This window comes from Amblyraja radiata, chromosome 8 (assembly GCF_010909765.2).
Source record: "Amblyraja radiata isolate CabotCenter1 chromosome 8, sAmbRad1.1.pri, whole genome shotgun sequence".
In the NCBI taxonomy this organism is placed as follows: domain Eukaryota; kingdom Metazoa; phylum Chordata; class Chondrichthyes; order Rajiformes; family Rajidae; genus Amblyraja; species Amblyraja radiata.
In genome coordinates, this window is record NC_045963.1 from 1486441 (window position 1) to 1552976 (window position 66536).

At 44.0% G+C, this 66536-nt stretch overlaps 2 protein-coding genes across 2 annotated transcripts; both read left to right on the plus strand.

Annotated features, from left to right (window-relative positions):
- Window positions 1–8237: 8237 nt before the first annotated feature.
- On the plus strand, window positions 8238–27232 carry LOC116976462 (chitin synthase-like; the record flags this gene model as incomplete). Its single annotated transcript, XM_033026355.1, has 4 exons — window positions 8238–8369; window positions 24045–24180; window positions 25440–25622; window positions 26246–27232. Coding segments are annotated over exons 1-4 (1341 nt in total), but the record flags the coding sequence as incomplete, so codon positions are not given.
- Window positions 27233–29749: 2517 nt separating this feature from the next.
- Window positions 29750–57486, plus strand: LOC116975809 (chitin synthase chs-1-like). The gene is given in 12 exon segments (XM_033025031.1): window positions 29750–29906; window positions 29909–29956; window positions 32177–32377; window positions 33968–34252; window positions 34370–34549; window positions 36295–36640; window positions 40033–40085; window positions 43949–44004; window positions 46725–46835; window positions 54622–54833; window positions 56014–56107; window positions 56438–57486. Coding segments are annotated over 12 exon segments (1782 nt in total). The 5' UTR covers window positions 29750–29764; the 3' UTR covers window positions 56492–57486.
- Window positions 57487–66536: the final 9050 nt, after the last annotated feature.

Here is a 66536-nt window from a genome sequence, read left to right on the forward strand (position 1 = left end):
AACCTACGCTGCACTCCCTCAATAGCAAGAATGTCCTTCCTCAAACTAGGAGACCAAAACTAGTTTGAGTTGTGAATTTTACCCCTCCACCTGGACAAAACAACATATTATGCGGAGAGTGAATTATAGCTGTAACATATCTGCAGAGATGCTCCTGGAATCATTTACGATGCATTTCGATGGAGACCTAAATAGCAAGGCATAGAAGGAGACTTACGGTCCTGATGAAAGCAAATGAGATTAGCGTTGATTGACAAATGGGTGATCTTGAAGCTGTTGGGTAAGTAAATTATTCCCATCTAGCTCAAGTCTGCACTGTGTGAAATACTGGATGCTGTACTGGTGGGCAATGGTCTACACTGTGTAACACTGAGGTACAGTACTGGTTGACCACGTCACATTCCATCTGACCCTATTTAATCTTCATCCACTGCTGTTTGTTCTGTGTTTGCTCATTACTGAAGATGTGATCTTCCTCTAGCTGCCCCCACCACTCATCTGTTGCTTGCTCTCTCGTGGCTATCAGGCTCCAGCTCCCTACACCCCCAGCAGTCACCATGTCTGTCTGTCTGAATATCTTCTGCCCAGCAACAAGGAATAGAATCAGAGAAGGTTGCTGCCATTACATTCGAGAGGTCGTAGCAAAGCAGCTCAAAGAAATGTGTCTTTGCTGAGGTAAATTGCTGAGATTTAATAGCATAATTTATTAATAATTAATACATTAATTTATGAATCTGGCTGGATTCCTGAGCCTCAAGTGTTGATGACAAGTTCATGTTTTCCTCCTTTTTGATATAAATGATTATGTCGCCTGTGCTAATTACCTATATATCTAATTGTGTCATATTCAAAAACTGGGTTGCCTTCTTGTTTTCATGTGTGTCACTGCATGGAGACCCGACCTTTTACCTGTCGGGTCTCCGTTGCCGTTGGGGCCTAGCGCTGTGGAGCGGCCTCCAACCGGAACGACCTGGGGGCTCAAGTCACGGAGCCTGCGGAGCTGTGGACCTACCATCGTGGAGCTGGCCAGCTTAGGAGCGTGGAGAGCTGCGGCGGCGCGCTGCTGTGACCCGACTCCGGTGGATGGTGACACCGGGAGCCCGCGGGTCCCTGCTGGGAGACCGCTTTGCGGGGCACCGGCAACGGTGACTTCTCCCGCTCAAATTGCGGGGTTCAGAGTGACCTGGAGCGGGGCCTTACAACGCCCGGCGCGGCTTTAAATTGCCGCGGACTTGCTAGCGCCCGCCGGGGCTCCAACACCAAGACCAGGGGCAGGGCCCTACATCGCCCGGCGTGGCTTTGAGTGGCCGCGGACTTGCTAGCGCCCGCCGGGGCCTTTGACCTCGACTTCGGGAGAGGAATGGAGAGCAGGGGAGAGATAAGACTTTGCCTTCCATCACAGTGAGGAGGAGACTCACTGTGATGGATGTTTGTGTAAATTGTGTTGGTGTGTGTCTTGGTTCTTTTCTTGTATGGCTGCAGAAACTAAATTTCGTTTGAACCTCATGTGAGGTTCAAATGACAAATAAAAGGTATTGTAGGTATTGTATTGTATTGTATTGACTCAGATGAACCTGGGTGTGAGCTGGCTGGAGGTGGACTGGACGTAGTCATGTTTCAATGACAATGGTCTACACTGTGTAACACTAGGTACAGAGCTGGTGGGCAATGGTCTGTCACTGGTGGCATTGGGGTACAGTACTGGTTGACCCACGTCACATTCTTCAACTTTCTGTCTGCCCAGAACCCCATTTAATGTTAATCCACTGCAGTTTGTTCTGTGTTTGCTCACTGCTGACGATGTGATCTTCCTCTAACTGTTGTCACCACCTTCCATCTGTTTCTTGCCCTCTCGTGGCTATCAGGCTCCAGCTCCCTACAACCCCAGCAGTTGCCATGGCTGTCCGTTTGAATTCATAGCCATTACATTTGACAGGACATCTGACCTCTGCCTGCCATGTATTCTCTGTGACATTCTCTGTGCCATTCTGCCTCCCTGCAAGAACTGCAGTAAAGGCATCGCTAACATCATGAAAGTTCACCCGGGGAAAAGGCCTGCTTGCAAGAATTGATCTGTTTTACTCCAGTACAATAGTTGTGACCAGTTTAATTGAAGGGTCCTGATCCCAAATGTTACCCATCCATGTTCTCCAGAGATGCTGCCTCGACCGTTGAGCTATTTCACCACTTTTTATCTTTTGTGTGGTCAACCAGCATCTGCAGTTCTTTGTTTCTTCACATAATACACTGGCTGAACAGAGTTAAGGGCCTGTCCCACTTGGGCGTCATATGCGCGTCATGCAGTTAGCACGCGAAGATTTTGTGAATCCCAAAATCCTGGGGCGCCGCGCGCAAGCGCGCGTCACTGCCTACGCCACTAAGTCTCACCGTGACACGTGAATGATGTCTTGTCGTGCGTCTGGACGCGTAAATGTCGTCACGTAAATGACGCGCAAATAACACCCAAGTGGGACAAGCCCTTTAGCCTGAACTTTAAACCATCGTACCTGATGGGTATTTTCATTCATTGATCATTTCTGCAGAGCTGAGATGACGCTCTCCCGGTTTCCTGGTCTCTCGGGTCCATCAGAGAATTGCTCAGCCTTTGTCTTTCACGATCACCCACCTGAATGGGTAATTATCTATGGGTTCTATGATTCAGCACGCTTCCTTGGGTGTGAAGTGCGTAAAATAATCCTATCACTTCTACCTCACAAGGCGTATAAACAAAAGCCCTCAGGCGACACACTGTGTATACGATGGGGCAAAGGTCATAAGTGATAGGAGCAGAATTAGGTCATTCGGTCAATCAAGTCTACTCCGCCATTTAATCATGGCTGATCTATCTCTCCCTCCTAACCCCATTCTCCTGCCTTCTCCCCATAACCATTGACACCCGTACTAATCAAGAATCTATCTATCTCTGACTTAAAAAAATATCATTTCTTGTCCTTCTCAGCGTCCAATGGGACAGAATTCCACAGATTCACCACCCTCAGTTGAAAGAAAATCCTCCTCATCTCTTTCTTAAAAGAATGTCCTTTAATTCTAAGGTTATGACTCTAGTCTTAGACTCTCTCACCAGTGGCAGCATCCTCTCTATCCAAGCCTTTCACTATTCTGTAAGTTTCAATGAGGTCCCCCCTCATTCTTCTAAACTCCAGCGAGTACAGGCCCAGTGCCGTCAAATGCTCATCATAGGTTAACCTACTCATTCCTGGGATAATTCTTGTAAACCTCCTCTGGACCCTCTCCAGAGCCAGCACATCCTTCGGCAAATATGGTGCCCAAAATTGCTCACAATATTCCAAATGTGGCCTGACCAGCGCCTCATTGAGCCTCAGCATTGTATCTCTGTTTTGGTATTCTAGCCCTCTTGAAATAAATGCTAGCATTGCGTTTACCTTCCTTACTACCGATTCGACTTGCATTTATGTTGCAACTTTCACAGTCATAGGAGACCCCGAAGCACCTACCGCCAAAGTGTTCAAAAGGGAACTGCAGATGCTGGAATATCGAAGGTACACAAAATTGCTGGAGGAACTCAGCGGGTGCAGCAGCATCTATGGAGCGAAGGAAATAGGCGACGTTTCGGGCCGAAACCCTTCTTCAGTCTGAAGAAGGGTTTCGGCCCGAAACGTCGCCTATTTCCTTCGCTCCATAGATGCTGCTGCACCCGCTGAGTTCCTCCAGCAATTTTGTGTACCGCCAAAGTGTGGTCCCTGTAGTAATACAGGTAACAAATATGCCATTTTCACTCTTTAAAGTTCTTTATTGAAATACATGGCAATATCATCTTCTTTTACACACTCTTTGAGGGGTGATTATCATTACAGCTCAGAAAGCACATCATTGTCTGTAGACAGACACAAAAAGTTGCAGTAACTCAGCTGGTCGGACAGCATCTCTGGAGAAAAGGAATAGGTGACGTTTCAGGGCGAGAACCTTCTTCAGACAAGGCTTCAGACAAGACACTTCGATCTGAAACATCACCTTTTCCTTCTCTCCAGAGATGCTGTCTGACCAGTTGAGTTACTCCAGCTTTTTGTGTCTATCTTCAGTTTAAATCAGCATCGGCTGTTCCTTCCTACACACATCATTGTCTACAGTGTTTTCCTGTAAACTACAATATGCCAGTACGCTTATCATTCCTTCAGTGGCAAATGATGTTTGTAATTTATTTTAATGGAGAATTTTAAGGAGTGCAAATGGTTGGTGTTTATGGTAGATTGCCACCCAATATATGGGAAGAAACACAAGTGCTGGAGTTAGTCGGTGGCTGTGGAGAACATGGATAGGCAATGTTTCGGGTCAAGTCAAGTTTATTCATCACATACACATACGAGATGTGCAGTGAAATGAAAAGTGGCAATGCTCGCGGACTTTGTGCAAAAAGACAAACAAACAAACAACCAAACAAACTACAAACAGAATGGAACAGAATCACATATTCTTTTACATATTAAATATTGTTGGTGGAAGGAAAAAGGAAAAAAAACAGCAATTTGAGAAAAAACAGTAGAGTGGGCCCGATAGGTGTGACGAAAGGTGGCGATAGTTGGCGAGTGATAGGTGGATACAGGTGAGAGGAGATAGAGATGAAGACAAAGGATAGAGATGAAAGTGGAGACAAAAGAGTGCAAGATAAGGAGAGAAGAAAAGTGAAACGTGAAGCTGGAGGGAGGCACGTAAATGGAAGGGGTCAGGGAGAAAGGGAAAGCGGAACTGAGAAATGGGTGAGCACCAAGATGGGGATCAGGAACGAGGGGTTGGGGGGGGGGAGGTAAAAAAGGAAGGGCGTTAGCTAAAATATCCATGTCCTTCAGAGATCTTACCTGAGTTACTCCAGCACTTTGTGTTTTTGTAACCAGCATCTACAGTTCCTTGTGTCTCATCGTTCTGTAAGCTATTTAAGGGCCAAACACCTAATTTGTTAATTATTACTTTATTAACTTTAGTAACCTCTTTGCAAAGTAACTGATCAATTTTGTCCAACCTTGAGGAGATTTCGCAGTGGAGTAGACAAAATGTTTAAGAAGGGACTGCAGATGCTGGAAAATCGAAGGTAGACAAAAATGCTGGAGAAACTCAGCGGGTGAGGCAGCATCTATGGAGCGAAGGAAATAGGGAACGTTTCGGGCCGAAACCCTTCTTCATCTGTTTCTCCAGCATTTTTGTCTACCTACCATTTATGTCCAAATCTAGTTTTTACCACTTTTAAGGTGCCAATGCGGTAAGTGTGTCACCACAAAAAACCCCACTGATTGTAACATTTGTCCTCACACCCACTCCTTCTCTCCAGAGATGCTGCCTGTCCTGCTGAGTTACTCCAGCATTTTGTGTCTATCCTCTCTCTCAGGGCACCTTCTCCAATCACCCTCGGTTCAGAGCTAGGAGTTAGCAAGGGTTGGGGGTGGGAGTGAGGGACATGTTTAAAGTGAAGATAGACACAAAATGCTGGAGTAACTCAGCATCCCTGAAGAGAAGGAATAATTGACGTTTTGGGTTGAGACCCTTCATCGGGCAGTCTGACGAAGGGTCTCGATCCGAAACGTCACTCATTCCTTCTCGCCAGAGATGCTGCCAGTCCCGCTGAGTTACTCCAGCATTTTGTGTCTATCTTCGGTATAAACCAGCATCTGCAGTTCCTTCCCAGACAAGTTTAAAGTGGCTGGTAAACAGCACCAACGATGTGGTTCACTGTCAGTATTGCACCATGTAGTTATGTTTCGCTTAGTGCTTAAGCCCGCAGTTCTCTGATTCAGAGGCAAGAAAGACCGCTGAGATCAGACTGGCGATTGTTTGAAAATTAGTTAATTTTTGTCCTAATTAGATCCTGTCCCTTTGCAAGTTTGATCAGTAGTACAGTCAGGTTGCACGCATGTTGTCCTAAAATATTCTCAGAACCCACCTTTCAATAATTATCTGAGCATTCATACTGGGGTGTGATGAATAATACTATACAAGGGAAGTAACTGTAGCTTCTGCCTTTCTCTTTCCTGAAGGTTGAAATTGAAAATGTTATATGGATCTTCATGATTAAATTGTGATCAATTTGTGTTTCAAATTTGCATGAAGCAGATATTTTATATCAATCTATAACTTCCCAATGTTTGCTGAATATACAGAAGTGTATCTGTAAAGTCACTAAGCACAACATTTATGAAAATGGAAAGCATTTTTAATCCACACATTCAATTCAATTTTTTTTTTAATGCTTTGTCCTTTGTTTGTCCTAATGCTTTGTCCTTTCCTAACGCAATTAAACTTAGTTGCAATGAAGAGTGGGTATTCTGTCTCATAGAGAATTCCAGAGATTCACCACTCTCTGTGTGAAAAATGTTTTTCTCATCTCAGTCCTAAAAGATTTCCCCCTTATCCTTAAACTGTGACCCCTTGTTCTGGACTTCCCCAACATCAGGAACAATCTTCCTGCATCTAGCCTGTCTAACCCCTTAAGAATTTTGTACGTTTCTATAAGATCCCCCCTCAATCTTCTAAATTCTAGCGAATACAAGCCAAGTCTATCCAGTCTTTCTTCATATGAAAGTCCTGACATCCCAGGAATCAGTCTGGTGAACCTTCTCTGTACTTCCCCTATGGCAAGAATGTCTTTCCTCAGATTAGGAGACCAAAACTGTACGCAATACTCCAGGTGTGGTCTCACCAAGACCCTGTACAACTGCAGTAGAACCTCCCTGCACCTATACTCAGCTATGAATGCTAACATACCATTCGCTTTCTTCACTGCCTGCTGCACCTGCATTCCTACTTTCAATGACTGGTGTACCATGGCACCCAGGTCTCGTTGCATCTCCCCTTTTCCTAATCGGCCACCATTTAGATAATAGGCTACTTTCCTGTTTTTGCCACCAAAGTGGATAACCTCACATGTATCCACATTTATCCACATTATACTGCATTTTCCCTTTTATTCAATGCTTTATTAAAATTGTTCTTATTTGTGTTGAAATATATATAGCATAACATTATGGTGAAATGCTTTCACTTGCAAGTTAACTTGCAAAAGGACTAATATCCTACTGGACAACTTTCATCCCTTTAAAACTTGCTGAATGAACATAGATTTAAAAATAAAACACAGCACAAATTTAGTTAAGTTTAGATTAGTTTGGAGATACAGCATGAAAACAGGCCCTTCGGTCCCCCGAGTCCGCTCCAACCAGTGATCCCCACACACCAACACTGCCCCACACACATGAGGGACAATGTTTACATTTATACAAAGCCAATTAACCTACAAACGTGTATGTCTTTGGAATGTTTTTTCTTGCCAAAAAAGGGTAATCAGGTCAACGTTTTTGGTGAACACGCCATGATATTTTACATACATAGATACATAGAAAATAGGTGCAGGAGTAGGCCATTCGGCCCTTCGAGCCTGCACCGCCATTCAATATGATCATGGCTGATCATCCAACTCAGTATCCCGTACCTGCCTTCTCTCCATACCCCCTGATCCCTTTAGCCACAAGGGCCACATCTAACTCCCTCTTAAATATAGCCAATGAACTGGCCTCAACTACCCTCTGTGGCAGAGAGTTCCAGAGATTCACCACTCTCTGTGTGAAAAAGTTTCTTCTCATCTCGGTCCTAAAGGATTTCACCCTTATCCTTAAGCTGTGACCCCTTGTCCTGGACTTCCCCAACATCGGGAACAATCTTCCTGCATCTAGCCTTTCCAACCCCATAAGAATTTTGTACGTTTCTATAAGATCCCCTCTCAATCTCCTAAATTCTAGCGAGTATAAGCCAAGTCTATCCAGTCTTTCTTCACATGAAAGTCCTGACATCCCAGGAATCAGTCTGGTGAACCTTCTCTGCACTCCCTCTATGGCTATAATGTCCTTCCTCAGATTTGGAGACCAAAACTGTACGCAATACTCCAGGTGTGGTCTCACCAAGACCCTGTACAACTGCAGTAGAACCTCCCTGCTCCTATACTCAAACCCTTTTGCTATGAAAGCTAACATACCATTCGCTTTCTTCACTGCCTGCTGCACTTGCATGCCTACTTTCAATGACTGGTGTACCATGACACCCAGGTCTCGCTGCATCTCCCCTTTTCCTAATCGGCCACCAATTTTATTTGGAAATGTTGCAAAGAAAGTCAGACTGCTCTAATTGGACAGAAAACAGTTTACCTGGAGCTCACAACCTGTTAAAAAGGTGACACTGGGTGTGGCCTATGCATATAATCTGGAGTACACCAGGAAGTCAATCAATTCCACGATGTTTACATCCTGAAGAAATGCTTCTCCTCACTTACATCTGATGGGAAATCGATTGAAGTTTGAATGATCGGCTGAGAACATGGACAATTCCACTGGATGCAAAGAAAAACTTAAGTAAGTCTTAATTCTTTGTCTAGGTAAAAAAAAAAGAAGGATTTTATTGCATTTATTGTGATTTTCTCATCTTAATTGAGTTGTTATTCAGTTACTGAGTCCTATAGCATTATTTGTAACTTTATTTTCCTGGGGTAACTCCACTAAAAGTAACCAAGTTTGAAAATGTTATAATGTTTGTTAATGATTGGTACATATCTGTAAATAAAAGAAGGCTAGAATTCAATGCTAAATATATTATTATACTAATGCTTAGTGTAGCAATGTTACAAAATTTTGAGATTTAAAAAATCAAGTCTGTAATTTATCCCATCAGATAAAGCATAAAAATAAGTTTAATTTGACACCTAATTCACTTTCATATCTCAAGTATTTAAAAAGTTATGGCCATTTTCATACTGGGAAATGAGCATCTTGTTCCCTATTGATTTTCTATGGACATAACAAAAAAGCTGTGATCCTGAACAGTCAAAAGCCCATAACTTTCTTAAAAATTAAGAGAACTGAATGACATTTTCAGTTATCATAGATTGAAGCATTCTGAAACAAATATAAAATAATCTTACTAGGATGACCTGAAATTAAAGCATATAATTAGTTAGTTACCTAATTGTAGCTAATTTCAGACTTCAATTACTAGATCTAAACATCTATCCATTTCTTAATAAATGATTAACATTTTAAAATAGCCTAAATGTCCAAATAATATTCACAAATAATTCACAATAAAACATGATTTTTAAATCTCATTTACATTAATCTATAGGCCAAATGGAAGGAATTTAGTGTTTAATTGCTGTAAATAAATGTCCATTTAAATCAGCTTTCCAGTGGGTCCCTGTGGAACGCGCTGGTTTAGAACGTTCACATTGCGGTAGATTTGTGCCCCCAAATGCCGAGAAAAATACTGCGGGATATAATGGGCCCAAAATGAGCTACTCGCAATATTAAACTTTGTATAAAGGGATCTTTAGAAGCCCTTTTTAATGTAAAAATATACAGCCAACCTTCTGTGGTTTGCTTTATGAGACCCTGCGGTTGCTGGCGGTCGCGGGTTTAGAGATTGATTTTTAAACTACTATAACTATTATTCAAGGCCTTTAAACCTAATAATAGCTTTTGCGACGGGGTCTTTCAGCGATTTTCCGTTAATAATTAACTAGGCTGAACATTTTCGATTGGAACAGCTTAGAGAAAATCGCGTTTTAAACCCGCCCCCTCTAAACGGCGCCAAAATCGCGCACACCCGCAGCGACAGATTTTCAACAACACTTCAGGTAGGCTTTGCAACATACCTACTTAGTGCACATATTTAAGTAGATTAATATAGTGTTATAGTCATAGAACTGTACAACAAAGAACTAGGCCCTTTGGACCCATTAGTAGGTTGAAATGAAAGATTAGATTTTACAGAAAGGAAATGTCTCTTTGAATGTGTTTTATTTTCTATTGATTTATTACTGGGGTATGTGTGCTAATGGTATGGCTAGTATTTATTCCATTATTAATTGTTTTCAAGTGATGTTGGTAAGCTGCCTTCTTGGGTTTCTTCTTCTTGTCGAGTCCACATCAAGATTAGAAGTTGTTCAGCCAGAGCTGACACACACTTCTCGGCATCTGAATACAATGGTGTCGGTCTTGTGCTTCTTGTGCGTGGTGGTGGAGAGATTGGTGGAAAGGTGACCGCTCTTTCCTTGACCCCCTTCTTGGGCTGCTGCAGTACCTGTGATGAAATTATGGCCATAAAGCTGATGGCTAAATAAGTCTAGTCTAGTGTGGTTGAAACGATGATGGGTTTTGCCAAAGTCAGGGTAAAGTGAAGTTAAAATGCTGACTGAACTAGAAAATTAGCTGCCAGGCTGAAGCAGAGTGTGGAGGTAATCAAGAGATTCCCAAACTGGCCGGATGCTCCTGGTGGAGACGGCAAGGATCTGAGATGGAACTACAACCATTCCTAGTTTTATGAATGACCATATAATATAACCATATAACAATTACAGCACGGAAACAGGCCATCTCGACCCCTCTAGTCCGTGCCGAACACATAATCTCCCCTAGTCCCATATACCTGCGCTCAGACCATAACCCTCCATTCCTTTCCCATCCATATAACTATCCAATTTATTTTTAAATGATAAAAACGAACCTGCCTCCACCACCTTCACTGGAAGCTCATTCCACACAGCTACCACTCTCTGAGTAAAGAAGTTCCCCCTCATGTTACCCCTAAACTTCAGTCCCTTAATTCTCAAGTCATGTCCCCTTGTTTGAATCTTCCCTACTCTCAGTGGGAAAAGCTTTTCCACGTCAACTCTGTCTATCCCTCTCATCATTTAAAAAACCTCTATCAAGTCCCCCCTTAACCTTCTGCGCTCCAAAGAATAAAGCCCTAACTTGTTCAACCTAATGACTTGGACGATGGGATGAATGACACGTATCCACGCCTTCCAATAACACAAAGTCGTGATATTGTGATCAATGTAGATCAAAACATCAAATTACAAATGCTAACATCATAGTTCAGTTTATTGTCACGTGTACCGAGGTACAGTGAAAAGCTTTTCTTGCGCCCTATTCAGTCAGCGGAAAGACAATACATGATTACAATCGAGCCACTTACAGTGTATAAATACATGATAAGGGAATAATGTTTAGTGCAAGGTAAATGCAGCAAAGTCCAACCAAGGATAGTCTGAGGATGACCAAGGAGGTAGATACTAGTTCAGCACTGCTCTCTGGTTGTGGTTGGATGATTCAGTTGCCTCATAACAGGCAAACAAATATATTTCAGTTAAGAGAAATAAGGGTATCCATTTTATACCAAAAAATTCTGACACAGAGTGATCAGTAAATGGTGAAAAAAGTAGAAACTATGGAAGACTATAGACGTACATGCACTTAGGTCATCGAAACATTATGGATTTACGGAGAATAACCAAAACAGCTAACAAAATGCCAGTGGAAGACTGAATTAAAAGCTGTCACAGGTTTCAGTAGACAAAGGCCAGGCTAGACAATATCCCATGTACTGAGAGCATAAGGGCAGCATAATGATAGAAGCCTAATTAGGCCATTTGACCCACCAAGTCTACTCCTGCATTCAATCATGGCTGATCTATCTCTCCCTCCTAACCCCGTTCTCCTAAAAAATATCAACTGACGGCCTCCCAGGCCTTCTGTGGCAATGAATTCCACAGATTCGTCACTCTCTGACTAAATAAATTCCTCCTCATCTCCTTCCTAAAGGAACGTCCTTTAATTCTGCGACTATGACCTCTGGTCCTAGACTCTCCCATGAGTGGAAACATCCTCTCCACATCCACTCTATCCAAGCCTTTGCACATTGATGATGAATCAGCCACTTTTGTCACTTTCTGACTTCCACTGAAGCTAAAACACTCCTGGAACATGCAGGAGCAGAGCTTTGGCAGCTTCACTTGCAGAAGATTTATTTTATCTTGGGCACCTTTGATCCAAATCAAGTTTCTTCAAGTGATAACCTGCTTGGAGAAAGTTATTAAGCCAGACACAGCACAGCATGTCAGATCTATTCCTCAGCCATGATAGGGCGCACTTCATTAAGAGGATTTTCCTCTCTTAAGCGCTACTTTATCTACTGTTCTGGTTGTGATAATGATATATTAACAGCGTCAATAGCACAGAGTTGGTCACTGGACCCATTTAGTCTCATGTACAATGATCTGCATTATCTTCCCCCATCTTTCATCATTTGACCTCTCCAGCCTGTCCCTTGTTCCCCTCATGTGCTTCTCTAGTGACCCTTTAACTTCATCTTCATCACGTGGTGGTGAGTTCCATGTTATAACCTCTGGACACTGCAGTTTAGTCTCTAGTCTCCCCCAGATTAATTAGTGACTTTCTTGTATCCAGGTCTCCCAACACTGTTGGAAAGATCTTTTATTTATCCATTAATTTGTCAAAAAATAAAGAACTCTACAGGATATTCAATCACTCTTCTATTTGTTTTAGGAGGAAAGACAGCTCTAACTTTCTTGATGGATGTAAAGTTTCAGTTTTGGCATCATTTCACTCAATCATTCTACAATGTTTAAACTGACTTTAAATCTTATTTAATTTGGTTTAGTTTCTTATTGTCATGTGTGTCGAGGTACAGTGAAAAGCTTTTGTTGTGTGTTATCCAGTCAGTGGAAAGTCAATACATGATTACAATCGAGCTATTTACAGTGTACAGATAGATAGGATGTAACGTCTGGTGCAAAGTTAAAGGCAGCAAAGTCCGATCAAGGATAGTCTGAGAGTCACCAAAGAGTTGGACACTAGTGCAGTACTGCTCTCTGGTTGTGGTAGGATGATTCAGTTACCTGATAACAGCTGGGATGAAACTGTCCCTGAATCTGGACGTGTGCGGTTTCACACTTCTATACCTTTCGCAATCTAGTATTAAGTGGTCTCCCTAAGTTCCTACAGCCTCCCAGATACAAAGTCTTTGTGCAGTGTACCAACTCATTGGTGGTCATGGTCCAAGTGCTGCAAATCCTGTTAGAGATTGGTTCAGGACACGAATATCATTGCACTGTTCCCTATGCTTGTTGCCGTGGCTGTTGGAGGAGAGGGGAGGGGGTGGAGTTGCTGACTCAGGATTCAGGGTCTATTCAGCAATGAGGGGGAAGATTAGTGGTGGCTGTCTGGAGATGAGTGTCGTGGGGTGAAAGGGTGAGGGGCAAGAGGGAATAGGGCACTTGATTCAGGAGATAAGTGATTCAGGATCAGTGAGGTACAATTGGATGGAGTTTCGGGAGAGTAGTGCTGAACTACTATCTACCTCATTGGTGACCCTTGATGGTACTCTGCTGGCTTTACCTTGAATTAAACGTTATTCCTTTACCATATATCTATACACTGTGAATGGCCTGATTGCAATCATGTATTGTCTTTCCACTGACTGGATCGCACACAACATAAGCTGTTTAAGAAGGACCTGCAGATGCTGGAAAATCGACGGTAGACAAAAGTGCTGGAGAAACTCAGCGGGTGCAGCAGCATCTATGGAGCGAAGGAAATAGACAACGTTTCGGGCCGTAACCCTTCTTCAGCCCGAAACATTACCTATTTCCTTCGCTCCATAGATGCTGCTGCACCCGCTGAGTTTCTCCAGCACTTTTGTCTACAGACAACATAAGCTTTTCACTGTAACTCGGTACACATGACAGTAAACTGAATTAAAGGGAGGGACTTAAAGAGATAAGTGACCCCAGATTGCCAGCATGAATTTATTTCCTTGTCAAGGATGAACGGCAGCCTTTACATGACGACTTCAACTGATGCACATCCAGTGTAGAAAATGTGTTTGATCCACACAATTCCGACACTTTCTCCTATAATAATCTAGCTTTCCATAACCCTCGAGGGCAGAGTATCATTGATTCAACACTCTGTGAGAATAAAATTCCCCATTTTAAATGATGGTATTGTTCTCGTTTTCCTCACTTCTCACTTGCACGATACAGTTTATACAACGGGGCATTGAGTAAACCTTTTTACCAGAACGTTTTAAAACATAATTCACATGAAATAATTTGAAAATCCCACCCCTGTATGTCATGAATTTCATCAGGCCACAACCTTCAAGAGCGTGCAAGCCTTCTTTTCTGGGAATTATATGAGCAGTGACAAAGAATGATGGAACGGTGAATTTCATCAGGCATCACTTACCTGTGGTAGAGCATCGCCACAAACTGAATGAAGATTAAAACTGCAAAGGTGGCTAGAAAGGCAAATGACACCGGTTGTATCTTGAGAAACTCATCCTCCACAACTGTCCCATTGCTTATGATTTTGGGGCTTACGATTCCATCAGTAATTAATTGTAGGAGAAATGTTCCTCCCAGCCAGAGCACATTAATCATCAAATACAAGAAGATAGCCTGGTGGAATTGGAATAGAGAAATAAATCGTTAATAAATAGAATGTATTAGAAATTAATTGAAATTCATTAAAATGAATTCATAGAGAAACAGATTAATTCAAAGCACCAAAGGGAAAACCAGTTCCTATCAGGCAATTTGGGTGCATTAATTGATTTCTTGTTGTCCAATTTGTTCTTCAATTTCTAATAATGGATACACCTTTGAAAAAGCATAGAGTTTAATCATGATCTTTGTGAAATGCTTAAGGCTCTGCTCCTTCACAGACAGTGAGATGTTTTTCTTAGAACTTGTTCTCCTGCACCGCAAACATTAAAATATTTGGATACTTTACAATAAAGGAAATCATTATTAATTTCAGTGTGCACGAAGATTAAACAGCATGCAAAGATGTTAGCAATATTTAAAAAAACAAAAAGAGAAAAACCATGTTATTCCCTTATCATGTATCTATACACGGTGAATAGCCCGTTCCGCAAGAAATGCAACACCTGTCCCTTCACCTCCCCCCTCGACTCCATTCAAGGTCCCAAGCAGTCGTTCCAGGTGCGACAAAGGTTCACCTGTATCTCCTCCAACCTCATCTACTGCATCCGCTGCTCTAGATGTCAGCTGATTTACATCGGTGAGACCAAGCGTAGGTTGGGCGATCGTTTCGCCGAACACCTCCGCTCAGTCCGCAATAACCTACCTGACCTCCCGGTGGCTCAGCACTTCAACTCCCCCTCCCATTCCCAATCCGACCTCTCTGTCCTGGGTCTCCTCCATTGCCAGAGTGAGCAACAGCGGAAATTGGAGGAACAGCACTTCATATTCCGTCTGGGGACCTTGCGTCCTTATGGCATTAACATTGAATTCTCCCAATTTGGCTAGCCCTTGCTGTCTCCTCCCCTTCCTTAACCCTCTAGCTGTCTCCTCCCACCCTCCCATCCGCCCGCCCTCGGGCTCCTCCTCCTCCTCCCCTTTTTCTTCTTTTTCCCCCCCCCCCCACCCCCCATCAGTCTGAAGAAGGGTTTCGGCCCGAAACGTCGCCTATTTCCTTCGCTCCATAGATGCTGCTGCACCCGCTGAGTTTCCCCAGCAATTTTGTGTAGCCCGATTGTAATCATGTATTGTCTTTCTGCTGACTGGTTAGCACGGAACAAAAGCTTTTCACTGTACCTCTGTACACGAGACAATAAACTAAGCTGGACACATTTTTAAATGTAAAATGCCAAATTTCCTCAGTGCAAACTCTTGCATGTTTCAAAGCCTATTAAAAATGTGAGGGAAACACATCTTCCACATAAATTTACACCTCTATGTTCAACTTATTCAGATATTGAAGGAGTGGGTTGTGTTCAGTCCATGAATGTGAGCCTCGTGTTCCAGGTAACTGCTACTTTCATTCCACCTTTCCACTCTCACTCTGACGTGAGTGTCCATAGCCTCCTTGCATTGTTACAATGAAGCCCTCTCCAAACTTCAGTGGTGGCACGATGGCGCAGCAGTACCGGAGACCCGGGTTCGATCCCGACTACGGGTGCTGTCTGTACAGAGTTTGTGCGTTCTCCCCGTGTACTGAGTAAGATTTCTCCGAGATTTTCAGTTTTCTCCCGCACTCCAAAGACGTACAGGTATGTAGGTAAATTGGCTTGGTATAAATGTAAATTGTCCCTGGTGTGTGTAGGATAGAGTTAATGTGTGGGGATAGCTGGTCGGTGTGGACTTGGTGGGCCAAAGGGCCTGTTTCTGCGCAGTATCTCCTAAAAAAACTTGAAGGCAGCAGCTCATCTTGCTTCTGGGCATGTTGCTGTCTTCCAAACTCAATATGAAGTTCTCCAACTTCTGGGTGGAAAGAAAGCTGGAAGAGAGGAGGGGCAGGATAAAACCTGGAAGGTTATGTGTTGAATCATGTGGGGAGGGCATTTTAATAGGCAGGTAGTTGAACAAAGGTCAGAGCTGAAACGACAGAGGATGTGAGACAAAGGAATTGAAGAGCTGCGTATTTAGTAGTATTATTAGGCCTTGCAAAAATAATAAATGTCACTGCTGTTCAAAACAACCACCATCCAAGATGCTATCTGTTGCAACAATTATGTTGAGGGCAACATGCCAGAAAATCAGGCCCATTTATGATTGGAAATCTGATTAGATGAGTAAATGGCTGTGTGATCAGAATAACTTTTTAAAAATAATTTCAAAATAGACTTTATTCAGGTAATAAATATATACAATACATGAACCGTGCAAAAAATTCGTCCAACATTTTCGGAGGCTATACAAATTATTCAATTCAGTCTACATACATTGCTCAAATTTCACAAATGTATCCCCCACCCTTGCCACTCATGTGGCCCACTGGCATGGGATCTCTTCCCTTATTTTGGGGGGCGTCTCCACCACACCCTGCCCCCCCATGTCCAGCAGTGGAAGGAACCTAGACTGTGATCTTCCCCCACCGAGCCTTGGCGTTGGCTGCACCGAGCTTCAGTGCGTCCCTCAGCAGGTTCTCCTGCAGTCTGCAGCGGGCCAGTTGGTAACATTCCCCGACGGACATCTCGCTCTGCTGGGTGGTGAACAGCGTTCCGGGCAGGCCAAAGAGCATCTTTCACCGAGATGATGACCTTCCAGCAATAACAGCTGATGTACTGAAACTGAAAGTAATGAAAATCAGATGGAATTAACTGTACTCTGCCTCGACCAACTCTGAGGGGACCCGGCTCTAGGAGAGGCTGAGCTGAGCCGAGCGGCCAATCTGCAGAGTGTTGCAGGCAGCTTGGAAATAACTTAAGGAGACCACGCAGAAAAAACAATCCTGGGATATCACAGAACTACAATGCCCACAAAATGCACGTGACTTTAGAATACATCTCAAACATGGTTCTGTTGATAATAAGGGCTTTGAGTGACACCAGATATACAGGCACATGAATATGAAGGGAATGGAGGGCTATGGATCACATGCATGGTTTAACTTGGCATCATAGAAACATTGAAAATGGGTGCAGGAGTAGGCCATTTGGCCCTTCGAGCCAGCACTGCCATTCAATATGATCATGGCTGATCATCCAAAATCAGTACCCTGTTCCTGCTTTCCCCTCATATCCCTCGATTCTGTTAGCCCTAAGAGCTATATCTAACTCTCTGTATTTAACTATCATGTTCGGCACAGACATTGTGGTCCAAAGGGCCTGTGCCTGTACTGTATTGTTCTACGTTCTATGTTTAGATGCAAAGAAAGGAATTATTCTTTCTATAATATGAAATATATACACAATGATTCATTGTATTAATGAAGACTTCATCTCTGTAAATCCATTAGGAACTCTGAAAGCAAATGAAGAGTTTCCAAAACACAAACCCATACACTGATCTTGGAATGCAACTAAGTTCCATTCGATTTGCAATATTCTAAGACTTGACCTAAAGGACATTCCTTTAGAAAGGAGATGAGGAAGAATTTCTTCAGTCAAAGGGTAGTGAATCTGTGGAATTCTTTGCCACAGAAGGCTGTGGAGGCAGTCAATGGATATTTTAAAGACATAGATAGATAGATTCTTGATTAGTACGGGTGTCAGGGGTTACGGGAAGAAGGCAGGAGAATGGGGTTAGGAGGGAGGGAGAGATCAGTCATGATTGAATGGTGGAGCAGACTTGATGGGCCAAATTGCCTAATTCTGCTCCTATCACTTATGACCTTATAACACCACAGAATAGATGGACATGTGGTGCTTCCTCCATCATCCACTGAGCCCGGTCACCAACCAGAACGACCAGATTAGACTTTGTACTTCACGCCCCAACCTCAACACCCATGTCCTTCTGACTCTTGTATCCCCCGCCCACACAATAATCTGAGTCCTCAGTAGCTACTTGTATTAGATGTACTGAAATTGAAAGACCACCAGGGGTGCCGTGGAGATGGCAGCCTGCTGGCAGTCTGTTTGTCTTTTCACTCTTTTTGCTATTTTTTAGTTTGTTAAAAGTTTTTGTTTTAATGTTCTTCGGTTTGTTTTATGTGGGGGGAAGGGGGGGGGGAGGGGATCGGGGAAACTTTTTGTCAAGTTCCTACCTTCCCGGAGATGTGATCAATTTTCGGATCACATTCTCCGGGCTCTGGGGCCTACCATCGATGGAGCTGGAGGCCTCCTTGGAATGTCGTGAGCCCCACCGCGGGGCGCAGACTTAACATCGGAGCTGATCCCTTGCCCGGGATCGCTCCCACCGCGATCACCGCGGACTTTAACATTAGTCTCGGGAGAGGCCGAGTTCGAAGTTTCGACCAGCCCCGACGCGAGGTTCGATTGCCCGGCACGGGGGAGCTGACACCCCCCCGATGCAGGAGCAGATCACATCGACGCGGAGGGCTGGAATGCCGCCGGCTATGGGAGTCAAGATCATCCCGTCAATGGGGGCTCGAGGACAATAGGAAGAACTAAGGGAAGGACTTGAACTTTATTTCGCCTTCCATCACAGTGAGGAATGTGTTGGAGTCACTGTGGTGGATGTTCTTGTTAAAGGGTTCTGGTGAGACCACATCTAGAGTATTGTGTACAGTTTTGGTCTCCTAATTTGAGGAAGGACATCCTTGTGATTGAGGCAGTGCAGCGTAGGTTCACGAGATTGATCCCTGGGATGGTGGGACTGTCATATGAGGAAAGGTTGAAAAGACTAGGCTTGTATTTACTGGAGTTTAGAAGGCTGAGGGGGGATCTTATAGAGACATATAAAATAGTAAGATTAAACGAGAACTTACCAGTTTGAAGTTTGATCTGTATTTTATGAGGAGTTACGATGAGGGATTACGTGAAGAACCCGCTCAGTGCGCAGGCGCGGCATACTTCCAAGCAGCGGTGTGGAATCACAGATAGACACAGTTATTTTGAAGTAAACATAGTAAAGATAAGGAGACATCAATTTATTAGTTTTATCCATATAATGAGGGTGGGAGCGGAGGGCACGTAATCCCTCATCGTAACTCCTCATAAAATACAGATCAAACTTCAAACTGGTAAGTTCTCGTTTAATCTTACTATTTTACTTCGGAGTCACGTGAGTGACTACGTGAAGATTTCGAAGCTCTGTGATTTCAAACCGTGTAACAGTTTCATTTCACTCACTGCCGAAGTTCTTGAGGGAGGAAGTGTTATCGTAATCAACCAATGAGTCTATTTGTAGAAAAACACAATGGTATTTTTTAAACAATAACAACAAAGAATTAAGTTGCTCCCCTGGGCTTAAATTAAATATTTGCAGTTCGTAAATCTTTACTGCAAATAAACCAGGTTTTGCCAACGGCTTATTATAAAATTTCTGAACGGTCTTTCCCCCCCCTCCCCCACCATCCTGCTGTAGCCAGGATGTGGTCTATAGGCATGTCCATTCTTTAGCCGTCGACATGGATGCTGCCCTGGTGGAATAACATTTGTACATGTTAGTGTTTATCCCAGCAGTTTCTAGCACCTGCTTGAGCCATCTCGCAATGGTTTGGCTCATCACCCGACCATAAGGTTTTTGTGACTGACCCACAAGGCTTTTCATCTCCCTCGAATATTTTGGTTGTGTCTATGTAGGATAGTAGGTGGGTCATGGCACATAACCGTGGTTCTGGTGGGTAAGCCACGACTGGATTAGGTGTTCCTGGTCTGCTCTGTTTGATCAGTCGCTGGATAACGACAGATCTGGTCTGGAGCTGTGATCATGTTGTCCAATCGCAATAGGTGTAGTGACTGGACCCTCTGAGCGGATACAAGTGCCATCAACATGAGCGTCTTTAGTGTAGCTTGCTCGAGGCCGGGGGATCTGGCTGGTGGCCATTCCCTGAGATATGTCAGGACCACACTGATATCCCAAATATGGGTATACCTGGGCTTAGGGCTTGATATTGTAAATGCCCTTCATCAGTTTTACCACCAGTGGATGGGATCCCATTGCCTGTTGTCCTGGCGCTGGTTTGAGATAAGCAGAAAAAGCACTCTGCGTTGATGGCACTGTAGCTGATCCCTACATCGTGGTGTAGATAGGCCAGGAACTCCAGTATGTTGGTGGCTGTAGCTGTTGCGTATGTTGTCCCTGTTTCCTGGCAGTACTTCTCCCTTTTTTGATGCTGGTTAAGTACTGCCTCTTGGTGGATGTTCGAAGGGATGCCGACATGGTGGTGATGGTTTGTTTGGACAATCCCAGTTCCAGGTAAGGTCTGTTCAAACTTGCAACCCAGGCGTTTAATTTTCTCATGGCATGGGTGTTTAGCTTACCTGGTAGGTAAGTAGCTGATAGCCAAATATGTCTTTCGACACACCATTGCCAAATCATGTTGACCAATTTGTCGCATGATAATGATTTTATGCCACCCATATGGTTAATATAAGCCATCACCGTAGTATTTATCAATTTGTAACCGAACATGCAAGTGCTGCATATTAGATACATATGCTTTTAAACCATAAAAGGCGACCAACATCTCTAGATAGTTAATGCCTAGTGTAAGTAGTAATGATGACTCTAGGTTAGTCCATCTACCACCTGTGCTGGATATGGAGTTAGTCGCTCCCCAGCCTTGAGCACTGGCATCTGTTTGAGTAACTAAAGTAGGGTTAGTGATAAAGATAGGGCTGGAACTATGCCAAACGTTTTCTGCCCACCACTGTAGCTCTGATATTGCTTCAGTGGGTAAGTTCATGACACGATCATAGTGACCTGTATGTCGTTTTATTGCCTGTACCTTTGCTCTCTGTAAAAAATTCTGACTGTAAAAAACAGACTGTAAAAAACAGTCATATGGACTGAGTTAATTGTGAAGCCCAGGTAGTCCATGATAGTGGATGGCTTCAACTTAGATTTATCTGGATGTAGGACAAACCCCAGAGTTTCGAGGAGCTGTTTTGTAGCTGATACTGCTGCCACAGCCAATTCCATCGTTTTCTCTACTATCAGAATATCATCCAGATATGCCATGACAATATGGTTTTATTTTCTTAGTATTGCCATGGCTGGGTTCAATATTTTGGTGAATAATCTTGGGGCTGAAGTTAGCCCATAGGGCAATGCTTTGTACCATCCAGATACATTTTAGGTATCTGCGATGATCCTGGTATATGGGTACTAGATAGTAAGCATCTTTAAGATAAATGCTTGCCATGAAGTGTCCTTTGGAATTCAGTTGTTTGGCAGTAACAAATGTCTCCATTTTGAAATGTATATACTTAACAAATTTGTTTAGTGATGTTAAGTCAATGATGATGCAACAGCCACCATCTTTTTTGATTTTAGTGAATATATTCGATACAAATTCCAAAGGTTCATGTTTGGTCTTTTCGATGACCCCCTTTGTGATAAGTCTCACCAGTTCAGCTTGTCCCTCACGTTTCTCTTTGACAGAGGGAGAAATACCCTTTGGGGCCAATGTTGAACTGGCGCCGTTTTTTCTGACATGAATTGTATTTTATATCCACTAATGCTGTTGAGTATATACTTGTCACTCGTGACCATACCCCATGCTTCTTTAAACAAGTGTAATCTCCCCCCTGTTAATAAAGCACCCTTATTCTCTCTATGCTGGTAGGGACCAGACCCACCTACCTCCATGGTTATTGGCGATTCTGTTTCTTCATTTTCCTGAAGATTTTGTTCTGACGTGCTGGCGTTGTTGGGGGGAGGCGCATTTTCCAGAGGGTCCGCTGCGGGCCCTGATCTAAAAAGATCTTTGGGGATAATGTGCGGACCCCAAGCGTTCACCAGTCCCATATTGCGGACGTCGACTGGTGGATGCCGTGGGGTGCTGCCGCTTGGGTATCGGAGGTCTTGGTTTGCTCGTCCCAGGGCCTGCCCTCATTAGGCCGAAGGTTTTTGATGCTTCCTCCATCTCCTTCAGTTTTTTATTGAGATCTTTCCCAAATAGCAGCGCGTCCATCTCCGCAGCTGGGGCTTTACACAAGCCAGCAAATTTGGGATTGAGGGCAGGTCTTATGTTTCCCTCCGGAGATTGTTGATCTCAAATTGTGTGGTACACATTAATGCCAGCACATCCTGCTGGCAGGTATCCATCTCCGTGGTCTCCACGGAACGAGCAAAGGCTGTAATGGCCAACGTCAGGAGCCTTAGGATCCGCTGTAGCTTGAGTTCTTGGGTCCGGATGTGTGACCTCACATGCCCCCAGATTTGGCTGTTGACACTTTTTACTTTGAGGGCCTCACAGTTTTCTGGTGCAGCGAACACTTTTTCCAGTAATGGTTTATTGGATAGATGGTTGATGCTGGCCGCCATTCTTGGTTCCAGCAGTGCTCCAGCCCGTGGGGTTGCTACAAAGCGGTCCATCACACCCAACAGCTCTTCCTGTTCCTGCACCCCTGGCATACTCCCGAATTTGTCCGCCTGCCCCTGTTCCAGACCAGCCCAGCCCTGGTCACCAATGCTAGCCTCCAGTAATGAGGGAGCAGAGGGCAGTGCATGAAACACTGTGGAGGGGGTGCCTGACCTCCCTCCGCAAGAGCGCTCTTTCTGCGCATCTCGCTGGAGCTGCTCCAATAGCTGTTGGATGCAGCTCAGGCGGCTGTCTCTCCTCCATTTAGGTGGAGACATGTCCCCGTCCGACGAATCGGACGCCACCGGCCGGATGCCTGTTCGGATGGCTAGACATCCAGCCCGTAGTTCAGGCACTAGCGGGACTGGGCTCGGCGCGGTGATGGGGATAGCGGTGCGCCCGGTAATTGTTCCTACCGCCTTCTTCTGGAGCTTTTGTGCCTTGTAGATGTGAGAGCGCCCCTCAAGCAGCGCGTCTCGCAGGCACCTGCTCCGAGAGCCGCTCCAGCAGCTCAGACGGCTCTCTCTCCCCCCGTGCGGGTGGAGAGACGTCCCGTCCAAAATCGGGAACACCTGCGGATGCCTCTTCGAGTGGCTATGCATCCAGCCCGCTGCTCAGGTACTAGCGGGCTGGGCTCGGCACGTTGTCGGGGAATAGAGGAACACCGGGTAACGCTCCTCCGCCTGTTGCTGCCCCCCTCCCCGACGGGAAAACGTTCCTCCTTGAACGGTGGACAGTTTTGTTCCAGAGCCTTTTTCTCTGCCTGTAAAAAACACAAGCAGAAAAAGGCTCACCTGTAAAAGAAACCCGACCTCAGGGTACTCACCTGACGTTCCGGTTCATTCTGTAGCGGGAGAGCCTAATTCCCGTTGCAGCCACTGTTGCACTGCTGGCGTAATGCCGCGCCTGCGCACTGAGCGGGTTCTTCACGTAGTCACTCACGTGACTCCGAAGTAAAATTATAAAAGGACTGGACAAGCTAGATGCAGGAAAAATGTTCCCAATGTTGGGCGAGTCCAAAACCAGGGGCCACAGTCTTAGAATAAAGGGGAGGTCATGTAAGACTGAGGTGAGAAAAACTTTTCACCCAGAGAGTTGTGAATTTATGGAATTCCCTGCCACAGATGGCAGTGGAGGCCAAATCACTGGATGGATTTAAGAGAGAGTTAGATAGAGCTTTAGGGGCTAGTGGAGTCAAGGGATATGGGGAGAAGGCAGGCACGGGTTATTGATACGGGACGATCAGCCATGATCACAATGAATGGTGGTGCTGGCTCGAAGGGCCGAATGGCCTCCTCCTGCACCTATTTTCTATGTTTCTATGTTTCTATAAAATGTGTTTTTGAGTGTTCTGTTACTTTTAATTGTATGACTGACCTGACCAATGAAATTCCTCGTATGTTGCAAAACATATTGGGCGAATAAAGTGTGATCCTGATTCTGATTCTGAAATACAACCGTTAAAAGAAGATATTTGTTTTTAAACAGTTCTACTTGGGATTCATTTAAGCTCCATAAAGTCCGGGATGAAGAGGAAAGTCAAACGACGTTGATGGGAGTAGTGAAGTTCCTTTGCTGGTTGATTATTGGACTCCTCGTTCTGGGTCTTGCCTTCCTCAGCAGGGTAAGTTGGCTGCTCTTTGAAGTATTGCTCTTGTGCTATTTTTTAAATAGAGCCTACTATCTACGAAGAAAAGTTAAGTTTAGTTTAGAGGATCAGCGTGGAAATAGGCCCTTCGGCCCACGGAGTGCGCACCGACCAGCAATCCCCGCACATTAACACTATCCTGCACATACTAAGGACAATGTTTTCTATTCATACCAAGCTAATGGATTTGGTGTAGAATGAGTGTGAATGTGCATTTGATGGTTGGCATGGACTTGTGGGCTGAAGGACATGTTTCTGTGCTGAATCACTGAAATGGACCAGATCACAAACGATGACAAGATGCAGTACAGGAGGAGATAGGGACTCAATAGCACAAGGTCAAGACAACAAACGTCCCCTCAATGTGAGGAAACCAAAAAAGCCCAGGTCTGTATCCATGATGTTGAAGTGGAGATGGTCGATAACGTTGAGTTCCTACATGTAACTCAATGGTCCAACCACATTGATGCCTCTACTCTCTCAAAAGGCTAAGGAAATTTGGCATGTACTACCAATTTCTTACATGTCTTACCAATTTCAACAGATGCACAGAGAAAAGCATTATATTTGGATGCATCGCTGCACTGTATGGCAACTACTCTGCCCAAGATTGCAAGAAATTACAGAGAACACAAACCAGTCCATCACACAAATGAACCATTGACTCAATCTATATTTCACGTTGCCTCATGAAACCAGCCAACATAATTAAGAACGACTCACACTCCAATCATTCCCTCTTTTCTACCCTCTCCTGTCGGGTTGAAACAACAAAAGTTTGAAACCAGGTAATACCTACTTCTTCCCTGCTGTTATCACAGTAATGAACAGACCCCTAACAAACTAAGGATGAATTACTGATCTTCCAATCTATCTCATTGCACTTTTCTTTACATGCGCTTTTTCTGGAGCTCTTTTTTCCACCACCTGTTATACTCGAGTATGGTACGATTTGCCTGGATAGCTCGCAAACCATCGTTTTCAACCACATCTTGATGCATATGGCAAAAATGAACCAATACCAATATTCAATATACATCCAATATGCCAACACTAATTCCAATATTCAATGGCTTTTTGTGATGAAGGTGAAGAAGATAGGGCCCCGACAGCACCCATGGATTTCCTACAGTGATGAGTTTATTTATATTCTTAGTGATAAGGGGTTTGATTAATATTGTTATGTTGCATTTAATGCAGGTCTACTAACAAATGCACTGTTGTGTTATCTCCAGGCTTCTCTTTTGCTGCTAATTTCGGCCACAGGCGATGGTTCTGTCCAGTTTGTCAACAAGCCCTTCAGTCACCTAATCCTTGGCTGCGTTTTGATCATTCCCAGCATCTTGACCGCCGCAAAATGCCTGTGGAAACACTCACTCCGCCCCGAGCCAATGCTCGCCGCAAGCAGCCTGATAACGGTAAGCAAACGCAGGGATTCTGGATGTATTGGGCAACCTGTGGCAAGTTTCCGAAAAGAGGGGAAGGTGAGAGGAGCTGGTGAAGGCATGGCAAAGCACGAGACTGGAAGGAGATATTGGGACCAGGGGGAAATGAAGGGGATGAAGAGGGTGGAGGGGCTATTGAGGTCCAGGGGTTGTTGAATATTGCAAGCCACAACACTTTAAGGACAGAGAAGAAGTTGTTATTCTCTAAAGTGAAATATAAGTACACACTTCTGTAGAGATATTTGTGTTGTGGGAAGTTTGGGTAAAATTAGTCAGCTCAAAACATCAGGGAGGATTTCACTGACCTTTGTTTAATAGTTGAGAGGACCTAGTTGAATGTTTCAACACAACCCTGAAGTATTGGGCAGAATCACCCACACAGATCTCTGGAGAGGGTCTTGACATGAAGATCTTCGGATTGAGTGCACAAGCTCCCCCCCCCCCCCCCCCCCCCCCACACACACCAAGACAAACCAAGCCAAGGACATGAACAGGCTACAAGCACATGTGTTTATCTGGGTAGTCCAAGTGAGCTACTGATCATTATGATTCACTTCATCGGACGTCTAACTTTTATTTTCTTGCTTTTCTTTCAGGTGTGCCTGCTGGAAGCAGTTGCATCCTTTGGTACGGCATCGCTGGTTGTCATCTGCCTTCCCCAATATGACATCCTGACAATGGTGTTCATTTCCAACAGTATTTGTCTCATCCCATCCATACTACAAGTGATCTCTCTGAACATCAGCCATGGCTTCAAAGTTGCAGCACCTCTGGCCGGGCTTCTCCTTCTCTTGGGCGGCTATAGTCTCTTTCTCTTTGTCCAGATGTTTTACCTGAGGAGACACGATGGGATGTCCTTGGGTCTTGTCATTTTATTCTCAGTTTTAACTTCCCTAACCTGGTGGGAGAACTTCATCTCCAACTGGAAGCATCCAGTATTTAGACGTCTGAGATCTGACGTGGATAAATGCAGGAACGTGATGAGCCTGTGCATAAGTGTAGTGAGAACTCTTGTTACTGCCTGTGTTGTGGGAGCTTTGATTCCTCTTCGGGGGCTGGAGTGGGCAACTATCACTGACGTTGCATCCCATGAACTCAGAATAATCCTGGGCCTTCTGGGGGTGCAGGCGGGGGCATCGGTCTTGTGTTCCTGGTTTGGGGGCGTTGCATGTAAGATCCACGCTGTGAAGCGAAGCTTTGGTCTCCCTTTGATCCTCATTACTCCCGTGGTGCTGGCTGCTTTCCTGTTAGTGTTTAGTGTTCATTACAATGAGTTTCTGCAGACAAACAACGGTTTGAATCTCTCAGATTTCTGTGCCAGTTCCATTGGTGTTGATAATAATACACCTCGTGTGGAGGTCCTGTATTCAGAAATCATTCGCAGCATCTGCAACCTGGGAGATATAGTCAATGTGCTCAGTGTGAGTTTAGTGGGAGCTGCTGGGGTGTGCTGGTGGGTTGGACTCATCCTCACAACAATCTACGTGTGGACCCAGAACGTCAACAGAATACAGCGGACGTCAGAGACCTTTGTTCGGAGAATGTACGAAGCTGCCTTCTTGGAACAATCCATGCTGCTGAATACATCATTCCACAGCGCACAGAGGAGAGCGATCCAAGGTACTGATACCGTGGTCTACTTCAAGAATGCTGTGGATCCTAAATTGCCATATTTTTTGTTCTTTTTATTCAAATGTTTAACCAAAACATACTTGAGATAAATTGAACAATACTGGTCTGTGAATTTGGTGACCCACCTGTATGATGGGTAAAAGTAAAAATCCCTTGTGTCTGTTTCATTGCGAGATTATTTTATTTTGCAGGAAAAGTAGAAGAGAAAATCTGTCGATTTACGTGTGTGCTACCTTGTGGCATGAAACAGAGGAAGAAATGCTACGTTTAATAACTTCAGTGTTCAGGTACGTGTTGAGGTATCTGTTTTATCTAACGTGTTTATGAATGAATGCTTTATTGTCACATGACATTTTTTGTTGCATACCCAAGATATGCAAATAGTCACCACGTAAAGGGGGCAGACAAAGTTACAAAGTTTCCGTGCCAGGTGCTGCTTTGTTCTCCCCCTCCCTCAGGCCGGGTCAACCTTTGTTCGTTCCTTATATTTTGTACAGTACATAAATGGGAATTAAATGATCAGGATGTTGTTGAATTCAATTGCTGCATTTAAACGCTGCAGACTTAGTTCACACAGTCAGGCTTAGGACAGCTACTCTGTTCCCATTTCACATTATCAATGAATATGTTGAGTCGCTTATCAGTGCCATCGATGAAACGTACAGGTATGGAAACAATGCTTCTCTTCTGCTTCTGATAACCAAGAGCTTGCAGAAATCTTACACTTTAAAAACAGAATCCAATGAGTTGCAAATGAATGCAATGTAATGGTGTCAGGGGTTATGGGAAGAAGGCAGGAGAATGGGGTTAGGAAGGCGAGATAGATCAGCCATGGCAGAGTAGACATGATGGGCCAAATGGGAGCGGGAGATATACCATTTACCCTTGTGATTAACAACATCTCTATGTTTTAGAATATTTCAGACATATACTTCCAGCGACTCCTTGTGTGAAGATGAAAGTTGTGCTTCAGAAAAGAAAGTGATTTCCACTCCCTATGGAGGACGACTTTGCTACACCTTCCCTTGTGGAAATAATCTACACATCTACCTGAAAGACACACAGTTTGTCCAAAACCGGAAAAGATGGTCACAGGTTAATGCAAAACTTTGCTTTGCTGTCATGAAACAATCAGACATTTATCTCGAAGATAGACATAAAATGCTGGAGTAACTTAGTGGGACAGGCAGCATCTCTGGAGAGAAGGAATGGGTGACGTTTCAGGTCGAGACCCTTCTTCAGACCCGAAACGCCACCTATTCCTTGTCTCCAGAGACGCTGCCTGCCCCACTGAGTTATGGGCCTGTCCCATTTAGGCGATTTTTTTAGGCAACTACAGGTGACTAGTTTGTCGCCACTTGTTCGCCAGTGGTCGCCGGGAGTAGTCTCCTCAGTCACGCAAAAAGCCGTAGCGTCTTTCTGGTCACCGCTAACTTATCAGCAAGTTGAAAAATTTTCGGCGACAATGGGTTTGACGCCAATGAGCGTAGCCTGAGTACTCCTGACGTGGGTGCTGTCATAGGTTGTCGCCAGGATGACGTAGGTTGTAGCCAGTTTTTCGGAGACCTGCTACGACTATGACAGTCGCCGGCAGTTGCCTAAAATATCGGCATGTGGGACAGTCCCATTACTCCAGCATTTTGTGTCTATCTTCGGTGTAAACCAGCATCTACAATTCCGTCGTGCACGCTCCTTGACAGTTATCTCTGTGTCCTGGGATCTGAGCACTTACTTTGATAACATCTGGATAGTGTCCTCAAAGGGAAACTCGGGAATATTTTTGAAAAGTGCTTGCATCCCTTTTAAGGAACAGACCTCAAACCCAGTCGGAGGATTAGGTCGGCCCTACAACTACCAATGAATTAGCCAACATGTCAACTCCAAACTCCACCTAGGGCCACGATTGTGGGATTTAAACAGTAGAGAGTTTCTATCTGGCAGCAAAAACTCTCCAGATTTGAGACTGCCAGAGTCTGTGTCATCAGCAATAAATTGAGGTGTTTAATTCTGGACAGCCTAGTCACTCATTTGAGAGTGCCCCTATGAAATATATTCTGAGGGATAGGAGGAAAATAATATGCCTCAATATTATCTTCTAATGCTCGATCTGGTGAAATCTGACGAAATGCAATCGCACATCATATTCTTTGTTTAAGTTGTAGTTGATAGTTTTGAAATCTCCTGATTACTTAAAAACAATTCACCCCCACCCCACCACCTTTTGTTCATGTTAAATGCAACCTCTTATCTCACAAGCCTTTCATGTAACAGCAATCATAGTGACAGATCTTTCTGCTTCAATCGGTCCTTATCCCAAACCTTTAACCAGCACGTTTTCTGTGCAGGTGATGAGCATGTACTATCTGCTGGGCTGGAGACTGTACAGGAAGCACTTTGTCTGCCAACAGCTGCACCCAGAGGATGTAACTAAAATACATGCAAGGCTGGAGGTGAGTAGGATGTGAATACTGGTGGAGAAACACATGAGGCCGAACTCCGCGTGGAGCAAATCTCAACTATCTTCTACTTCACAGACTGAGAAAAAGAACACGTACATTCTGACTCTGGATGGAGACACTGAATTCCAGCCATCTGCCGTGACTCTGCTGATCGACAGACTGAGGAGATACCTGGAGTTGGAGCAGCTTGTGGACGGATACACCCATCGGGGTTTGGTAAGAGGCGCCATTAACATGACCACAGATTGCATGGGGCCTCACACCTTACTAGTGGGAAAGTCTAGGACCAGAGGTCATAGCCTCAGAATTAAAGGACGTTCCTTAGGAAGGAGATGAGGAGGAATTTCTTAAATCAGAGGGTGGTGAATCTCTGGAATTTGTTGCCACAGAAGGCTATGGAGGCCAAGTCAATGGATATTTTTAAGGCAGAGATAGCTAGATTCTTGATTAGTCCGGGTGTCTGGGGTTATGGGGAGAAGGCAGGAGAATGGGGTTGGGAGGGAGAGATAGATCAGCCATGATTGAATGGAAATTGGATGAAAATGTTGTTAAAGATATCCATGGTCTTGACCTCCATAGCCGCCTGTGTGAATGCCCTCGCACAGGCAAACTACAACTCCTCTCCCACCTGTCCAGAGACCCCAGCAGCCCTTCCAGTTGACTAAACTACACCTCACTCCCAATGTTGCCAGACGGTGGCACAGCAGTAGAGTTGCTGCCTTACAGCGAATGCAGCGCCAGAGACCCAGGTTCGATCCTGACTACGGTCACTGCCTGTATAGGGTTTGTACGTTCTTCCCGTGACCGCGTGGGTTTTCTCTGAGATCTTCGGTTTCCTCCCACACCCCAAAGACGTACAGATTGTAGGTTAATTGGCTTGGTAAATGTAAAAATAGTCCCGAGTGGGTGTAGCACCGTGTTAATGTGCGGGGATCGCTGGGCGATGCGGACCCGGTGGGCCGAAAGGCCTGTTTCCGCGCTGTATCTCTAACCGAAACTGAACCAGTAGATAAACTGCACTGTGCTGCTCTAGTCAGAACCATCTGGATCACAAATGATTTAATAGTCTAACTGATATTCATTCGCACACATCATGGTCAGTGATGGAAATGGGGGGGGGGGGGGGGGGTACGCAGGGGGACGGCGCTCCCCTACTTTTCAGTTTCCAGCTCGGGTTTAATGAGTACTGCAGAAAGATTGGAGTCGTTTATCACTGAGACGAAAATGATCTGTTAACTGCCACTGTTAGCACTTGTTAACAGCCAGTAGTTAACACATAGTTATACAAAGTATCACCAATACACCGATCAGCATTCCTCAGTCAATATAATTGTGTTTTGACCAAGTATTAATGACGCCATGTGCCTTTGAATAAAATTCACGGGGGAATTTCTTAAAACGTACTGTCATTAAGGGCTCCCGACCGCGAGCATGGGCTTCTCCTGGTGTGCAGGTACAGTCATTCACCCACGTTATTTTAGGTAGGAACTGCAAATTCTGTAACAATCGAAGGTGGACAAAAATGCTGGAGAATCTCAGCGGGTGAGGCAGCATCTCACCCACTGAGTTTCACCAGCATTTTTGTCCACCCACGTTATTTAGTAATTTGTACCCGTCATTTAGGGATGTTATATGAATTTTTTTTATGCGTGTTGTTTTCTCTCTCCCCTTCATGGTTAGTTCTTCTGTTTACCTTTATTTGCTTCAGTTTTATTTAGTATTATTTATCACATTGTGGTTGTAGCTTTTGAACGATTTAAACGTTTCGGATTTTTAAATTCTAGAAAGCATTCATGGTACCTCTGAGCATTCCCAACATTATCCGTTCTCATATCGGATTTAACAACCTGTCATATTTTGCAATTTTATCCCTGATTTAGGATGGAAGATAAAGCAAATTCCATCTTATGTATTCAACATTAGAGGACTATATTACCAACTTGAGAATACCATAAACAAGACAGAGTGAACATAAGCTCTTTTAACGATGGAACGGGAAGTCCGCTGGTATCATTGTATGGCTGCATAGTAACTCATTTCACTGTACCTTAATGGTGCATGTGACAAATAAATTTGAACCTTGAACCTTGATAATTATAGGTGGGCAGGAAGGAACTGCAGATGCTGGTTTACACCGAAGATAGACACAAAATGCAGGAGTAACTCAGCGGGACAGGCAGCATCTCTGGAGAGAAGGAATGGGTGATGTTTTGGGTCAAGACTCTTCTTCAGACTGAGAGTTAGGGGAGAGGGAGAAGCAGAGATAAGGAAGTGTAAGGCATGTAACTGGAGCTTCTCAGGGCACAGGAATCTGAAATCCAGTGAGGACATTTTTTAAATGAAAGACCTTTGAGCAATAGGTTAATGAATCAACACACAGACTCCATCCTACCTATGTGGTTACAGCTATTTTAAAATACTTTTTCTGCATCCTAGGTCCGATGGTGTGGTACCAGAAGTTTGAATATGCCGTCAGCCACTGGCTCCAGAAGACAGCTGAACACGTGCTGGGCAGTGTGCTGTGCAGTCCAGGTTGTTTCAGCTTGTTCAGAGCGGCGGCCCTAATGGATGAAAATGTTGTGAAAAAGTTTGCGATGAAGCCCACAAATGCAATGGAGTATCTACAGTTTGATCAAGGTAAATGTGTGTTGGCCGCATACAGTCAGTGGACGCTGTACAACCATCAGTTTGAGGGTAGACACAAAATGCTGGAGTAACTCAGCGGGACAGGCAGCATCTCTGGATAGAAGGAATGGGTGACGTTTCGGGTCGAGATGTGTCGGAAGAAGGGTCTCGACCCGAAACATCACCAACTCCTTCTCTCCAGAGATGCTGCCTGTCCCGCTGAGTTACTGCACCATTTTGTGTCTATCTTTGGTGTAAACCAGCATCTGCAGTTCAATCCTATACATGAGGTTGAGGGCACAAGGGAGATGACTTCAAATGTTGGAAATTGAAGACTTTAGTCAGGCAAAGTCTTCTGCTTTGTTCTTTCAAAGTATTGGTGATGCACAACTGAGGGACACTTAATATCAGAGTATAATTACAAATACTTATCAAACTCTGGCAATATTGTTCTAAGGCGGGGATGAATCTTTCAATGGCCATTCCTGCTCTGAAGGTGGAAATTAAACTGTATGACGGATCTTCTCTCTTCATAGCAACGTTAAGGGCCTGTCCCACTTTCACGACTTCATTCACGACCTTTTTTACTCGTGGACATTTTTCATCATGCTAGAAAAAACGCCCCGACCTACTTGATGCCACGAGTACCTACGACTAGCATCACGACCTCCTACAACCTACCTACGACCTCCTACGACCTCGTGGCGACCATGCTGCGAGTATGAGTCAAGGGCAAACTCGACAGAGGTCGTGAATTAGGTCGTGAAAGTGGGACAGGCCCTTTATAGATTGATGACTATAATGGAAGGTGAAACATGCAAAAACATAGATCATTAAATTGAAATGTTGGAAAGGGTGGCCATGCCTGTTTGAACATTGACCTTTGCTGGATAATAGGTGCACAAGCCAGGCTTCACTGAGTGAGACTTTTATTGATGATGCTCAGAACAACTTTACACCTACAATTCAGAATAATTCCTAGTCAGAAAGCGGTTACTGTTCGCTGTCCAAAATGTAAGTGTCCCATCCCCAAACGTGGCTTATCCATTCCCTTCACAGACGCTGCCTGACCCAATGCGTTACTCCAGCACTTTGTTTTACTGTGCAGAAAAATAATATTGACTCTGAACTGCATCATCAGTTGACTGTATGTCGTGCTGTTACTGGCGAGCGGAGCACCAAGGCTAATTCCTTGTATGTGTACATACTGCCCAATAAACCCATTCTTTCATTCATTCATCACTGCTCTAATTTATAACAAAAATTGTCATCTGCCACACCAAGACTCGTAAATGTTGATACCCTTCCATTTGATTACAAATCTTTCTTTTAGTTCTTTCCATCTCTCCGCCCCATCCTCTCCATTTTATGTGTTTTACCATTTCTCTTTTTTGCTCGTAATTGACTTAAACAAGTCGCATCGTTCCCTCCGCATATATTGCCTGAACTGCTACGTATTTGCAGCACACTCTGTTTACTTATTGAATAGAGTTACGGTTTAGTTTCAGTGCTGGTCAGAGTAGAGCTACTTAATGCCTCGTTGGCCTGTGTTTCGACTTGACAATGCGGAGAGCTCACTAATTATAAAGTGACACATTACAGGTGAAGACCGCTGGCTTTCCCTCCTGCTGCTGCAGCAAGGCTGGAGAATCGAATACTGTGCAGGATCCGACTCCTACACCAACGCCCCTCGGGATTTCAAGGAGTTCTTCAACCAACGGCGGCGCTGGGATCCATCAAAAATAGCAAATGCCACTGAGTTGTTGGGTAATGGATTTGCAGCTTCAAGGAAAAACCCATCCGTTTCAAAACCATTTCTCCTCTACCAGATCTTATACTTGATGGCAGCTCTTGTGGGGCCATCTACCATCTGTTTTCTGATTGCAGGTAAAACACCAGCCACATAAACACCATCATTGCACTTAGTTTTTTGTTCAGTACGACGATGTGTGTTTTAATGGACCTCTGAATAAACCAACCAAATTGTTTATGTTTCATTTGCAGCTGCTCTGTCGTTCTTCACTGGGTGGAATTACAACAGGTGCCTGATAGTTTCAATGATCCCTACAATAATTTACCTCATTATCTGCTTCATGGCAACACCCGACACTCAGATCACAGTGACAGCTGCCCTTACTGTCGTTTATACCCTGGCGATGATTGGCAGAGTTTGTACCGCTTTTAGTGAGTATTTCTTTTGGACTATATGTCTGCACATGGTTTTCATTTTCATGATGTTCATCTGACGGCAGATAAGCAACTCAACACTTATAGGAAAGAGGGGAGGTGGAAATTGAGGGAGAAGTTAACACAGAAGAATTTTACATAGTTTAGTTTAGAGATACAGCACGGAATCAGGCCCTTCGGCCCACCGAGTCCGCACCGACCAGCGATCCCCACACATTAACACTATCATACACACACTGGAAACAATTTTACTTTTATAACCAAGCCAATTAATCTCCAAACCTGCACGTCTTTGGAGTGTGGGAGGATATCAAAGACGTTGGAGAAAACCCACGCAGGTCATGGGGAGAATGTACAAACTCCGTATAGACAACTCCTGTAGTCAGGATCGAACCCAAGTCTCTGGCACTGTAAGGCGGTAGTTGTACCTCTGCACCACCGTCCCGCCCTTAGCTTTTGCCTTTTGTCCGCAGCTTCACCTGAATTCCAAGATGTGGCTTATCTCATTGCAATTTTTCGGCAACTGCTGGCATCATTGACTGACGTATCAGGTCACCGAAAAAGTCATGGCGTGATGCTGCGTGATGCGGTGTGATGCGGCGTAATGACGTATTGACACGTGGTGTTTCCTCAGGTGTCGCAACATTTTTTTGTTGCCGCTAGATTTTGAAATGTTTAAAATCAATGATGCCGGCAGTCGCCGAAAAAAATCCCCAAGTGGGCGACGCCCTTTAGTAAATACTTTACCAATGATGGTGATGCCATATATCTACACATTTATACTCAGTTTGCATGTGTGGAGCTGAAGATATTCAGAATAGGTCAGCGATGGAACGGGGCACATACTGTAAACCCCAGTAAAGCACTGGTAGCAGGAGGAATTGTTTCATAGCATTGTATAGGATAGTTTGTTCATAAGGTCATAAGTGATAGGAGCAGAATTAGGCCATTCGGCCCATCGGGTCTACTCCACCATTCAATCATGGCCGATCTACCTCTCCTAACCCCATTCTCCTGCCTTCTCCTCATAACCCGAGACACCCGTACTAATCAAAAATCTATCTATCTCTGCCTTAAAAATATCCATTGACTTGGCCTCCACTGCTTTCTGTGGCAAGAATGTTACCAATACTTCTCACCCAAAGGTAAAATTGCCTAATGAGTCCATAGGTGAATCTGTTAGAGTGTATTACTGGAAAACTGCCTGATGCATTATTATTTCAAATTCTCAGTCATTCAATAAAATTATCGCTTTTCGCAGAAGCCGATTGTATTTTATTAGAAGAGTGTAATTAACTTACGTAAAATAAGTGTGTTGTGTTGGGCTAGAGTAAAGATTACATTTCATAAAGGGCTGGTCCCTAAAGTAAAGGGATGTAGAGGCATCTAATGTGGTGAACAAACGGTTTCTTTATTCAGGCATTGTAGGTTATGTATACAAGCACGTTTGGTACTCTAACACAAAAGTAATTGTCGCTGCGACAAGGCACGTCTGTCGACTCGAGCTCTCAAGCTTGATTTCTGCTGATGTGGCGGGACACTCATGTGAAGAGAGAGGTTCATTATATATACACTAGGGCACACCCCTATACCTCGTGACAACTCTTTGCTGCCATTACCCAGTCACCTGACCTTACCCCCAGACCGCCGAGTGTTCACACCTAACCACCGTGTGGCACCACAGGGTGTTGTATTGTGAACATACAGTCATTTGTGCTAACACCATCTATTTTATTTTTTAGGCATAATAATCTTTGAAGGAACAATCGTATCACCAATTGGTATTTTCATTACTGCCCTTGTACTCCTTTACTTCATCACTGCACTGTTGCACCCAACTGAATTGCCTCTTGTTCTGTATGGACTGCTGTATCTCCTTTGCATTCCCACTGCCTCCATGCTGCAACCAATTTACTCCCTGGCAAACTTGCACATCACATCTTGGGGAACGAGAGAGACCAGGGCAAAGGAGCAAAATGGAAGCGCACCCAAGGATCGCCACCTGAAATACAAAATAGGTCGCTGGTACCTTGAATGGGTAATTCATGGAGAGAAAGCTCAGCATCCCACTAAAGAGACGATTGAAAGGTAAATATTTATTATTTATTTAGGCATTAAGATCACCAAGAAACACAAGGATTTATGCCTATAATTGACCATATTAAACATCAGTTTACTAAATGGTCACCAATGTCCTTATCCTTAATTGGCCGAATCAATGCTATTAAAATGTTCATTTTACCTAAATTTCTGTATTTATTTCAGACGATACCAATTTTTATCGCCAAATCTTTCTTTGATATTTTAGACTCCAAAATTTCTTTATATATATGGCAGAATAAAAATCCCAGACTAGGTAAAAAATACTTACAGAAATCAAAAAAAGATGGTGGTTTGGCACTGCCGAACCTTAGACTTTACTACTGGGCAGTCAATGTTCGTTATTTAACATTTTGGTCAAAAGATTTGGAAGATACACAATGCCCAGGATGGATAAACCTAGAACATGATTCCTTACAAGGGCTATCATTGGCTTCTATTCTAGGGGCCTCGTTACCTTTAACAATTACGAGATTGAATAAATATACGACTAACCCAATAATAAGACAAACGTGCCGAATATGGTTTCAATTTTGTACGTTTTTTGGACTAAATTATTTTATCTTATCGAGTCCTATTTTATCCAATTTTCTCTTCCAACCATCTAGTACTGATCAAGTCATTTTGTTATGGAAGAGGAAGGGATTAGTAGCTTTTCGTGATTTGATTTTGGAGGGTTGTTTTATGTCTTTCGAACAACTCTCCAATGAATATAACTTACCTAATTCACACTTTTTTAGATATTTACAAATTAGACATTTTTTGAAGGCTACTCTACCCCTATTTCCGCTACCACATCGATCCTAAATTTTGGAAAAAAATTTACAGTTGAACCCTTATCAGAAAGGATTACTAACGACTATTTATGAGTTGATTTTGAAATTACAAATAGATACATTTAATTAAATTAAGAATGACTGGGAAAGAGAACTCCAAATTTCTATATCTATAGAGAAATGGGAGAGGATTCTTCAATTAGTTAATACCTCTTCAATGTGTGCAAGACACGCTTTGATACAATTCAAGGTGGTTCACAGAGCTCATATGTCAAAAGATGTTAGCTCGTTTTTATGGTCATATAAATCCTACCTGTGACAGATGTAACTCTGAAGTGGCCTCATTGACCCATATGTTTTGGTCCTGCCCTTCTTTGGAAAAATATTGGAAAGACATTTTTGATACTATTTCTGTAGTTTTAGGCATAGATTTACAACCTCATCCTATTACTGCAATTTTTGGGCTACCAATGTTAGATTCTATTCATTTGTCCCGCTCCGCCCATTGATTGCTTTTACCACATTAATCGACAGAAGATCTATTTTATTTAAATGGAAAGACTCCAACCCTCCGACCACACTCCAGTGGTATTCGGAAACGATATCATGTTTAAATTTAGAAAAAATCAGGAGTGACACTGTTGAACCCTTGGTTAAATTTGATAAGACTGGGGGAAAATTTATTGACCATTTTCACACAACATAAATTGCTCCCTCTTTAACCGTTATAAAAAATATTTTACCTCGATAGGGTGGAACAGACTTGACGACAAACAGACTTATATTGTTGAAATTCTCAGTTCAGATTCGGTTTTGCTTTGCTTTGTTTTTAATCTATTTTATTTTTATTCGTATTTTATTATTATCAATTTTTCTTTTTTTTCTTTCTTTAGTTTAGGGGGGTTTTGTTTTTTTCCTTTTTTCTTTTTCTTTTTGTCTTTTTATCTTTGTGTTTTTTTTTACATTTATAAGTTTCCTTTTAAAGATTTAACTATATTTACATAGCGACCGGGAGGTCTATATTCATTTTGTATTTTGACACTGGTCTCATATTAGGTTATACCTGTTATTAATGCAATCCTGATCCCTATGTATCAATACCATTGTTATGTTTATCATTATTCTTTTTGCTAAGTTTTTTATGTTTTATTTCTGCTTTTATTGGAAAAAAAACAATAAAAAGATTATAAAAGAAAGAAAGGTAAATATCATATTTTAAATGGTGTGCCAAATTGATTAATGTCACCAAATTGTGACAAAACTGTGTTTTTAGTCAGTGTGGTAATCAAGAGAAGATAGACACAAAAAGCTGGAGTAACTCAGCGGGACATGCAGCATCTCTGGAGAAAAGGAATAGGTGGCGTTTTGGGTCGAGGCCCTTCTTCAGACTGAGAGTCAGGGGAAAGGGAAACAAGAGATATAGATGGTGATATAGAGATACAGAACAAATGAATGAAAGATATACAAAAGAAGCAACGGTGATAAAGGGAACAGGCCATTGTTAACGAGGGGCTAATTGAAAAGGAGTTACCGACAATGAGACTCATCAAGACGACTTTGAAGCTGGTATGACTTGGGTGGGGGAGGGATGGAGAGAGGAGAGATGGAATAATTACTTGAAGTTAGAGAAATCAATATTTAACACTGCTTGTCTGTAAGCTGCCCAAGCGAAATATGAGATGCTGTGTATCATATTGCATTACCTTGATGGGGAATGAAAATAATCTGATCAAGGGTCTTAAAGTATGGAAATCAGCCCAAATATTTTTCGATTAATATACTCTCTCACAAAATGCTCACTTAATTGCCTTTCTTCCATATTCTTCTGTTTCCTTTTTCCATCAAATGATATAATCTGAGATATTTTCGAGATTCCCACTGCCTACTCTTTCAGACTTTATCTAACGTTAAATTGACTGCCGCACCATATAAAAGACTTCCTCCCACCCTGCCTACCAAATCCTTTCAGATCGATCACCCTTTATTCTTCAGTAGTTAAGAGGAATCAAACCCAGTTTATGCTTCCTGCCTCTTTCCCCAAAGTCAGTCTGTGAGATCGCAACTGAATATATCCTGTCCAATTCAGTGCCAGAACTGAACGTAACGTTCCAGATGCATTCTAATCAGAGATTTGGACAACAGAAAGATTGTAATCCAGTCCAATTGGTATAAATGCTAATGCTAATATTCCATTGGTTTATCAGTTTGATTTTTATAGCTACCAACTTTCTATGAGACCCATCCTTCGACCCAAAATGTCACCCATTCCTTTTCTCCAGAGATGCTGCCTGTCACGCTGAGTTACTCCAGCATTGAATCTTCGATTTAAACCTGTATCTACAGTTCTTTCCTACAAACGTTGCCATCCATTCTTTAAACAACTCTATATTGCATTAACATCAACCACCTCTCCTCTATTTTCACAAACATATTGATATTAATAAAATAAATTGATTCACAGCTCCTTCAAAGTGTAAACAGAATGATATCTGATTTAGAAAATAAATCTAAATTAAAAAACGGGAGAGTTGCTTTTCTATTTTCCGGATTAAACTTCCTGATGAAGTAACTTGCTCTGATTGTTCACCATTCTTATTTTTCAAGTGCAACTGAAACAAATGGAGTCCCAGTGGATCTGGACTTGCCAGTGGAAAACTGTGAGTATACAGCTTTTAATGCTTTACAGAACAAAATCCATCATCTTAACTTAGTCTGAGTTACTGCATTTAAGAGATGCACTTAAATAGGCAAGGTGCAGAAGTATACACACCTAATGCGGGAAAATGGGGTTAAAATACAGTGCATTCAGAAAGTATTCAGACCCCTTCACTATTTCCACATTTTGTTACGTTACAGCCTTATTCCAAAATTGATTAAATTCATTTTTTTTTATCATCAATCTACACACCTCAATACCTCATAATATAAAAGCGAAAACAGGTGTTTAGAATTTTTTGCAAAGTAATTAAAAAGAAATAACTGAAATATCACATTTACATTAGTATTCAGACCCTTTGCTATAACACTCAAAATTGAGCTTCGGTGCACCCTGTTTCCATTGATTATCCTTGAGATGTTTCTACAACTTGATTGGAGTCCACAAGTGGTAAATTAAATTGATTGTACATGACTTAGAAAGGCACACACCTGTGTATATAAGGTCCCACAGTTGACAGTGCATGTCAGAGCAAACACCAAGCCATGAAGACGAATGAATTGTTTGTAGACCTCCGAGACAGGATTGTGTTGAGACACAGATCTGGGGAAGGGTATAAACATTTTTTGCAGCATTGCAGGTCCCGAAGAGCACATTGGCCTCCGTCATTCTTAAATGGAAGAATTTAATTCCACCTCCAGTTTAAATTCCATTTGGAATATTTTGGAGGACCAAGAAACCAAGAACCAAGAAGAACTTTGAAACAACCAGGACTCTTCATAGAGCTGGCCGCCCGGCCAAACTGAGCAATCAGGGGAGAAGGGCCTTGGCCAGGGAGGTGACCAAGAACCCGATGGTCACTCTGACAGAGCTCCAGAGTTCCTCTGTGGTGATGGAGAAACTTCCAGAAGGACAACTATTTCTGCAGCACTCTACCAATCAGGTCTTTATGTTAGAATGGCCAGACGGAAGCCACTCCTCATTAAAAGGCACATGACAGCCCGCTCGGAGTTCACCAAATGGCAAAAGATTATCTGGTCTGATGAAACCAAGATTGATCTCTTTGACCTAAATGCCAAATGTCACGTCTGGAGGAAACAAGGCATTGCTCATCACCTGGCCAATGCCATACCTACGGTGAAGCATGGTGGGGGCAGCATCATGCTGTGGGGATGTTTTTCAGCAGCAGGAACAGGGAGACTAGTCAGGATCGAGGGAAAGATAAACGAAGCAAAGTACAGAGAGATCCTTGATGAAAACCTGATCCAGAGCATTCAGGACCTCAGACTGGGGCCGAGGGTCACCTTCCAACAGGACAACGACCCTAAGCACACAGCCAAGACAACGCAGGAGTGGCTTTGTGGCAAGTCTGTGAATGTCCTTGAATGTCCCAGCCAGAGCCCGGACATGAACCCGATCGAACTTCTCTGGAGGGAACTGAAAATAGCTGTGCATCGACGCTCCCCATCCAACCTGACAGAGCTTGAGAGGATCTGCAGAGAAGAATGGGAGAAATTACCCAAATACAGGTGTACCAAGCTTGTAGCATCATACCCAAGAAGACTTGAGGCAGTAATCATTGCCAAAGGTGCCTCAACAAAGTACTGAGTAAAGGGTCTGACTACTTATGTAAATGTGATATTTCAGTTATATATTTTTAATTATTTTGCAAAAATTTCTAAACACCTGTTTTCACTTTTTTATTATGGGGCATTGTGTATAGATTGCTGATAAGAAATGAATTTAATCCATTTTAGAATAAGGCTGTAATGTAACAAAATGTGGAAAATGTGAAGGGGTCTGAATACTTTCTGAATGCACTGCAGATGGGTAATAAGATGGAAATGGACACAGTGGGCCAAAGGGAGCATTTCTGTGCTTTTCTCCATGACTCTATAAAGGGCCTGTGTCATTGTACGAGGGAATTCAAGAGTTCTCCCGAGTTTCCCCTGATTCGAACTCGGAGAATTACGGTAATAGCCGTTCGTAGGTACTCGGGGCTCTCGTGGACATTTTTCACACTGTTGAAAAAACTTCACGAGCTTATCGCATTTCCCGAGTACCTGCCGTTAACGTTACGAGCCGCTAAGAGATGTCCCAAGCACCGACCTACCTGCTACGTACATTCTACACACTTACCACGAGTTTGATTTTTTTTTAAACTCGGGAGAGCTCTTGGGTAAACTCGTATAGTGGGACAGGGTCTTAACTCTCCGTTTTTGAGAGATAGAGCAACAATGTGGAATTAAAATGTGTCACTGTTTGATACTTACACTACCAACACACAATCCTCAGCCCACTGTGAAAGGATTAATCGAAATGCAAATGTATTATCATAGAGAGAGTTATGCCCCTGTCCCACTTAGGCAATTTTTTTAGGCAACTACAGGCGACTAGGCTGTCGCCACATGGTCACCAGGGTGTTGCCTGTATGATCGTGAGTCGTCTCCTCAGTCGCCCAAAGAGTCGTAGCGTTTTCTGTTCGCTGCTGGATTTTGAAATGCTCAAAACTTTTCGGCGACATTTGGCTTGACGCCAATGAGCATAGCCTGACGTAGGTGCTGTCGTAGGTTGTCGCCAGGATGACGTAGGTTGTCGCCGGTGCTGACTTCGGTGAATTCCATTGGCGATTACCTATGTCAACTGGCGACAGGTACCGGCGACTGAATTGCCTTATCTTTTCATGGCTTGTCATGGGTGTACGTAGGTTGTCGGAGGTGTGGTCGTAGGTGGACGTCCTAATGGGTCGCCGGATGTCGGTAGCTTGCTGTAGCTTGACGTCGACTAGGTGGTAGGTTGTTGTAGACATTGTCGTATGGGGTTCCAGTCGCCGGTTTTTCGACTCTCTTTAAACTCTTTTTAGTCTCTTCCTTCAGGGGGATGCGACCTTTTCTTGTCGTATCCCCAATCTCCATCTCCGTCTGTGCTGAGGCCTAATTGCGGAGATGGCGGCCTCCAACTGGGACCGACCTCGAGGCTCCGAGATAAATCGGAGCCAGGACTTTCCAATGCAGGGCTGGCCGACCTCGGGGCTGTGGTGGCGCTGCGTCAGCGGCGACCCAACTTCGAAGCTTCGGAGGCGTCGGCAGCGGGCCCAGTGGACGACAACGTCCCAGGTTGGTGACCGGTTTTCTGGAGCTCCCGCAATGACAGCTTCGTCCGCTGGACTGGAGGGTGGCAGCTTTGGCAGCTTCGACCGCCCCGGGCCGCGGAGTTTGAACCAGCCCGTTTGCGGAGTTCGGAAGCGGCCGCTGGACTTCCCATCACCCGGCGGGATCCCTACATCGAAAGCTGGATTGCCTCAACGCAGAGGGAGACGAGGAAGGAAGAAACAAGGAATTTTGCCTTCCATCACAGTGAGGAGGTGCCTGGTAGACTCACTGTGGTGGATGTTAAACTGTGTTAAGTGTGTGTTTTGTTATTTTATTCTATGTTATGACTGCAAGGTACGCAATTTCGTTCAGACTGAAATGTCTGAATGACAATAAAGGATACTTTACTTTACTTTACTAAATTTATAGGATAGGTTGTCAATGTATGAAGCTAATATTAGTATATGTACCTTTGCCACCTAAACCTGATGTATGAATAACACACCAATAATGATGCTCACAATACACATATTGTCAGTCCAGCAGCAAATGATTGGATATTAAGGAATTGAAGGGATATGGGGTGAGTCAGGGTGTTGAGGTAAAGGGTGAATCATCATCTTATTGATGAGCCGAACAATCTAAGGGCCGAAGGGCCTCCTCCTGCTCCTCTGAGCTGTACCGGCAGCAGAGACGATTGACTGGAAAGGACTTTGTCAATTTAGCTGTTGTGGAGTATAAATATCTGAACTATGGGTTTTGTGTTTTCAAGGCTGGGTCTCTGAGCTGAATGAAACAACATTCTTTACTGAAGATTCCCTGGAAGAAGTAAGATAACACTTGCACGATTCTTAACATTAAGCAATGAATTGTACCCTCGCCTGAACTAGACTTTCCTCTTTCACACTTGGGCACAGAGTGTTGGTGATGAGCGCATCGGAGGAAACCTTAGAGGCAGGAAACACATGTCTGGAACAGAACTTCCAAATTTGGCCTACACGATCTCCCGGTTGCTAAACACTTTAACTCCCAATTACCATACTGACCTTTCCGACCTGGGATAGACACAAAATGCTGGAGTAACTCAGCGGGACAGGCAGCATCTATGGAGAGAAGGAAGGGGCGACGTTTCAGGTCAAGACCCTTCCTCAGACTCTACCTGAAACATCACCTGTTCCTTCTCTCCAGAGATGCTGCCTGTCCTGCTGAGTTGCTCCAGCATTTTGTGTCCATCTTCGGTTTAAACCAGCATCTGCAGTTCCTTCCTACACATGGGCCTCTTCCACTGTCAGAATTTATAAGGATGTGGCTGCAGGAGCCAGAGGCTAAAACGCATGAGTGAATTATTATAGGGAATGCGTTAATAAACATCTTAGTTCTGGAACATGATGGAAATTGAGTGCAAGGGAAGGGAGTGTTTGGTCACAAATTAATTGTTAAAGCAGCACAGTGATGCAGCTGGTAGAACTGCTGCCTCACAACGCCAGAGATCCCAGGTTCGATTCTGACCTGAGGTGCTGTCTGTGTGGAGTTTGCGCATTTTCCTTGTGACCACGTGGGATTTCTCCCACATGCCAAAGACGTGCAGGTCTGTGCAAATTGCTCTTAGTGTACAGTGCAGTCGATGCAAAAATGGGATAACATAGAACTAGTACAAATGGGTGATTGATAGTTGGCATGGGATCAGTGGACCCGAAAAGTCACCCATTCCTTCTATTCAGAGATGCTGCCTATCCCGCTGATGTTATTCCAGCATTTTGTGTCTCTCTTTGGCCTGTTTCCACACTGTATCTTTCAATCAAGAGTATAAATAAAGTAGATAAGTTTAGATTAGTGAAGGATACTAACATTAGAATGATCCCTATTACAATAAATAAACCTATTGTGCATAAATCAGAACAAACGTATGAAATAGTTGTTAAACGAAGGCACACAGATCACATCAGTAAATTCTGAATAAAAATGCGAGGGTAGATGAAGCTGTTATCTGCAATGCCTGAAGGGCACGAGTGTAGTCAACTGATTCACAGCAGATAGAGGGTAAATTGCATAGGTCAGTGTGGAAAGAAGAGGAGGATTTAATTGCTCCATCAAAAACCTAACCCTGGCCCAATGTACCTGGATATGATACAATACGATGAAACTTTATTCATCCCCGGATGGAAATTGTTCCACCGACAGTCACGACACAGAAAACTTGGAATTAAAAGTGAAAAGAAAAAGAAAAAGACAAGCAACTGTTGTCTGGCTGCCGTGTTCATTGTGCCCTTCATCGGAACAAATGAACAACTAAACGAACACAGACCTATCCCGTGGGCAGTGGATTCTAAACTAGAGTGCCCCCTCCCCCATGCCGGACCCCCTTGTTCTTCACGGCGCTTCCCCCACTCCGGGTCCCCATTGTCTTCCCGTCCCCCCTCACCCTCATCGAACGTTGATCGCAGATCGTTCACGAGGCCCCCACTGCCGCCGAGGCCTCTGTTGCCGTCGAGGCTCTTGCTGCCGCCACCTAGTCGGCGCCACGGTTGTTCGGCGGGTGGATCGGGCCCACATGGCTCCCCGGGACACTCCCGCACGGCTCCCCAGGACACCTTGTTGAATTGTATTGTTCCGTGAATAGATTGGGTTGGAAATGGTGCAGAGTGAGTTGATTAGAGCAGATGTATGCATCTAATTTTGATCTAATGCACTCAGTTTTACTGTACAAACTCCTACACTATTATTTAAGTTCAGTTCGTTGTCACGTGTACCGAGGTACAGTGAAAAGCTTTTGTTGCGTACTATACGGTCAGCGCAAAGACAATACATGATTGCAACAGAGCCATTCACAGTGTAAATAGATAAATCACGATAAGGGAATAACGTTTAGTGCAAGGTAAAGCCAGCAAAGTTCGATCAAGGATTGTCCGAGGGTCACCAATGAGGTAGATAGTAGTTTGAGTATTTGCAATTCAATTTACATCTGAATTCAGATATAAATGAATATTTCTAAAATACTTGACATGTTTCACATCTGCAATTCGCTAGAGGTTAAAAGGATGAGGGGGGACCTCATTGAACCTTACCGAATAGTGAAAGGGCTGGATAGAGTGGATGTGGAGAGGATGTTTCCACCAGTGGGAGAATCTAGGATCCGAGGCCATAGCCTCAGAATAAAAGGATTTCCCTCAAGAAAGAAGTTGAGGAGGATTTTTTTTAGGCAGAGGGTGGTGAATCTGTGGAATTAATTCCCACAGACAGCTGTGGAGGAGAAGTCTATGCATATTTTTAAGGCGGAGATTGAAAGATTCTTGATTGGTAAGTGTGTTAGGGGCTATGGGGAAAAAGGCAGATGGGGTTGAGCGGGAAAGATAGATCAGCCATATAAGCGGAATAGACTTGTTGGGCCGAATGGCCTAATTCTGCTCCTGGAACGTATGAACTAATGAAGTCAACCAGGAAAGCATCAACGGTGTTCCTATCAAAATAAACCGAGGAGAATCATTTACTGTTGAATGTCAAATGTGTTCTCAGGAAGTTAATCTTATAATATTTTCCTCTCATTTCAGGATGAAACTTTATTTTGGAGTCAATTTATAGAGCAGTATTTGAAATCGGTCCTTGAAGATAAATATTCCTTGAAAAGAATAAAGAAAGAATTCCTGACTCTCAGGAACAAGGTTGGTAAAGCAAATATTTATCTTTGTTGCTCACTGAGGTGCAGAACATTCTTGCTCGAAGTTGTTGTCTTCAAACTAAAGCCCCTGTCCCATTTAGGAGACCTAAACAGCAACCTCTGGTGACCTTGCCCGCCACCCAAGGTTTCCATGAGGTCACCGGATGTTTTGGTCACTCTCCCTAATGGTCGAAAGTGGTTTCCGCGTGGTCGAGGCTTCATCTAGGTTGCTGCTATTTTTTCATCATGATTAAAACCGGCCTCGACTAAAAATCGGTTGCCGTTTTAAAAATCGATAATTTTTTTGTCGCAGGTCTAGTCGAAGCCGGGTTTCTTCATAGTCGAGGAAGGTTTTCAACATATGCGTGGGAGGTGGTAGGAGGTTGCAGGTCACCTCGACCTTGATTTTTTTTTTCGGTGGCGGGCAATGTCACCAGAGGTTGTTGTTTAGGTCTCCTAAGTGGGACAGAGGCTTTAATTGTCTCCTTCAACCTACTGTGGTAATGCAATATAATGTTCCTAATCGGCGCATCTTCATACGCACATCTTCTGAATAATGTACCCGAAATGTCAACAAAGCAGTAAGGTAAAATTCCTGATATTTTTCTCACAATAATTCTGGGGGATATTGCCTTCTGAGCCCGTTAAAGATTGGATGTAATTTCATTAAAGTAAATGATTTAAAATATGCAATGTTTATTTATCTTTTAAACAATATTAAATATTTGAAAGAAATTAATGGTTTGCTTAATTTTAATGGTTTTCAATGTTTGTGAATGTCATTCACAAATATTCAAGCTTTTTAGTAGTTTTTAAGGCCTGTTCAGTCTAGTTCTAGACGTTGACATTTCTTTAGTCAGAGGGTGGTGAATCTGTGGAATTCTTTGCCACAGGAGGCTGTGGAGGCCAAGTCAATGGATATTTTTAAGGCAGAGATAGATAGGTTCTTGTTCAGTAGGGGTTATAGAGAGAAGGCAGGAGAGTGGGGTTAGGTGGGAGAGATAGATCAGCCATGTTTGAGTGGCGGACTTGATGGGACTATCCCCTATCACTTATGATCTTATCTCCTTATGACCCAGTGGCAGCTGAGAAAGCATTTGTGGGATCTACAATCAGAGGGCTATACATTGCATAGGGTCTCACTGGTGCTAGCAATTTTGTTCAAGCTACATTAAGCAAACTGACATTGAAATGAATGATGATTTCCCTAATTGAAAAGTGTCTGCAAGCTGGAAGGGAATAACGTTTAGTGCAAGGTAAAGCCAGCAAAGTCCAATCAAGGATAGTCCGAGGGTCACCAAAGAGTTTAGCACAACTCTCTGGTCGTGGCGGGATGTTTCAGTTGCCTGATTACAGCTGGGAAGAAACTGTCTCTGAATTTGGAGGTGTGCGTTTTCACACTTCTAAATCTTTTTGCCTGATGGGAGAGAGGAGAAGAGGGAGTGGCCAGGGTGCGACTCGTCCTTGATTATGGTGCTGGCCTTGCCGAGGCAGCGTGAGGTATAAATGGAGTCAATGGAAAAGAGGTTTGTTAGTGTGACTGTCTGGGCAGTGTCCACAATTCACTGCAATTTCTTACGGTCTTGGATGGAGCGGTTCCCATACCAGTGGCTGTGGCTTTCTCAGATATATACTTTGGCCCGAAAATTACACCTTTGGATAACTAAAATGTATAAATGCCCCCAGAATGGCAGATACAAATTCCTTTTTCATTCTCTTTTGCTTGTATTTAAGCTGTTTATTTTCCCATTGATGGTGATGATGGTGATTATGGTGATTTTGGTGGTGGTGATGGTGATGGTGATGATGGTGATGGTGATGGTGGTGGTGATGGTGGTGATGGTGATGATGGTGATGGTGATGATGGTGGTGATGGTGGTGATGGTGATGATGGTGATGGTGATGGTGATGGTGATGATGGTGATGGTGATGATGATGGTGGTGGTGATGGTGATGGTGATGATGGTGATGGTGGTGATGGTGGTGATGGTGGTGATGGTGATGATGGTGATGGTGGTGATGGTGGTGATGGTGGTGATGGTGGTGATGATGGTGATTTTGGTGGTGATGGTGGTGATTTTGGTGGTGATGGTGGTGATGGTGTTGATGGTGGTGAAGGTGGTGATGGTGGTGATGGTGATGGTGGTGATGGTGATGATGGTGGTGATGGTGGTGATGGTGGTGATGGTGGTGATGGTGGTGATGGTAGTGATGGTGATGATGGTGGTGATGATGGTGATGATGATGATTGTAGATGGTCCATGCATGCAACCAATAATATAGCTACCTCAGTACCACTAACCACGCCTTAGTTATCAAGTATAATAACTCTCTCTATCTCTCCCTCCCTCTCTTGGTTCCAGCACGGTGATAGACTGCTAGTAGTCAGTGCTGGAATGTGTTTAACCTGAGTGATCATTAAACAATAAGTAAAGTTACAAGTGTGTCAGACTTAAACACTTTACATGGTGTCAGATAGTTAAAACGCACGCCTCCTGTTCATCGGGTTTTATTTCTTTATAAGTGTTGCTTTATCGGAGTTTTTTTCTCGCACCCCTCTACCACTATGGCCTCCTCGTGCCGCAAGCCCTCGCCCCTGGTCTTTGATGCCGACATAGCGGAGCGCTGGGCGACTTTTGAGTTGGATTTCACACACTACATGAATATCGTTCACCGTAACGATCCTGACGCCGTCAAAGCATCCCTCCTGTTGAACCTTGCCGGTCCTGATGCCATGAGGAGAGCACTTGCTTTTGCCTACAATCCCGCTGTCCAGGATGACAACGATCTGGTCCTAGTACCTACGGAGTCTGCCAACGATCCGGTATGTTTGCTACGGAAGTTTGCTGAAATTTGTGACTTGCCCTCTAACCGCATTTTAGAGCGAGCCAAGTTCTTTACGTGGAAACAACAGCCTGATGAGCCAGTTGAGTGTTTTATTGCTGATCTGCGCTATCTCGCCCAGAGGTGCCGATTTGAAAATATGACTGACCAGCTTACTAGGGACATTTTAGTAACGGGGATGATGGATCAGTAGTTGCGATCGGAGCTACTGAGAAAGCCAGATCTTACTCTGACCGAGGCCATGCACGCATGCAGGTTGGCCGAAGTTGTTGACCCACAGTTCGGACAGCGGGAGTCCGATAGCCGAGCTATCAATCTAACGGTTCTCAACAGACCGCGTCCCAAAATAGACTACAATAGACCTGTGCCGCGGACAAGCTACCCCCCCCCCCCCGGCGCTCACGTTGTTAAAAAGTGCCCCAATTGCAATTATGTGCATTCTATGCAGTCGCAGTGCCCGGCTTACGGAAAATCCTGCAATTTCTGCAAGAAATTTAACCATTTCTCTGCTGCCTGCCGGTCCCGTGGGAAACTTCCCCCAGCTTCTAGACAAGTATTAAACAACCTGGTACAAGTCGATAACGAGTTTGGTTCCCAGTCCTCTCTCGACACTGCCCACGACTCTGAGCCAATTAGTTCTCAAGGAGATGCTAGTGTATTCACACTCCTACACGCACCTGTTCTACTCCCTGATCCATCGGTCCTCGTTACTGTCAACAATCATTCTTTCTCGGCTAAGCTCGATACTGGGGCAAAGGTCAATGTTATGTCAACAAGCCTGTTCAAGAAGATTAGACTTAATGAGCTGCTGACTGCAGACCGTTCGACTTTACATGCTTATGGGGGTGAGGTGCTGAAACCTGTGGGGAAGGCCACTTTCAATTGTGTGCTGCAGAAGTAATCGCGGCCTCTCCTGTTCTATGTTCTCGACTATGACTGTGTGACTCTGTTGGGCAACCAGGCATGCCAGGACCTAGGACTGGTGTCCTTCGACCGCACTGTCAACGAAGTGCAGGTGTTGCTGAATCCGATGTCTGAGTACCCGGACCTGTTCGACAATGAGCTGGGCAAGCTACCACTCGTTTACAAAATCGCCACCGACCCGAAAGTGGTGCCCGTGGTCCGTGCACCACACAGAGTATCCCTCGCTATGAAGGAGAAAGTTGAGTCTATGCTGAAAAGCATGGTCACGATGGGAGTGCTGGAAGCGGTTAGCGAACCCACCGACTGGGTCTCCACCATGGTCGCCACCCTGAAAAAGGACAAGAACGAGAACGGGTGTGCATCAATCCGAAGGATCTGAACCTCGCGATAAGGTGACCACACTACCCCATGAGAACCGTGTAAAACGTTGCAGCTCAAGTCGGCCAGGCCACGGTCTTCTCTGTCCTTGATGCCAAGAGCTCCTTCTGGCAAATACCTCTCGACAAACGCTCCTCCGACCTGACAACGTTTGCCACTCCATATGGCAGATTCAAGTTCTTACGGATGCCATTTGGTATTAGCTCTGCCAGCGAGGTGTTTCAGCAGTCCATGGAACAGCTGTTCGCTGGCATGCCGTGTGCCATCATCGTGGATGATATCCTAGTCTACGGGAAGAATACCACCGAACATGACAAGAACCTCGGCCGGGTCCGACAGATCAATTTGAAACTGAACGAAAAAAAATGCAGGTTCCGCGTATCCGAAGTGCCTTACGTCGGGCATATCTTCACTTCTAACGGTCTGAAGCCCGACCCACAAAAGACAAATGCAATCTCCCAGATGTCAGCCCCCACCGACGTCCTCGGTTTGCAGCGATTCCTGGGCATGGTCAACTACCTGGGGAAGTTCATCCCAAATCTCAGTGAACTGAGCTCGCCCCTGAGACAGCTAACAAAAAAGGACACTGCCTGGTCCTGGTTCCCACAACACCAGCAGGCTTTTGAATGGCTGAAGTCTAAGTTGACCAGCACCCCGACCTTAACATTCTTCGACCTGCGCCGTCCCATTGTTGTTACTTGCGATGCCTCTCGTTTTGGACTAGGTGCTGCCTGCCTGCAGCTCTACGACGACGGATCACTGTTACCGGTCTCGTATGCCTCTCGGACCATGACCGACACGGAGCAACGGTATGCTCAGATCGAGAAGGAGCTCCTGGCGGTAGTGTTCGCCTGCTCCAAGTTCAAAGACTTCCTCTTCGGCAGCAAATTCACAGTCGGAACGGACCACCAGCCGTTAGTGACTATTCTCAACAAACCGATACATATTGCCCCCGCCAGGCTGCAGCGCATGATGCTGCAGCTCCAGCGTTTTGATTTCAACATCGTTAACAAGAAGGGCACTGAGATGCATGTGGCTGACACCCTGTCTCGTGCCCCCCTAGCCTCCTGCGACCGCCACCCCTACGAGCAGGAGGACCTGCTGGTACTGAACGTCAACTTTGTCCCAACCAAGCAGCTACAGTGCCTGACCGAGCACACCGCCGCTGACCCTACGTTGCAGCAGCTCGCAGCCGTTATCAAGCGCGGGTGGCCCGACAGACGCACCACTTTGCCGTCGGGTGCCCACCCTTTCTTCCTAGTCCGTGATGAACTGGTGATCCAAGACTGTGTCATCGTCAAGGGCCACAAGGTCGTGGTCCCAGCCTCCCTCTACGATCTATACTTCAATGCTGCCCACAGCGGTCATCCCAGGGTCGATGCTACCATTTCTCATGCCCAAGGACAATTTTACTGGCCCGGTATGGCCAAATACATCAGGGACAGAGTGGCCTCCTGTCCCTCCTGCAACAACCTTGCCCCACACCAGCAGCGCCAGCCTCTTTTGCAGCAGCCGGCGCCTACCATGCCCTGGACATCGCTGGCTGCCGACATATTCGAATGGCGGGGCAAGCAGTTCCTCGTCCTGGTCGACTCGTACTCCAACTGGTTCGAGGTGGACATACTTCCCTCCATCACCTCCGAGATGGTCATCAGCAAGCTGCGCAGGCACTTCGTCACATTCGGTGCCCCTGTACGCTTGCAGACCGACAATGGCCGGCAATTCACTAGCGCCGAATTCAAGGCTTTCGCTGCCAGGTGGAACTTTCATCACTACACCAGCAGCCCTGAGTATCCACAGAGTAATGGCCTGGCCGAACGGGCTGTGCGGAATGCTAAGGCTCTGCTGGAGCAGTCGCGCCTGTCCAACTGCGATTTCTACCTGGGCTTACTCAACCTACGAAACATCTCCCGGGACCCAGCCATGGGTTCCCCTGCCCAGCGTCTGATGTCGAGGATGACAAGACCACCCATGCCAATCGCCCAACAGACCCTGCTACCCAAAGTGCTCGAACCTGCCACTGTCCAACAGCGGATTGACCAGAAGCATGAAAGCCAACGACGTTCGCATGAGAAGTCCTGCCGCCCCCTGTCTCCTCTACTGCCAGGCCAAGTCATTCGGATGCAGACTACCACCGGCTACTCCCGCCTCGCGACCGTGGTCGGTATGGCTGACTCCCCAAGATCTTACCTGGTGGACTACGAAGGGACTGTCTATCGTCGGAGCCGTCAACACCTACTGGCCGTGAACGAGCCGAAGCCTGCACCTGCGGGTCTTTATGCTCCTCCGTTGCCATTCCAGCCTGTCACTGCCGATCTCCCTGCTGTTTCCCACATGCCGCTTACCCCTCCCCTGCTGCGGTCTCCTCTTCCTCTGCATTCTCCTCCTCCTCGGGCGCCTGGTTTTGGCCGGGTCACTTCACCTCCCCCTCCTGCCTTTCCAGCTTCGACTGCGCTTGATCCTGCTTTAACTTTCTCGCCTGCCTCCGCTACGCCTTCTCTTCTTTCCGATGGGGGGGGGGGAGGTGTTGTACGCACGCGTTCGGGTCGCTTTATCAAGCCGCCTGTTCGCTACGGTGACTTTGCTTAAACTCGCATGCCCTGAGCTGTTACATTGCCACGGCTCTAATCCTGTTTTGATTTCTAAGGGGAAGGATGTAGATGGTCCATGCATGCAACCAATAATATAGCTACCTCAGTACCACTAACCACGCCTTAGTTATCAAGTATAATAACTCTCTCTATCTCTCCCTCCCTCTCTTGGTTCCAGCACGGTGATAGACTGCAAGTAGTCAGTGCTGGAATGTGTTTAACCTGAGTGATCATTAAACAATAAGTAAAGTTACAAGTGTGTCAGACTTAACATGATGATGATGATGATGATGATGATGATGATGATGATGATGATGATGATGATGATGATGATGATGATGATGATGATGATGATGATGATGATGATGATGATGATGATGATGATGATGATGATGATGATGATGATGATGATGATGATGATGATGATGATGATGATGATGATGATGATGATGATGATGATGATGATGATGATGATGATGATGATGATGATGATGATGATGATGATGATGATGATGATGATGATGATGATGATGATGATGATGATGATGATGATGATGATGATGATGATGATGATGATGATGATGATGATGATGATGATGATGATGATGATGATGATGATGATGATGATGATGATGATGATGATGATGATGATGATGATGATGATGATGATGATGATGATGATGATGATGATGATGATGATGATGATGATGATGATGATGATGATGATGATGATGATGATGATGATGATGATGATGATGATGATGATGATGATGATGATGATGATGATGATGATGATGATGATGATGATGATGATGATGATGATGATGATGATGATGATGATGATGATGATGATGATGATGATGATGATGATGATGATGATGATGATGATGATGATGATGATGATGATGATGATGATGATGATGATGATGATGATGATGATGATGATGATGATGATGATGATGATGATGATGATGATGATGATGATGATGATGATGATGATGATGATGATGATGATGATGCTTTATTGTTTCATTCCATTCCATGTCCATCCAGGCTATCTTCATGTATTTGATGATCAATGTGCTCTGGCTGGGAGGAACATTTCTCCTGCAATTAACTACTGATGGAATCATCAGCACCAAAATCATAATCAATGGAACAGTTGTGGAGGTTCCAGTCCTCCAGATACAACCGGTGTCATTTGCCTTTCTAGTCACCTTTGCAATTTTAATCTTCATTCAGTTTTTGGCGATGCTGTACCACAGGTATGTATGCTGCTACCAGCAGAACGTTGTTCTTTGTCAGCTTTTACTTATTCTCAGAAGAGAGGGCTTGAGTGCTCTCAAAGACTATTGCACTGATTGCATGATAGAAGTGATAAAAATCCTTTGTTTACCTCTTGTATGCACTGAATTGTTTTCACTTGACCTTTGATAGAGTACTATGTGTAGGAAGGAACTGCAGATGCTGGTTTACACCGATGATAGACAGAAAATGCTGGAGTAACTCAGCGGGACAGGCAGCATCTCTGGAGAGAAGGAATGGGTGACGCTTCGGCTCGAGACGTGTCTGAAGAAGGGTCTCAACCCAAAACGTCACCCGTTCCCTCTCTCCAGAGATGCTGCCTGTCCCGCTCCAGCATTTTGTGTGCATTTTTGATAAAGTCCTACCAGATGAACTCATGACAGGACAGAATTAAGTGCAAGATGATGAATGGGCAGAAACAATGATTGCAAAATATAACAGAACACTGTTTCTAGGGAGCATGCAAGAAACAAGCAGTTACCTGCAACATTGCTACTTTAGTGTGCCTGTCGAGGCATGGAACAATTTGTTGCCCATGTAGCTAGCTGAGTCCTTAGTGGCAGTTCAGTGGCGCTGGGGTAGAGTTTCTGCCTTACAATGCCATAGACCACAGTTTGGACGTTCTCCCTGTGACTGCGTGGGCTTTCTCCGGATCCTCCAGTTTCCTCCCACACCCCAAAGACGTACAGGTTTGTAGGTTAATTGGCTTCGATAAAAATTGCAAATTGACCCAAGTGTGTATAGGATAGTTTTAGTGTATGGGGTGATAGCTGGTCGGCGCAGACTCAGTGTGCCGAAGGGTCTGTTTCCGCACTGTATCTCTAAACTAAACTAAACCAAACTTCACTGCAGGTCTCAGAAAGACCCTTAAATGCAGATCACCTACGAATCTCAACCAGTCATCAGGCTTTGCACATCGTTACCATTATTTGTTTTACCAGACTTATTTGCAAAATGTGTTTTGTGCATTAATTCCCAGGTTCAGTGCCTTTAACAATCTCAACCTATTCTCAAACTGAAATCAAATGACCGCTGATAACTTACAAATATTGCACTTGGTCAAAATGTAGTGAACACTACTGTTTAAAAATCTACAATAGCATTCATTATTATAACAGAACAATATGCATTGAATTCCAGAATCTACACCTTCATCCACTTGATATCACCCAGTTCAACAAATGTGCCTCAGTCACACAACAAAGATATTTGGTCTCAGGCTACAGAAGAGATGGTAAGATATTTACACATTTACACTAATTCACCGTCCTCTTTACAAATGTTTGTATCAAGAAGAATAGTTATAATTAAACTCCAAAAGAATAATATGTGTAGGCCACCTATTGCAATTTGCAATTATGCTATCTATGTTGAATTAATAAAAATAAAAATTAAAAACAAATTGGGGGAAAAAAATGTCCCCACAGGTGAATGTTTTTTCCTTGCAGTCTATGATTACAGGAGTATGGATCTAGATGTTAATATCACTGTAATTGCATGTTCATCCTCTGCACATGGATTCTGGTACCAATACATTGTTGAAAGTAATATTTTCTTTTATCAGGTAATAGACGTGGAAGAAACATTTGACTATGCCCGTAAGTCCAGGTGCTACTGAAATGAGTGAGGACGCCAAGAAAAACAGATCAAGGACTTAGTTTGGTCGTAATGGCAACTGAAGCATCAGCAACTACTATGACTCAGACTGGCTCAGGAATTAACCATCATCTAATAAGACATTGTTTATCATTAGGTTCACCAACTTTAAGAACGCTGTAGGATTCCAACAGGTATACACCATTAAGGAACAGTTTGCATTTACAATCTTTACGAACCAAGTTGAGATTGAGATCAACTGGGGTTTTAACCAAAGTGTCAATACAAAGAAGCATTGCTACCAAGGATTTGAAACCATCAAAACACACCAGAAATTGTGCTCTGGTAATGCCTGAGTCTCCAGGTCCAGCACAATAATGAAAAATATTTTATAATTATCGTCTTGTAAATTAAGTCTCATTAAGTGTATGCCGTTTATAATGCACCAATTCATGACACTATCTGGCATCGTTCAATAACTCCATCAATAACCTTTTCATGAAAGCAAAGGAAGAGCTACTGTATGTGTATGGCTAAGAAGTGTTGGCACAGGCTTTTCTTAAGGGCCTGTCCCACTTGGCGACTGTCGGCATCATTGACTGACGTATCAGGTCACCGAAAAACTTGCGGCGGGGTGCGACATGACGCGCCGTGATGATGCATTGACGCGCGGTGCTTCCTCAAGTGTCACAACATTATTTTTGTCGCCGATGGATTTTGAAATGTTCAAAATCTTTCGGCGACCCTGATACGTCAGTCAATCACGCCGGCAGTCGCTGAAAAAATCGCCAAGTGGGACAGGCCCTTTACTGATTAAAAAATAAACTATTATCAAGATAGAGAACAGATTTATTCCAGGTGGTTATGTTATTTCTCGTTTATTTGAAAGATATTGTCAAGCTTGAAAGTGTTCCGAAAAGATTTACGAGGATGTTGGCAGGACTAGAGTGTGTGAGCTATAGGGAGAGGTTCAGTAGGCTGGGTCTCTAATCCATGGAGCATTGGAGGATGAAGGGAGATTTTTGCCTCCACCACAGTGAGGAGGTGCTTGGAGGACTCACTGTGGTGGATGTTAATTTGTGTTATTGTTGTTTATTATTGTATTATTGTATGTATGACTCCAGGCACGAAATTTCGTTCAGACCGTAAGGTCTGAATGACAATAAAGGTAATTCTAATTCTAATTCTCTTCTAATCTTATAGAAGTATATTAAATCATGAGAGGAATAGATCGGGTAGATGCACAGTCTTTTACCCAGAGTAGGGGAATCGAGGACCAGAGGACATAGGTTCAAGGTGAAGGGGAAAAGGAATCCGAGGGGTAACTTTTTCACACAGAGGTTGGTGAGTGTATGGAACAAGCTGCCAGAGGAGGTATTTGAGGCTGGGACTATTCCACCATTTAAGAAACAGTTGAACAGGTACATGGATGGGACAGGTTTGGAGGGTTATGGACCAAGCGCAGTCTAGTGGGACTAGGGTAGCTGGGACATTGTTGGTCGGTGTGGGCGAGTTGGGCCGGAGGGCCTGTTTCCACACTGTTTTACTCTATTTATTTATTTGTAATTAAATATATAAGTAATAGTTCAAACAAAATGACGAGAAGCCACATAGGATTTTTCAACATTTAATTTTGGAAACTTAGTTTTGTACATTTGCAATAAGGATATTCTATACCCCCAGCTCCGACTTGCATGAGCAATATGCTTGATAAAAAGCATCAATTATATCCTCCCAAACAAGGAGTAAAATCAGACCTGTTAACTAGTCAAGATTTATTTTTAATGAGCTCTAAACTTGTCACACCTTATGTAGCAACAATCCTAGCTGGGGTGAGAGCAGGAGGGAGATGGGGCAGTGTGCAGATAATAGTAAATGTTGGCAAAACTAAAATTAGTGATTGTTTTACTTCTCCTTTTTTTTTCCATTCAAGTAAAACCGCTTTTCTTTCTCTGTAACTACCTTTCTTTTTCACTCAATCATTAAAAAAAATATTCTGACCTCTTGTGGCACCTCCACCATTCCATCACCAACTTCTCTTCTCCTTTGAGGACACCTTTAAATCTATCTAAATCCCAAGGACTGTGTTGGTGAAGGATGTGTAGGAAGAAACTGCAGATGCTGGTTTACACCAAAGATAGGCACAAAAAGCTGGAGTAATTCAGTGGGACAGGCAGCATCTCTGGAGAGAAGGAATGGGTGACATTTCAAGTCGAGACCCTTCTTCAGACTGAGAGTAAAGGGAGAGGGAGACACAGAGGTATGGAAGGGTAAGGTGTGAAAATAAGACATCAAAGGGCACGATGGTCAAGGAAAATGTAGAATAGATCATTGTTAGCTGGGGAAGGTGACAGCGAAGCATACATAGATAAAATATAATTGTGGGGACAGTCAGACTGGTCGGAGAACTGGGAAGTGAGAGGGATGGAGAGAGAGAGGGAAAGCAAGGATTACTTGAAGTTAGAGAATTCAAGATTCATACCGCTAGGGTGCGAGCTGCCCAAGCGAAATATGAGGTACTGTTTCTCCAATTTGCGCTGGCCCTCACTCTGACAATGGAGGAGGCCCAGGAAAGAAAGGTCAGTGTGGGAATTGGAGGGGAAGTTAAAGTGTTGAGCAACCGGGAGATCAGGTAGGTTTAGGCGGACTGAGCAGAGGTGTTCAGCAAAACGATCGCCGAGCCTGCGCTTGGTCTCGCCAATATATACAGGAGATATACAGTGTGTGTGTGTGCTCTTTGACCTAAACAGGGTGCGTATGTCTGAGTATTTTTTCCCAGTTGGCTCCAGCTTACCTTAACGTTCAGGACCTTGCTCCATGGTGCAAGGATCCTAATGGTTGGAGTTGTGGAGGCTTGGCAGGCTCTTCTTTCTGTAGCTCTGTTAGGGCTCTGATGCACGGGAACTTTTCCTCTACTCATATTTCATTCGACAGCATACCAATGGTCCTTACAGAAAACATGGAGGCTCTCTCCCTCAACCCTCCTGTCTCTCTACCTGAATAACAGTCATAATGTGTTGCTGCAGTCTAGTTGCACCGTGGTCGGCATGGTGGAGCAGTGGTAGTGTTGCTGCCTCACAGCGCCAGAGACCCGGGTTCAAACCTGACTACGGGTGCTTGTCTGTACGGAGTTTATACGTTCTCCCCGTAACCTGCGTGGGTTTTCTCCGAGATCTTCAGTTTCCTTCCACACTCCAAAGACATGAAGGAGTGAGGATTAATTGGCTTGGTATAATTGTAAGTTGTCTGTGGAATTCTCTGCCTCAGAGGGCGGTGGAGGCAAGTTCGCTGGATGTTTTCAAGAGAGAGCTAGATAGGGCTCTTAAAATAGCGGAATCAGGGGATATGGGGAGAAGGCAGGAACGGGGTACTGATTGGGGATGATCAGCCATGATCATATTGAATGGGGGTGCTGGCTCGAAGGGCCGAATGGCCTACTCCTGCACCTATTGTCTATTGTTCCTGGTGTGTAGGATAGCGTTAGTGTGCGAGGATCGCTGGTTGACGTGGACTCGGTGGACTGAAGGGACTGTTTCCGCGCTGTATCACTAAATTAACTGGCACAAACAAGTACAGTGCAATTTCTAGGTATTTACATATTTTATGAAATTCAGTACATTAACTGCATTGATGTGTACGATTATATTAATAATTCAATAGGGTATTTATGGGAAGATCCCATGAAGAGTGAAATGAAAAAAATTCTTACCTGAGGGGCAGAATAGGTGATTCGAAAAGCTTTGTGCAATTTCTTCAGTCACAAGAACAGAAGGGTTTTAAATATAATCAAAGTCAAAGTATCCTTTATTGTCATTCAGACCTTTCGGTCTGAACGAAATTGTGTTGCCTTGCAGTCATACATATAATAAAAATACCAGAAACACACAATAAACACAAATTTAACATCCACCACAGTGAGTTCACCAGGCACCTCCTCACTGTGATGGAAGGCAAAAGTATTAAAGTCTCTGTCTCTTCCATCCTTGTTCTCCCTCTGCGCTGAGGCGATCCAGGCCTCCGATGTTGTGACCTCACCAAGTGATGGTAAGTAAGTTCCGCGGCTCAACCGTGCTCTGCGAACGGGCTGGTTCAAACTCCGCGGCCCGGGGTGGTCGAAGCTGCCGAAGCTGCCATCCTCCAGTCCAGCGGACGCAGCTGTAGTTGCGGGAGCTCCGGAAAAACAGGTCACCAACCTGTGACCTGCGAGCTCCCGACGATGTCATCCACTGGGCCCGCGGCCGAACCTCCGAAGTCGGGCTGCCGCTGGAACTCCGGAACGCCAGATGTTTTTCCTTTTCCATTTTATAATACTCAGCAATAGCTAGTTAATAGGGTACCTGAAAGGGAGGAATTTGCTGGGCTTTGGGGGGTGGGGGGGGGGGGGGGGGGGGTAGGAGAGAGGATACGTGGATTGTTCTTGCACAGGGCTAGAATGGACTTGACAAGCCAAATGCCTCACTGCTACAGAGCTTTGGTGATACTGTAAAGTACCTACAGGCTAGACAAAATAAATTACAGGTATGATGAAGTTATATTTGTTATGTTGCCTTTATAAATAACTGCACTGATTAAAATAAATAAGGTTACTTTGAAAGGATTTCTGCATTTTGCATTTAAGTTTTCCAGCTTTCCATCTGGGAACATTTTGTTATCGTTAGACGTATGTTGCAAGTTATATTTTGCTAATAATTCATGGTGGTCGGATGATTTGAATATAACCAACTGACTACTGCAATTATGTCATAGAGTGTAGGAAGGAACTGCAGATGCTGGTTTACACTGATGATAGACACAAAATGCTGGAGTAACTCAACGGGACAGACTGCATCTCTGGATAGAAGGAATGGGAGACGTTTCAGGTCGAGGCCCTTCTTCAGACTGAGATAGGGGAGAGGGAGTCTAGAGATATGGAAAGGTAGGGTGTGAAAATAACAGATGAAAGCAGATGCTGGTAAGGAAATGTAGAATGCTTCATTGTGAGCTGAGGGGAAGGTGAGAACGCAATATAAAATCAGTAATATTTAATCAGGAGGACAGTGAAACTAGTCGGAAAAACTAAGGTGGGTGAGGGATGGAGAGAGAAGGAAAGCAAGTGTTACTTGAAGTCAGAGAAATCAATATTCATACCAATGATATGTCATGGAGTAGCTGGTAAATGTAGCTGTACGGATTGCAGAATATATGATTGTTTGTCAATTGTTCCATTTGCAAATGATCCAGAACGTATATCTAGGTATGTTACAAAACTTACCTTCAGCGGCGCTGCAGTTCTGTCACTGCCCTTGTGCGCGACTTAGGCACCTTTGAGAGGGGGACGGGTTTAAAATGCCGTTTTCCCCAGGCTGTTCAAATCGATGTTCGTCAGGCTGTTTAGTTGCTGAAGAAAAATCGCTCCGACATTCGTTCTCTGGTTATTTTTAAACTGCGCTGGATAATTTAATTGCTAGAGTAAATTAAAAATCATCTTCTAAAGCCGTGAACGCCGACAACGGGACGGATCTCACGTGCGGGACAAAGCATGGTACGCCGTTTATTTTTACATTAAAAAATGCTTCTTAAGATGCCTTTAATCAAAATTTCAAGTTGCGAAAAGGTGATTTAGGACCCATCAGAACCGGCAGTAATTTTTCCTGCCGTCATGGGGTTCAAATTCACTGCAACCGCAACGTTCCAAACGATCGCGTTCCACAAAATCCCACTAGCAAGATGATTTAAATGGCCATTAATTTACGGGAATTAAACCCAAAATTCCTTCCATTAGGCCATATAAATTCATGACAATGAGATTTAAAAATCATGTTATATTGTGGATTATTGTGTGAATGTTATTTGGACACTTAGGCTATTTTAAAATGTTAACCTTTTCTTAAGAAATGGATAGATGTTTAGATCTAGTAATTGAATTTTGTAATTAGCTACAATTGGGTAACTAACTAATTATATGCTTTAATTTCAGGTCATCCAAGTAAGATTGTTTCATATTTGTTTCAGAATGCTTCAATCTATAATAACTGCAAATTTCTTTCAGTTCTCTTAATTTTTAAGAAAGTTATGGGCTTTTGACTGTCCTTGATCACAGCTTTTGTGTTAAGTCAATGTTAAACAAGATGCTAATTTCCGAGTATGAAAATGGCCATAACTTTTTTAATACTGAAGATGTGTAAGTGAATTGGGTTTCAAATTAAACTTCTTTTTATGCTTTATCTGATGAGATAAATTGCAGACTTGATTTTTTAAATCTCAAAATTTTGTAACATTGCTAATATATCCAGTATTACTCAGTTAAATGCTTTGGAAATAACATCTTATAAACATTTGGCCTCTGTTGGTTTAAATTAGAATTGAAATCAGAATCACATCATTTTTTGTTGCACTCAGCATCTTATTGGGTATACATTTTGTTCTAGTCTTTAAGGATACGTTTTACAATCAGTGCCTTTGGGGAAACAATTAGTGCAACTCATACACGATGATCTAACAGCAGTAAAATTGGCCGCTGAAGGGGGAACAAGGGAGTGCAGTGTAGGCTCACAAGGTTAATTCCCGGGATGGCGGGACCGTCATATGCTGAGAGAATGGAGCGGCTGGGCTTGTATACTCTGGAATTTAGGATGAGAGGGGATCTTATTGAAACATATAAGATTATTAAGGGGTTGGACACATGAGAGGCAGGTAACATGTTCCTGATGTTGGGGGAGTCCAGAACCAGTTTAAGATTAAGGAGTAAGCCTTTTAGAACGGAGATGAGGAAACACTTTTTCACACAGAGAGTTGTGAGTATGTGGAATTCTCTGCCTCAGTGGAGGCCAGTTCTCTGGATACTTTCAAGAAAGAGTTAAATAGGGCTCTTAAAGATAGCGGAGTCAGGGGATATAGGAACAAGGCGGGAATGGGGTACTGATTGTGGATGATCAGCAATGATCACATTGAATGGCGGTGCTGGCTCTAAAGGCCGAATGGCCTACTCCTGCACCTATTGTCTATTGAATGGGTGACGTTTCAGGTTGAGATGTTATCTATTCCTTCTCTTCAGCGATGCTGCCTGCCCCATTGAGTAACTCCAGCATTTTGTGTCTATCTTCGGTTTAAACCAGCATCTGCAGTTCCTTCTGACAGTAATCTCTCACTACCTTTCTGATAATGTCTCAGGTGCAAAAAGATGCTCCACCAACAAAAAGTGTCTCAACCCGAAACATCACCCATTCCTTCCATCCAGAGATGCTGTCTGACCCACTGATTTACTACAGCTTTTTGTGTCTATCTTCAATAAAATGAGTTGCTTTAGGAGCATTGCTATCACCCTACCAAAAGCTGTGTTGAAAAAATAGGCAATTATATTTAAAACAAAAACTCAAAAGCATTTTCCGAAATTCTTTATTTTTTCTGTATAAATATATCATGTGGATTTGCATCGAAAGTCATGATGGAGTCCAAATAAAAACCTATATATTGTGATTGGGTGTAAGGTGTCCTTGAGACTCTTGAAAGGCGCCCATATATAAAATTTATTATTATTATTATTATTGGACAGCATTTCCAGCTTCCTGCAGAAACACACTTGGAGGGGGAAAAATGGATTGTGTTACCTCAAGAAATTATTATTTTTTAAACTGCAGGGAAAACTCAGCTCATAACAACTGAGTATACATCAGACTTCTCCATGGATTGTCACCTTGTTGTGGTGGAGAAGCTTGTGTGGTCCTGAGAGCGATGCTGTCTGGAGCTACGTTCCTGGTAGGGCCACCCATGGTGGTAAGGTCGAGGGGGAGGTCTCTGACAAAGAGAAATCCAACCAAGACCTCAACGGTGGAACAGGCGGAGGACGATGGTTGGCCTAAGTAGAGTATCACAACGGCTGGGAAGGCGGATGAAGGCTGCAGCAGAAAAGGGTCTCCGGTCGTCTTGGACACTATGCCACCGGCTCCTGACCCAGATCTGTCAAGGACCGTGTGGTGGCTGTCTGTGCACCAGTCTCCCCACGGTAAACAAAGTCACGTACAGGTGTCCTCCATATAGCACCCTGGAGGGGTGAAGGAAAACCTCCACTGCCTTGTGGCTATTACCTTATTCAGGAAAGATGAAGGCTGGATCAGGCGGATTATGCAGAGGAGACCACCATTTGGCGGTCCATCGGGTAGGAAGGTGGACCCAGCAAAGCGTCATGGAGCGCAATTAGGGCACAATGTTCACGTAGAACACTGGTGGCCATCCACTGTATCCTGACCTATCGCCAGCCATCTTGACTATGTCTTGCCACTGGATCCAGATAGGCCAGGACGAGAGTGTGAGGCTGACGATTTTCGCAACTCTCCCTCACTTTAATCCAAGTCAACTGGGCAAAGCAAGATCACCACAGGAGTGCGTGCAGCTGAGAAGAAGCGCAGCGCACAAGCTCAGAGGAAATGTGCCGTGTGAAAGGCTCGAGTCACTTCATCTTCCACTGTAGCACCCACCCAACTGGGTCCCATATGCGGGCGAGCCTTCAGGGCCCGGATCAGTCTCACCAGTCACCTCCGGACCCACAAACAAACACACAAATTCATGGTCTTCTTCGACTATGAAGGATGAACAACAACAACATGCATCAGAACAAAGTGCTCATTCAGCCTTTTCTCTTTAAGGATCCCAACAATGCAGCCTGAATACCAGCAGATTAGCTGTGGACATAAAATGCTGGAGTAACTCAGTGGGACAGGCAGCATCTCTGGAGAGAAGGACTGGGTGTTGTTTCGGGACGACCTTTCTTCAGACTGAGAGTTCTAGAGAATCCTAGTTCTCTGACTTCATGACTGTCCCCCTGATTAAATGTTATCTTTGAATACTTTGTCACCTTCTCCAAGCTTACAATGATCCATTCTACATTTTCCACAAGCTTCCTCTCCTTTGATGTCTCATTTTCACACCTTACCCTTCCATATCTCTGTTTCCCTCTCCCCTGACTCTCAGTCTTAGGCTGTGGGCCGAGGAGCTTTATTCTACAGTTTTGTGACCCAAGTCACCAAACTACATGAAATTTTCACATATTGTGTAAAAACAATTATATAAATCACCCCTGAAACTCGTCATGAACAAGACTTGCACATTTTTTATTAAATTAGTGAAAAAACTGAAACATTTCGGGTAATTTTTAGTCCAATCAAAGCACGTTTAACATTGAGTTGTCTGCCAGTTGGCCAATCATGCGCTTTGTTTCAGGCTAGCGCACAAAATGGCTGAGGGTGCCTCTACAGATGCCTGTTTTACTGGAGATTCCGATTTGTTGTTCTGTGGAAAACATGTCGTGGAAACTTGCAGCAGGGTAATTGAATTTAGTGAGAAAAGCATTAAAAAGGCTGAAGAATGTTCTGCTAAGTAGATGGACGTGGAAGAAAGCCTTGAAAGCAAAGTCGCTGCTGAGGTGCTCCAACACAAAGAAGACAGCCAGGAATTAACTCTAACTGAAAGGTAAGATCTAAAGTCTGAATTTATGAAAATCTATCTGTATAGACTTTAATTAATTTAATTGCACCCTTTTATAATGTGAATAAATTCATTCATTCACTTACTCATTCATTCATTCATTCATTCATTCATTCATTCATTCATTCATTCATTCATTCATTCATTCATTCATTCATTCATTCATGAAGTTGAGGGCCTAAACTATTTGTTTCCATAACACAGTCAATTAAACATTGTCACTAATGCCAACTTGTTGTAGAGTAATAAGTCTTTAACAGCTAATCTCGGAGCAGCGTGCGATAACTTACCGGGAAAAAGTGGTCCGACCGAGGGGCCTAGGTACCCTATAGTGAAGCCGCGGTCTCAATTAATAAGCAGCCGATTCGCGAACGCGGAGCCGCGGATCATCTCCGCAGGCGTGCGGCGGGGGGGGGGGGGGGGGGGGGGGGAGGCTGTACATAGTGCCGTCTGTAGCGGCCGTTTTCAGGCCTCGACAACGGGAGAAAAACAGAGGGATATCATCGCAATTTATAGGCTTCCATTGCAGTGAGAAATGGTCATAAATGGTTGATGTTTCTGGAGAAATGAATTGGTGATTTGTGAACTTGAACTAGTTTTTCTATGGT